Raw genomic sequence first — 72,089 nt, forward strand, 5'->3', positions numbered from 1 at the left:
TTCTAGCAAAATAATTTTTAGTCTAAATATTTATTTCGTTTACAATTAATTAAACAGTTTGAAAGCATAGCTCAATAGATATGTTTAATATTACTCAGTCTTGGATATAGCAAATAAAATATATAAAAATAACTTTTAAGATAATATTAACTCCTTATCTGAGAAATTCGCAAACATATCTTCTGATAGCCTTTGTAAATATGTCAATTAGTTTTCTGAAAAATTTTGTGTAGGAACTTGGAAGTTGAATTTTTACTAGTTTCAATTAAGTTTTCTTTTGTGTGGCAACGATTGATGTTTTCCGCTTTTTTCATTAGCTATGAAAACTAGCTTTCTTTTAGATTTTTCTCAATATTTGATCTACAATTTAATTTCCTTTTCAGAGTTAGCTTTAACAAACTGCTCTAAGTAATTCAATGTTAGATAATTCAAAACATCAATTAAATTTATTGTTAATTCCATTGCAATATTCTATTAACTTGAATGATACAATATTATTTTTAGTTCGAATATATAGTGCTTAAGTCTTACGGGTAATAAGTAACTTATTACCAAAGCGTGTATTACCAGAATACCAGTAATAGCTGTAACCACAATTATTTAAATCTTCCTGGCATCAATAATAATATTGTCCTTTTTATGCCACCTTAAAAAGGGTTAAGTATTAAAAGTTTTGTTTGATTTGATGTTAAGAGTAATTTCCTTTTATTTTATTTTAGAAGAAGTAATCCAACATATTAGAAAACCTGGTAAGGAAAGAAATAAAAAAAAAACTGGAGTAGTTAAGCATTATGTTATGTGTACAGTTGAATCTTAATTGTTTGAGTTTCTTATTAATCTGGGTTAGAATCACTTAATCAGCCTTGCAAAGTAGCCTTTAACTATTGATAACAGAGGTTAATATCCAAAAAAGAAAGAACTGAATTGCGATTGGATTCGTACAATGTTTTCAGCATAATGACACTTTTAAATCTGCCCATTGACCAAAGTGTTGCTAGTTATGCTTTTTCATATGTATTGTCTTGTTTGTACCGTTACTAAAATTATCTTTATAGTGTTAATAATATCTATTATGATTGTTTCTGAAGATTTCCATGTCTAGCGTGCAGAAATTCTACTAAGATTTAAAAAAAAAAAAGAATTTAAGTTATTTTGTTTTGAGAAGGGCAGTTATCCTCATGCTAATGATGAAGAAGAAAATGAAGATTCGTTTCAGTTTGATAACAGCACAAATAACACATTTGATGCTTTTACGTAAGTTGATGAACTTCTAGGTTGCTTGGCTTTATATCAGATTTGGCTATTCTTATTAGGAAAGGTACCACTTTCAACAAAGAAAGTTTTTTGTGTGCAGGGATGAGATTCTTCCTCGGATTTCTGCTTTTTTTCAGATTTTTCCATTTTTCCCGCTAATTTCCGCTAAAATGTTTTTTTGCACAAGTTAAAATATTTTGTGAGGAATTTAATTTTCCGCGGAGCGAAATTATTGAAGTCCTCATTCCTCCCTCTGAAGTTTCTCTAAAAATCATCCTTGGGATAAAACTGGTTGACCTTTATACAGGGATGAGATTTTTTTCGCTTTTGTCTCTCGAATTTCAGCCTTTTTATCAAAAACTCTGATTCTCTAAAAGTTTCGTTTTTTTTAAAAAATAAATATCTCACTTTTCTTTTAAAATTCAGTTGTTGAAGTAAAATAATTGTATTTATTTACGATTTTCAAAGATAAACAGAAAATTCAAACTACATCCTAGCTGTTAACCCCTCCGCATTTTTACTTATATTAGCTATTTTCTCCGATTTCACGCACAGAAAATAAGATTCTCTGTATTTTTTATCCGTAAGCGAGATAGCTCAAATTTTCGTAATTCAGCCGTCCTTGCTTCTTGTATTCTGGAGAGAAAACAAACATAAAAATAGAGGTGGATTTGCTGTGAAAATATTTATTTGTTCATTCAATTAATCTTGTCAATATTATTTATTATGTCTAAACAAAAACAATACAAACAAGCTTTTTAGAAATCCCAAGTCCAGACTCAGCAAATATCTCAATTTTTATTCACGCGATTTTAATATCAATCATCGATTTTCGTATTTACCTGAGTTAAAAGTTGAATGTTGCGATTCTTATTCAGGCGATATAAATATTGTACATTGCCATTCTTATTTACGAGATTTAAAAAACCAATATCGCGATTTGTTATTACGAGATGTCGTGATTCGTTTTTGCGGTTCTAATATCGCGCGATTTAAAAATTGTGATCTAAAAATTAGGCATTTTTTAAATTTGATGTAGAGTTTCATATTTACTTGATTTAAAAGCCTCATATCGGGATTTATAATCACATGGTTATAATCACAAGATTTAAAATCACATTTTTTTGGTCAAATTTTTTNTAATATATATATATATATATATATATATATAGTATATATATATATATGTATATATATATATGTATGTATATATATATATGTATGTATATATATATATTTTTGATTTCCTCTTTTTTACTTTCTGACTACTCTCATCCCTTTGTGTGCTACTTTTAAATTTTTCCACAATGAAAAAGGGAAATTTTTTTTATTATAAGCAAACTATAGAACTTTTATGCAAATAGTAAAATTTCTTTCATTTAAATCTGAATAGTGGAGAATATGATGAATGAAACAATAGTGCAAAATTAAATTTTGTTAGTAAACATTTTTAAAGGTTCTGTCAATTAAAAATGTATAATATGGCAATGAGTTACTGGAAATATTTAATAATTAAGTAGTGAAAGTGTCATTTCCCAATTAAAAAGGCATATTAAAATTATTTTTAGAAGAGTATCAAAACTAGGTGTTTTTTAGTGTATTTAAGAAAATATATTCATTTATTATGTTCATGGCAAACAGCATTTTCTCTGAAAATTATGTTAATACAAACAGTAAGCAACGTCGCACAGAAAGTTGGAAAATTAGCTTGTTGGAAGAAATTTCTAAAATTAAGTGTAATTTGAAGTGATGCATCAGTTACAACCATGATGCAGTAAGTAAAGGTATATACAAATTGGATCTTTTCTAAACTGTTTCTAGTTCATTTTTCAGCATTATAATTGTACTAATAATGATAATTTTGGCAAAATTTTGTGTTGGGAACATACATTTTTAACTTGGGATTAATTTTTGTCTATATGTCTTTATAAACAGACTTATATGTTATTTATAATAAATATTTTTAACTATTATTCTTTTTTTCTCTTGAATATTTCTATTTTAAACTTACCTTATTGTTTAGGAGTTACTCTAAAATTATTAGCATAATATATCAAGTTATAGTTTTTATATATAAATTAATTCAACACATAGTTTATTTATTAACCAGTGTTCTCCTTAAGCATTTTTGCAGGGTGGTCTGCCATGCCTATCTTTTGATCCCTATAAATGTCTCCTTTTTTTAAAAATAAGCCACCCATTCCTTAAAAACACTGCCTTTTTTATTCATATTCCATTTTTTAAAAAATTAATTCACTGTTTAAATAATAATTACACACTGGAAAAATGATCTGTGTTTATAGGTTTTATCCTGATTACTGTTACATATATTCATTTTATTAGGATTATTCTCAACTTGTTAAATTTTTGTAACTTTTTTTCAGGGAGGGATATTAATAAATTTATTAATGGTTTTAGTTTTTAAAACTATTTTTTAAATAATCTTTTTTTTTTTTTTTTTTTTTTCCAAATGAAACGTTAAATGTTTATTTTCTCATAATTTTCAATTTCAATTTTGTGAAAATGTTTCAAGTTGCTTATCAATTAATATTTTTTTATTTTTTAGTTTGCTTTATTTAAAAAAAAATTATTCCCAGAGATTATCTATTAGCATGCCTTTAATTATTTTTATAAACTGCAAATTTTTCTATTATTCTAACAATGGGAGAGAATAAATTTTTGAAATATACACATAAAATAGGATAAGAGGATAATTTAAACATTAAATTCATTTATTACATAATATTGCACATTTTGATAAATTTTTATGATGTTGAACAAGTGCCTTTTTAAAAGTTATAGTGGCCTTTTTTTCGAGCCAGCGCTCTACCCTTTTTAATTCCTAGGGAGAACTCTGAATAAATTAATACTTAAAGATAAGACTTATTGTGTAATTAAAATTTTTTTTTGTAATTTATTAATTAAAAAAATTTTTTTCTTCAGAAAATGAAAGTGTATTTGAATAGAGAAAAAAGAGAAAATTTCTGAATACTAGTGGAATTTTATGGAAGCATTTGAAAGAACCAAACTGATGGCTTTAAATGGTAATTTTTGTTATGAAATTTAGAATAGCTTATTTTATTTCTACTGTTGTGGAAGTGATTAAAGTTATTTATAGTTTGCTTAAAAAATGTCATTTTGCTGATTAAAACTATATTATATATATAATATATTAAAACTATATTATAACTCATAAAAATTGTTTTAAGTCATCTGTAAACACATAATAATTCTATAAAATGATGTATTATATTTATATTTTGTAAGTTATCAGTCCTTTGAAGTGTTAGAAGTTTTCTTAACTTCTTAATATTTTTATTCATTTTTCTGAGCTGCGGTGGTTCAGTAAGTAAAAGCACATAGGTGACATTGTAAGTCAATGGGATTCGATCCTCAGTGGCAGTTTGAAACCATTCGAGCTTCATTATTGATGGGAAGTACAGATGGCCTTTAAATAATGCTGACCACATTACTACAATCATACCATTGGTCACGGAATTATAGTTTTAACTTTCATTATCACAGTGAGCTGTTGCAAGAATATTTTTTATTCATTTCTTCAAAAATTTTGAGCTTTTTTAAACTTATACTATAAACATAATTTGCTTAGATATTTAAAAATCACCTTTTGCTTATTTTTGCTGACAAGCAGGTTCATAATATCTAAAAATATGCTTATATAATATTTGTAATTGCTCTAAAGTGATGTTTTTGTTGCAGATATGGATAACAATAATGAAATAGTGCCTTCTTTGTTAAATATACCATGGACAGATGTATTGTTTAGTAATATATTTCCAAGACTAGAGCCTAAAGATCTTTTCAGTCTACGGGCTGTCTGCACAGAATTAAACTTTTTGGTGTCTGAGTACCTCAAAATAAATAAAATTTGTGATTTTTCATCAGTGTCTCGCACAGTGACTTTGCAAGCTTTCAAAATTTTTACCCAAGATTCCAAGAACTTAAGAGTTATAAACCTCAGCAATTGCAAGTGGTTGGATAGTGCTGCGCTCAATCCTCTTCTTGAGCGTAACAAAACACTACGTCATCTAAGTGTGTGTAACTGTGTATCATTGTCCAATAGTAGCCTGCAAGTATTGGCCAATAATGCAGCTTATTTGAAAATGCTTAATTTGAGTAATTGCCATTGGCCAAGTTCCAGTGCTGTCATTAGTTTAGCATTGAATTGTCCGAAACTTGAATTTATTGACTTGACGAGCTGTTGGGAGGTAACAGATGAAGCTGTTTGTGAATTGGCTCTTAACTGTCCTGGGTAATATTTTTAATTTATTTGAATAATAATAACAATACATATTGTATTTAAAAGACTAGTACAGTGAAACTTGTGTAAGTTGACCGCTTGTGGACAATAGTATGATAAACCACTTAGATCAGCAGTTTAAAATTTTTTTCATCTATGGAACCCTACATGATAACTTTCTTTTGCTGGAACTCCAACTTTATAAATTGAATTCATTAGTATTTTCTAATTTTGAAGAAAGAAGTTTTCTTTCATTTCATCAATAAGGTTAGGTTTTCTATTAAGGATGCATCGAATATTCGGCCGTTATTCGATTTTTGCCCCTTTTGCCTAATATTCCGCCGAATATTGGGTAAAATATTATTTTGAAAACTATTTTTCAACACATTTTTTTTTTTTGAAAATCCAAATAGATTTAATAAAGAATAATCTAAAGCCATATTTTTTACTATAATTTATTAGAAATTGTTTTTACACATATTTGTTGAGTTCTTCAACTTCTTAATTTATGTTTTGAGAGACACAGGGAAAAGCAAAGTTTTTGGAATAGAAGCTAGATTACTTAATAGAACCATAAGTTTTGTAATGATGATTTTTTTTCTTTGTTAATTATATTCCAGTAAGTTAATTTCATAATTTTTTCAACATGTTATGTTTTAAAAATTTAGATTTTTTTTGTTTCATTTGTCTGTTTCAACTGAAGCGAAGCATGTTAACGATGCGTTTCTAATAAACTTTATTCTTTTATTGTCACTTTTTCCTGGTACGGTAAGACAGATAAATTAGTAACATTGTAAACTGTGATTCTCAACGTCACAGTTATATTTCATAATTAAGAACAATTTTTTTTTTCTGTTTCTCTTTTGATTTTTTTATTAATTTTCTTTTTTTCAACGTTTTTATAATGACAGCATTTTTTTAACGTTTTTATAATGACAGCATTTTTTTAACGTTTTTAATGAACATTATTTTTTTAATGGTCACTTTCTTTCTAAAACTATGGCAATGTTAAAAAGTTCAATTTTAAGTTTTTAGTGTTAAATCTTTTGTTTAAAAAGTAAGAACTATTTTTATTTTGGTTTATATCTAGCTTTTTCTTTTTCAAAAACATAAATAAAATATACCCTTATAATATTATAGTCATTTTTATTACAGTGCAGAAATTAAGAGGGTTTCTATTAGGCTTTATTCTTCACTTTTTCTTGAAAATACAGTGATTTGAAAACTGAAATATTTGGCTTTAAAATTTTCTCTCAAAAATTAAGATTGATATTTTTTTGTTTTGCTTTTCTATACAATCTTTGTCTTTTATAGGTGTCTTTATGGTAGCGCTGCATTTTTAAAAGCGTTTCTACTAGACATTATCTATTTTAATGTTTTATGGATAATTCTTTCCCCAGAAAATATTATTTGCAGCAATCAAGTTTTCTTTTAAGAATTAAGATATTTTTTCTATTTCTTTTTTTTCAACCTTACAACTTTAGTTTTTTTTAATAGCTGTTAGTCAGTTTTTTTTTATCTTAAATGTTTAATATTATCTTAAATATTATCTAATTATCTAAGACATTTTTATTAAAGTTTTTTTCCCCATACCAATAATACTGCTAAATTTTTATCATTGTTCAATAAGGACTAAACTTAGTTCTGTATAAAAAATATTTATTAAGTTTTTTCAAAATTTTTAAACGTTGCTATTCGGCTGTCAAATATTCAGTATTCATCCGATTTTTTTGGCCAAATATTCGGTTATTCGGCCTAATCACTATTTTGTTGCATTCTTATTTTCTATCAGACAGATGAGGAGTAGATTCTAGTCTAATTCTCACTTTGTTTTTTTGTTGTGGATGTTCTGAAAATGAAAAAAATAAGCTGAATTATGGTTTTAATAAAATGAAAACTAAAAACATTTTGTTAACATTAAAAATGGTTATTAAAGAGACATATTTCCTGATTGTTGAATTATTTATTTTGTTTTAAATAGAAAAGTGAAATGAGAAATTAAAGTGTAACTTATTTTTCAGTATTATTACTAGAAAATATCTCTTACGGTTATTATTATTTTTTTAAAATTTTGGTAAATCTTTTAGCTTTTTTGCTTAAATTAGCTATTTTGCTTGAAAATTTTCATAAAAATTAAATATTAAGTTATGAGGTTGATGTTAATACGAGGGTTGTCCATAAAATAAGGTTCCCAATGAATTTTCACAATGAAAAACATGTTTATTGGCATTGAATAATACATGTTTGGAAAGCTTAGACTTCCCTCTTTTTTTCGGCATAATCGCCGTTTAGATCAATGCATTTTTACATGCGGTGTACCATCTTCTTTATGCCTGAGTCGTAGAACTCTGCCGCCGCTCCGGGAAGATAGCTTAAAACAGACAGAATTTGCTTAAACTTCTTCGGCTTTGGCGAGCCTGGATGCTTCCACTAACGGGATTGTTCTTTTGTTTCCGGTGTCATGTAGTGGACCCAGGTCTCGTCCCCAGTGACAACAGAGTCCAAAAATTCCTTGCCATCGGTTTCGTAGGCATGAAAAAAGTCGCAGGCGGCTTTCACACGTTGCCGTTTGTTGTCATAGTCATCCGTCCGCATTTTTGGGACCCACCTTGCTCAAACCTGGGCATATCCTAAGCGGTCTCTCAAAATGTTGTGAATGCAGGACTTACTGACAACAGGGATCATCTCGCTGAGGTCCCGAACCGTCACCCTTCGATCTTTCAGCATTGCTTCTTCCACTTTCGCAATCGTTTCGTCCGAAAACGATGGCCGGCCAGAACGTTGTTCGTCATGGACGTCTGTAAGTCCGTCTTTGAATTGTCTGCACCATTTTCGCACATGTTGCGCACTCATACACTCTTCCCCGTACGCCTCACAGAGTTGGGAATGAATGTCCACTGGAGGAACGTTTTTTGCACTAAAAAACAAATCACAGAGCGTAATTGGCACCTGGCATGAGAAACAAATGGAATCTCCATCTTTCACGGCTACCAAGACAAGAATTAACGTTGTAGATACCTCGCCGGGGCGGGAACTGAGGAAAAAGGAGCCAAGTTACACACCAGTCTCAACAAATCCCGCTTAACAGCGTTCCTAGCGTCCACAGCTCCTTGGGAACCTTATTTTATGGACAATCCTTGTATTATTACAAGCTTAAAAATCATCACTTAAAAGTTTTTACTCCCAGAACCCAAGGTTCTGCGGAACACCTTTAGGTTGAGTGCTGACTTAGACACATGCTTAATTTATAAAGCTGAGATTTGATTGTTTTTGCTTATTTATCTGGTGATTAAGATACAGAGACTTGGTCAATTTAACAGTCTTGATTGTTCTACATATCAAATCAAAAAAGCCAGTAATGTGAATCTTTTTAAAAATTTTTTTTCTATGTATAATGTATGAAAATACGAAATTATGAAACCTTACCTCCATCAATCTCCTGACCCACAACGGACAGTTGTGTGATATGAAAGTTTCTGTCATTTCTTGAGTACATGGCAATTATTCATATCATACTATTAAATGTTAGTGAGCTTTGTATAGCTTGGATATGGTTTAGATTAGCATGAGTGATTACCTTACTCATACATGTTACATTTAAATAAATTTGAATTTAGTTGCATGAATTATGTAATGACAGTTTTATCATAATTTTAGATTGAAGACGTTATGTGTATCCCGTGTTTATGGTATTACTGACAAGAGCCTTGTAGTCATTGCTCATAAATTAAATTATTTGGAACATTTACATTTGATTGGGTGTTGGAGAATAACTGATTATGGAATTAGGTTAGTAGCTAAAGTCATTTTATCTGATTTATTTTTTATTATTATTTAAAACAATGTTAAACAGTTTTTTCCCATTTTAGATATCTAGTTTGATGTAAAGTAGTTTGTTTAATATTTCATGCTTAATTGCTTTCCTGCAAAACAAATTAGTTTCTCCTCATGCTATTTTTTGAAAAATTGGTACTTTTTAGATATTCCCACGGGTTTAGAACTTAGTGTTAATTGTGAAATTGAGTTTTATTTAAAGATATTTTCTTTAGTAGTTTTGAATTATGTTCATAGCATACGAAATGTATGAATTTTTGATAGTCTTGTTATTTTTAAATTTTAATTTTGTTGTAGTTATGCATTTTCATCAACGTCAAGTTTAATCTTTTCCTTAATTTTGAAATTTCAAAACAATCTTTATAAAATGTTTTTCATTATCTTCTTTCATAAATAATAAATTTGTTTTCTAAATTTTGATAGAGGAATAAATACTTTTTTATTACTATTCTTTGTTTCTCTTTTTTATAAATTTTATTTGTGCCTGTTTATTTTGTTATAATAGTTTATTGTGTGATCAGAATTAATGCATTATGGCAGGCAAATCAAAATGCACTATAGTTGAGTTGGCTTGTAATCGTGTCAGAATATATGTTAACTGTTAAATTTGAGCTTTAACAACCTTAGAATTAAATTATGTCGCTTGACTGAAAATTGTTTATCTTAAGGCGATTAACTGATTATTGCAAACTGATATTAAGAGTTAAATTAATATAAGAAAGTTTTTTGAAGTCTTTGTAAGATGTGAGACCAACCAATATATTTTCAATTTAAGTGTTCAAAATATTATCCCACTGATTCTGTGGTCCTGAAATATACATCAAAGAGAATGCTTTGTGTTTATTGCTTTTTTGAAATGCTAATTAGTAATGTTTTCATTTTCAGACTTGTAGGAGAGTATTGCAGGCACTTAAAAACATTAAAAGTTGAAGATTGCCGTTCTGTCACAGAACTAAGTTTGATTGGTCTGCGTTCCCGGATTCATATTGATCGCATATCAAATACGCTATGTGTTCGAGTGCCAAGAATGTCTCTGCAGATTTAAGTTATATTTTTGGAACAGATTTTTTTATGACAGTTTATAATTTTTTTATTGTTTTTACTTTCATGTGTGAGCTAAGTCAAACAGTTCTTCAACAGCTGGGAAAAAACCTGAACTCTGTGATTTTCATTATTAGATTATATTTTGTCAATTTTTGAAATATTTATATAAATTTGCTTCATGTTTGTTTTCATTTGTAAAAGTGTTCATGTTTGCTTTATTTTTTGTTGAGTTATGAATTATTTAGTTTGGTTATATGTTATAGTACTTAATTTGTAAATTTGTTATGACTTGTAATACTTATTTATAGCTGTCATGTTAGAAAAATAAAGTCTTTAATTTATAGTGTTTTATAGTTAACTAAACTGCTCAAATTCAGAATAAATGAAAGAGAAAAAATTTCCCTTTAGATGCTTTTAGGAAGATAGCATGAGCCGTAGTAATGTGTGTATACATGTGTACATAATTTTGCTCATAGTATATATTTATTTTTGCATTTATATAAATATATTGTTAAGACTTGTAATATTTATTTATATCTGTCATGTTAGGAAAATAAAGTCTTTAATTTATAATGTCTCATAGTCAACTTAAACTACTCAAGTTAAAAAAAAATAATAAAAAAGGAGCGAAAAATTTTCTCTTTAGATGCTTTTAAGAAGATAGCATAAACCTCAGTTATGTATGTATACATGTGTACATAATTTTTCTCATAGTATATATTTATTTTAGCATTTACTTACATATATTTATGTATTTAAATATAAAGCATATCTTATCATCAGCCATCTAGCTGTGAATGTAGTTGCATTTTCCATATCATTACTAGATTTATCCAAATTCTTACAGACACTAAATTTAATTGGATAATCTTTTAATTTTTTTTATAAAAAAAGCTTTGAATTATCATTTTGAATAACTGAGGTTCTATCCCTGATGCCGGCATGAAGCCCACTCTGCTTCGGATCAATGGGGATCAGCTTACCTGGGAAAGTGGATACTGACTACATTGCCACTATGTCACCAAATTGTGAAGCCTTACTCTGTATAATTCTTCTGCTAAAAGATACAGGTTATTCTGGGAATAATTTACTTTAAGGAAAAGGAAATCTAAAAAAGAAAAACAAAATATTTTTGCTTCGCAAATTGCTGAACTGAGAAATCCCCTTAAATATTTATTGAGACAGTAATACTTTTTTCTTTAATTTTTTAATTTGTTGCACAATTTTTCTTGTTAGGATATGTCAATAATAAATGTTAATTATAACAACAAAAAAAAAAAATTGAAAATGAATTTTAAGTATTTTATTTAATAATCAGGAAGAATCCATTTATTTTGAATTTTTGTTTTGGTTTTTATCAAGGGTATATATTATCTTAGTCACTCTGTTACAAAACTCATTAAATTGCCATTCATCTCTTTTGAATTAACTTTACTTCCTGTAAAAAAACATATATTTATAACAAAAATATAACGTATAATAAAACATATGTTTTATAGTTAAATATGAAATGTTAAGACTCGTGTGTCATTCATACTATTAATATATATTTATATTGCTATTATGGTACACTAAAGTATAGCTAATATGTATCTCATTATATTTATTAGATATTTGTTTCACTGTGAATTGAAGTAGCTTAACTTTTTCTTTGTTTACTATGGCTATAGATAAAAAAAAACTTTTTTTTTCTATTTGTTCATTATGTTCATGATGGTTGTAAGCTCCTAATAAATAATTAGGGATTTTTCTTATTTCAATCAAAAATTAATTTTTTAATTTTTATGAAAAGTTATTATTTAATCTGAAAGTTATCCTGAGTTTATTTGCTTCAAAAATTTTATTGTAAATTTTAATTTTGGCGAACAATAAATATTAAAGTACTTATTCGTGTTCAGGGTTTAATAGTGATACAACATCAATGATTAATTTCAAGATTCCCTATTTGTTAATTTGAATAAAATGGGAGAGGTTTAAAAAATGACCGATAAAGTTCTTGCCATTTTTGCTTGGCCATTGAATGAAGTGAGAATAGATATGCAAATTAATGTTTATCATGGTTTGTAAATCTATAGGTTGCAAGTAGGAATATCAGTTGTTATAAAAGCAGGTTCACTGTGCATTTTCATTAATTGTAACTCGTACAGTAGCGGAGGTAAATTGATGTATCCAATAAGTTCATTCAATGTTGTTTGCTTTACGACTTCAAAATGGGCTTATCAGTAGCTGCCCTATGTCAGCGAGTATATCAAGCGTTACTAAACATTCCAAATATTGGTTGTCACCCCAAGATACTATTTTCGCAGCACAAAACCACCAATGCACCACCTACTAGTCGCCATGTGGTTCACTTTGAGCTGCTGCCAATAGGCCAAATGGTCACAGCTGATATGCACTCACAATTATTGTAACATGTGCAGCAAGCACTACAACAAAGGAAGCCAGCACTAGTGAATCACAAAGGTGTATGTATGCTTCTATCATGACATCTCCCTGCCTCATGCCATTGAAGTGGGCAAGGATATTATATAATGACATGGTAACCAGACTTTGTGTCATTATTCTTTCTCACCTAATCTTGCATCATCATAAAGCCACCTCTTTCTCTCCCTAGACAGTAAACTTTTTGGAAATTCCTTTGCCAATGAAGCAGACTTCCGCCAAGCACTGGTGAACCTCTTTGCTCCCATAATCCCAGAGTTTAACTGCAAAGGAATTTTAGAGCTGGAGACATGTTGGCAAAATACGCTGGATGACAATGGAGATTACTTTGAGGACTAACATTAGGCTTCACTTTCTGTAAGTCATTTTCTTTCTGGACATTAAAAATGGCAAGAACTTCATTAAAATGCCTTATAAGAGAAATTTATTTTTTGACGTAAAGTATCTTAAATAACTGGGCTACTTTTCCAATTTTTTGTCCTATTGAATTCTTAAATAGATACTTATATAAACACTTAAAGAATGTTTGAATTTATTTTACTACATGTTCTCTGAAATACTATTTGCTTAAACTTATTTATCAAGTCAATGAGAATATATATGTTAGTTAAAGCATTGATTCAGTTTTAAAATTTCAAAAACTTCAATTACCTCAAAACTCCAATTTTGTACGGAAGGCATTTGTAAAGTCAATTGTCAATATATTTTGATATATATTATTCTACTTTATTCTTTATAAAATTTTATTGAAAAGTTCTGTATTCTTTGAATTATATGCATATTGTGCAATAGTTAGCCTAAATTTTATTTCAGAAATAAGTTTTTGTTCCTTAATGCTTTCAATTGTATAATTAGTTTTATAGGTGACTACTGTTTTATTTTTCTTTACATATTTGTAGTTAGCTACATTAACGTACAATGTATAATTTATTAGATGTACAAAAATTTTAGAGACCTGAATCATAATTTGCGTAAATTCCTACTTATCAATATGTCCTAAAAATCCAAATTTAATGTCTCCAAAAACTCAGGCTTTTGCTAGTTACACTTATGTAGGAAATATATAAATGCTTCTAAAATCTGTGTAGCTTGTGGTAAAAATTTTTCTCTAGAAAACTAAGAGTTGTATATTTTACTAATAGAATACCAAAATGGGAATGTATTAAAAAATGTTATAATCTGTAAGATGACAAATTTTTTGTTGCTGAACAGGAAATTATATTTCACTTTCATTTTTTTTATGAAGTTAAATTTTCCTTGAAAATTTAATTTGTTAGCTCTTCAGCTAAAGGCTTCTTCATCTATTAGTAAAGTAGAGTAGAGTATTAATTGTCTGGACCATTACTGATCCGGTTAATAAAAAAGTTTGGTTTATTGGACAGCTTTTTTAAAGTAGCTTCTCTTAACATTTTTTCCAGACTTAGGATTGAGAATTGCTGTAGTGCCTATCATATCATGATGAAAATGGCATGTTTAAAATATTTAACTCTTTTAACATTTTATGTTTTACAAGATTGACTGACAAAAAGTGTTTCAAAATTGAGAGAGCGTTTCAAAACATATCTTTTCTTCTCTTTCTAATTCTTTGAAAAATGAGAAGTCTGTATCTTTACTCGAAGCTACTTGTCAATTACTACCCTTTCTCACATTGAAACTAGAGAAGGAAGGAGAGGTTTTTTTCAAGGTCGACAAAAGCTATTTTCGACCCCTACCAGCCATTCTGAAAATAAAGAAGCATTTTCGTGAAAAAATTTCCTTTTGGAGAAGGTGGAAAAACCCATGGTTCTTGATCGATCCGGATAATTGGACAATCCAGTAAATAAGTGTTCAGATAGTTGGCATTCTACTGTGTAAGAAAATTATACTGTTACAAAATTTTTAACAAATTTATTTGATTTCATTCACACTATTTATGAGTTATTTCTGTATATAATTCAAACACCAGTTGTAAAATAGGAAAACTGGTTTAAACATACCTCTTACAAAAAAAAAAAAGAACATACCTCTTACCAAAAATTTTACTGTAGAAGTTTACCTACTTCAAAAGAGAGGTAAATTTTTAAAAGGAAATTTACTAGAGTATATGTAAATATTGACATTACGTTACAACTATCAAGGTCAATAGAAGATAAGTCAAAACATGAACAGTTTGGTTCTTAAAAAAGTTTACTGTAAGTTTAAAATTGATTCTTTAGAATTAGTTTTTGAAAACATTGAAAATAAATCTTCTAACTAACTTAATTTTAAGTAAAAGTGTATGCAAACTTTTACACTTTATCTTCATTTTAAATATATTTTTTGTTTTTAGCTTTGCTCAACTTTTCACGTGTTTTTTTTTTTTTTGTAGACAATATTTTAAATATTCTTCTTTGTTTTTAAGTGATTGGTGTTTTTTAAGTTTGCACAACTTGTTTTCGTCTGATGAAAAAGTGTTGAAATTTTCTCATTCTGTTATGTGAAGTTAATTAATAATTATTGTAAAGACACTGTATGATGTGTTTTTTCTGATATTATGTATTTGCAAGAAGATTTTTTTGTTAATACCTTTAAATATGATGTATATAAAATTATAGCTAAGTTATTTATTTTAAGTAAGCATAAATAGTTGCTTGATCTTCCTATAACTCCATTACTCGACAATTATTACCAGAGACTAATTAGATATTATGCATTCATCAAAGTATAAACAATTTTGATAGATGATGCAGCAAAGTTTACTTGCTTTTGTAAACCATTCTTTATTTTATTTCCTGTTTTTTTCTAATAATATTATGCTCCTTAAAATTCTAGAAATAACATGTTTCTGACTGTAATAATAGCTTGAAATCCTCCTTAACAGGTATCTATTGAAAAATTTATTAATGAAACTCATTGGCATAAATTTCTATGGTAATTTCGTTAAATTTTGAGTAAGTTAGTTACAGTTTTTAAAATTATAATTCTAAAAAATTTAACAGTATTTAGTTGCAGGGTTATGAAGAAAAGTTAGTATTCAGATTATTAAAATGTTATTATTTTTTTAATAATTTTATTGTTATTTAAAAATTTTACTATTACAGTTGTTATATTGTTTTAAACTTTCATTACTAACATGTTTATTTATATTTTATTTCATTTTAATTACATGTTTTATTTAATTTAATTTAGGAAATTATAAATTCATGTGTTTGTTTTAATTTGATTGTTTTTCCAACGATCAACTCAATCGCTGTTTTAGAATATGTATTGTAGCTTTAAAATGAATGATTTCTAATGATTGCAGATTTTTCTTTTTCATGGTGATCTCTTTACAACTTTGTAATGTTGGTTGATTTCTGTTTTATTTTTGTAATTACATGTTTTTTATTTAAAATTATATAATATTTTAATAGATTTAAATATTAAATTTCTAATTTATCTTGGTTATGAACAATTCATAATTAAGATAAATGAGTTGATCAAATATGAACAATTGAAGTTAAACATGTATCAAAATCAATTGAACAATTATCAAAATAGGAATTTTTTTAAAAATGTTTACAGGTTGAATGAAGAATATTTTGGTGACAAAATCATAAAACGATACAAAAATATAAAAATCAAAACATATTTATTGCAGTGATAACAATATTTAATAAAAATAAGCTTTTAATATTTTACTGCTTTCAGAATAATTGGTTTTGAAAGCGAAAAGTGGATGATTCGGCATTTTTTGTTTCTAAGTCAAAGTAAAATGCTAAGATCTCAAAACACTTTCATGTGCTATTTTATAGAGGCATGATAATCTAAGCATTTATAGTTTAATTTTAAGCTCAATAACATTTTAAAAGATTAAACTTACTGTTTGACCATTAAAAGTGAGCTGGCCAGTGGAAATTTAGCGCCTTTTTGTAAATATAAATATTGTAAAAGCGATTTGTATTTAATTCTACACTTTTAACATAAAATGATTATTTTATTTGATAATTTTTAAAATTATTAGATATTAACAGGAAAGTTAAAATTTTTTTAAAAATACCTACTTTTGCTTTTACTTGTGTGATTAAGATTATTTAAAAAAATTATTAAATTTCACTATTTTTAATTTAATTTAAAAAAAAATTTAATTGTATAATAATTTAATATCCTTAATTTTTGTAACATGTTATATGCATTAATAAATTTTATTTTTGGAAAATTCACCGAAAATGGTTTAACAAACTAGGTCAGGGATGGCGAACCAATGGCACGCGTGCCATTTATGGCACGAGACACAATATTTTGGGCACGCCACCGATCACAATTGTTATTACACTATGAATTGCTATTACACAAATGTTATTACACTATGAAGCATATGAAACAATTAAATTAAAATTCACAAGAACGAACAAAATAAACAATTATTATTAAGAAATTAACAATTAATGCTAAAAAGCAATCAATAACCAAAAAAAGCAAGCTAACACTAAATAACTAGCAACAAAAAAAATTACAGTCCGGCTGAAACTAACATCTTACTACCTTATATAAGTTATTTGTTATCTAATCTGTAACAACAGAAGTCACACTGATATTACTTTAAGTTGTTTTAAGACATGGTAAAATGTTTTTTTTTTCAATGTAAATAAAGAGTTTTGATTTGATAATATTTAGTATTATTATTTCTCCAATAATCACGAAGTCAAAATTATTTGACGGCACGTCTATGACCTCATTGAACAATTTTTTAGAAAAAATGGCTCGTTGGTGTATAAAGGTTCGCCACCACTGAACTAGGTCATTGTTATACAGCCTTTTGCTTTATGATTTTGTCTTAAAAATTGCTCATGGAATAATATCATGAGCAATTTCTCCCAATAATTGGATATTTTTCTTTTATAATTCTTTTAAAAAATGTATACCAAATCTTTCAAAAACTAATTCATTGTCATTCAGGCATTTGCTTGTTATTATGAATTAGCCTTAAAAATTGCCCATTCTGTAACATAGGTAATTTTTATGACAAAATCTAGTTAGAAATTGACCAACAATTTCCTTTTCTGTAACACTGTTTGATTATTATAATTATATTTAGCATTGTTTGTAACCAAAAGAAAAAATAAGAATGATTACTTCATATGTGAGAGTGTGTAGAATTAGTTGTGCAAGCAGTTGAATGTTTACATTTTGATAATGAATCTGTGTGGATTATCAATAAACAATTTGCCAAATCAGTTAACAATTGTAAATTGGTATTTTAGGTTTAAAGGAATAAAGTTTTAAAAGAAAAGAGTTGAACGGTCTTTTTTTGAGTTAAGTTTTCAAGTTAATTTTCTATACATTGTTACTGCGGGGTGCCTTAAACTAGATTGATGGTTTTCAAAGAGTTTTATTAGGAACACAGCTAAAGTTGATATATATATATATATATATACACACAGAGAGAGAGNTAAAATTTATGTGAGATGTTCTTTTTATAGTTACATATTATATCGTCATATTTTGATGTGTGATTGCGGTTGATGATGGGTATTTCAAGAGTATCTCAATGTGATTTTCGTTAACTAAGAGATTTTAAAAAATGTATTGTTTTTATTTGATTTACAGGTTCACTACGAGCAGCGCACACTGTCTTAAACATTTTGAACTAAAAACAGGAAGACTGGAAAGAAATACATGCCCTTTCGCTTAAATTTAATGTTGGTTATTTTTTTCTAACTTTAACCATTGATTTTATAAATCGTTTAAAAATCCTCAGTCCAATTTAGTACATTCTACATCTGTAACGTGTTTTTTTTTAAAAATGTTTTTCAATATCAAATTGACATTCTTAAAGTGATCCTCTGAAAAAGAAAAAATATCATGCATGTTAGAAATAAAAAATGTTTGCATAGTAGTTTACTATGATGGAAATAAATAAATAAATAACGTGTTTTTTTTAAAAATGTTTTTCAATATCAAATTGACATTCTTAAAGTGATCCTCTGAAAAAGAAAAAAATATCATGCATGTTAGAAATAAAAAATGTTTGCATAGTAGTTTACTATGATGGAAATAAATAAATAAATAACGTGTTTTATTAAAAAATGTTTTTCAATATCAAATTGACATTCTTAAAGTGATCCTCTGAAAAAGAAAAAATATCACGCATGTTAGAAATAAAAAATGTTTGCATAGGAGTTTACTATGATAGAAATAAATAACTTTAAACAGTATTTTAAATATTTGCTTTAAAGAACTTAACTCAATGTCTCGAAAGGTTTTTTAAATAAATATTCACAACTTTTTGCATAAATCCTAATTAAATAAAATTTTCGTAAGCCATTGTAGAGTTTATGAGGTTAAAGAAAAAAATTTTTTTCGTGCAAAATTGATGTTTATAAAAATTTCAAAATTTATAAATTTTTTGCTACAACTGTAATTTTTTTTATGAAAATTACTAAGAATGGGAAAATTTTTTATTAATCTCCATTTTAAATAAATAAATAAATTTAACTTATAAATTCCACTCTAATCTGATTTGTTTGAAGCAATTTCTGAAAAAAAGGTAAACTGTTCACAGCTTTGATTAAAAAAAATTTTTTTTTTAGGTATTAACTTATGTCGTATTAAACTACAAGATAATGATAAAACTTTTACTTTTTATTCTATTTCATAATAACTGAAATAGATGAATAACCGTTTCTTTACAATCTTTCTGACTTTTTATTACTATCAGTGTTACAATACATGAATTTTCTTGTAAAATTCTTTTTTTAAGAATGCTTTTTCTTTTTATATTAAAAAGAAAAAAAAATGTAAACGAAAATACCGCTGCTGTTTCGGGTGTTCAACTTTACGTTTTTTTATTTTTGCTCCGCAGAATCAATAAAACTTAGAAACTTGAAATTACAATATTGAGTAGAAAATGTATTTGGGAGTAAAATTGAATAAAAGAAGTCAAAATTCAGTAATTATAGTTCGAGAATTAATGATTAAAATTGTAATAAAAATACCACACCAGCCGCTTTGCAGTCACAGAAATGCTGCTCAAATTTGCCGGTTTAAAGAGGACTATTTTTATTTGTGAATTTTAAACTTTTTTTGAATATCCTATTTGTTTTTCAGTTATTTCAATTTTAGCTGATTTTTTTCAAGAATTATTTCTCTTTGAGGTTTAAAAAGTGGTTTTTTTTATCCATTATTGTAAAAAAGTTATTTATCTCTCTCAAGATCTTTATTTTATAGCTCGTTTCGAATTGATTTTGATTAAAAAAGAAAGATATGTCTCCAGCTATGACTTTTAACTTTTTCTATTGGCATTTTTAAAAAGATAAAAACTTTATTCAAAAGACAAAAACTGTTCCTAATTTTAATTGATATAAGGAAGTATAATATTATCGTTATATACCGCTAACGAGTAAAATTTCTTTTGCTTTTCTCATTGCGTTGCAGTTGCATATTCTGTACTGTAATCATAAGCTACAATATTGTTTTTTCAATACAGTAGATGTTTCCAAGTCATTTCTTCACGATTAACATATTGATGAAATGTTCTCACATGAAATTTTTATTTTTTTCAACGGTAGTCACTGAATTTATTGTTCTTCGCTGTGGAAAGTGCCGGGATTGTTGCTCATTTTGCATTGTTTGGTGAGCACCTTGTGATCAGTGTCATGGAGGCGAGCAACATTACCCATGCCACACTGCCACAGATATCCGTTCATAGGGTGGGTCACAATTCACTCATCAAACACAATAGAGGACAATACATAGAGAGAAACATCCATATCCTGAGCGGGATTCGAACCCGTAGCCATTGGCTTCACCGCTCGGCCTCCTGGCTTGCTCACATTAAATTGTAATTAATATATATTTTATTTGCAAAATGACCTTTATTTATTTATTTTTTTAAATAAATATAGACTTTTAAAAAAAAATGTTGAATGAGAAAAATCAGAGGAGTGGTGAATGAGCCTCCTAATTTTGTAAAAAATATGTATGTTGTGCTTGATAAACACTGCATAGAATAAAATTTTTAAAAAAAATACTACTTGGTGGAAAATTCTAGTAAGTGATACTTCAATCAATTTGAATAATTTTTGTTTAGAATGCATACATTAATAATAGGAACTAAAATTATACTCGTACCTTGCCTTTAATTCTTGTTGGCAAACTTTTAAAACTGTAAATCTCTTAATATTCATTTGGGTTCGTTGTCTAGTTCTTAACTTCGCTTAATTAGCTGCCTTAAGAGGTTTTTCTAAAAGTTACTCGTGAACTGTGGATAAATATCCAGGGAATCTTCCTCCACTCTGAAAATAGCCAAACTCTCACTTAGTCACTTTATTCAAATCCGTCTTCAAAATTTAAAGACTTTGTAATTGACCTGAATCAGAGAACGATCAATCTCCAATCCAGTTCCCCCAGAGGTATTGATTTGTTATGGGAACACGGAGGACTTAGCGACTCGACAGATTTAACGTATATCAGTCACCATTTACTACACGGGGAGTCTTTGGCCGGCGGTATTCGAACCCACGAACTTTCGGGCATGGGCCCAGCGACCGACCAGACTATTCCGGCGCATGTGTTTTGTTGTCCATCCTAAATGAATAAGTACCTATAATGTGATAACATGGCACATTATGTAAAAATTTTAATCAAATGTTTAAATTTTAACTTACTAATTTTGAAACATTCATTATTTCCTGGTGTATCTTCGACTTTTGTTTTTATTTGTTAGATTATTTAAAGTTATTTTTTCTATGAACAAATATATATCTTTCCTTGATAGATTTAGAAAGGGCACTTAATTGTATAGGAGTGAAAACTATAATATCTAAATTCGTATTTTAATAAATAGTTTGAAGCAAATATACATGAATATATACGTTTGAAGCATACCCTAAGTGTACACTATTAGCACTTATTATTAGAATAATATAGGCTACAGTAGAGCTAAACCCTAATGAAGATTATGTAATCTGTAACATAAAGTAGTAGCTACTAAAGATTATAAAACTACCAACGTTAGAGCAAAGTTATTTGAGGTATTATTTTTTTTAATATCATTTATAAGAAGTCTGGCGTCAAATGTCTATTATCATTTTCATGTTTCTAGTCGGGTCGGGATAGCCTGGTGGGTAGGGCGCTGGGCCCATGTCCGAGAGTTCGTGGGTTCGAACCCCACCTGCCGAAGACTCCCTGTGTAGTTGGTGACTAATGCACATTAAAATTCTGTCGAGTCGATTTTTACCTTCTTATTTTAATCCTTTAATTTCGTAACTTAAAATATTTAATATCAATTAGGTGCAATATAGATTTATCTCTTAAGCTACTTAACTCTAATTAGCAATAATATAGGATAGAAAAAATTAAAACCATGAACAAAAAAAAGAAAGAAAAAAACTATCTTTATTGACAAACAAATGTTTTACAATGGCATTTGTGCAATGAGTTTGAAAATAATGATCACATTAAATATTCATATTATCTAGCTTATTCTAATTGCNATATATATATATATTATAAATCATTCTTTCCCCTTGACGTTTTTTGGATTCTTATTTTTACCATTTTTTTATGTCAGATTTTGTTTCGAAAATCCTTTAATTTCGTGACTTTGAATATTTAATTTCAATTAGGTGCAATATTGATTTATTTCTTACGCTACTTAACTCATAACAATCATATAAGTTTGGAAAAATGAAAACTATGGATAACAAAAAAAAATATCTTTATTGACAAACAGATGTTATACAATGGTATTTGTGCAATGAGTTTGAAAATAATGATCACATTAAATATTCATATTATCTAGCTTATTCTAATTGCACGATTGTTTTATACATACCCATATTATAAACGAAGATTAAATTATAAACAAAGAAAAACTCAATATCTTTATTGACAGACAGATGTTTTACAATGGTATTTGTGCAATGAGTTTGAAAACAATGATCACATTAAATATTCCTAATATATAGCTTATTCTAATTGCACGACTGTTTTATACATACCCATATCTATAAATGAACTACCACACTTCCTTTAATACAATTTTACTATGAAAACGAGTCTCTAAGTTTTTTAAAGAGCATGTAGGTGAATTACCTATCTAAAATAATTTTTTTTCATGCACTTTTTTACCTGCATCTCATTTACAATCGAAAGTGCGTAATGTCATTTATATTCATATTTTTGTTTTTGAACATTATTACTTTGATTATTATTGAAACGCACATTTATTTGGTAACAATAATAATATTAATACTCATTCATTTTATTATAACGACACGATGGATCATGTTCAATAAGGCAGTTCAGTCAATCATACATTCTCCATGTTCAGCCATCAAACCAGAATGCTTCTGCCTTTATCTGCATGCACATTTTTTGACTATCATGTCTGGATAGTTTTTTAAAACAAGACTACCGTGCTCGTCGAAATATAGCAAGGTGAGAGGACTTGTTGATGATGGGACACAGCAGGGTGTTGGAATCTTCGAGTGTAATCCAAGAGCATGCATTAAGCTTTGTAATGCTGCATGATTGGATGGATTTGTATTCTGAAAAGGAAATCATCAATATGAAATAATTTTTTTTAAAACTAAGGCGATAAAAACAATACTATTGGTAGTTCTTCAACCACTAGTTTGAGACAGTAAAATGCGAAGGTGGATCAAATATAAACTACAGTGATTTTTTTTTAATTACGTTTTTTCAGCGGATATATGTGCAGCCTCTGAAAAATGTAAGAAAAAAATGGATGGAATGGATTCAGAATTTTGAAGTTTATAAATTATTATGATTTTTGCAGAAGATTTTCTCAGTGGTGCCTGTTAAATTGGTCGACTTCGTATGTTGATCACCAGTCTAAGTTAATTTTGATGATGAAGTGCCGAATTGGCAAAAACAATTTAATTCTATCCCCCTAAGTGGACGATGAAATTTTCGTCCCACAAGTGATCAATTTACACAGCTTTCACTGTAAAAGTAAAGTAATAAGTTTTTAAAATACATTGGCTCTTATTTTTCATCGTATGGATGTCAGGTGTTTTATATACATGTTTTAACCATTTTCAAGTTTTTCTGATTAAAATCACTTCAAAATAAAATGTTTTAAACTAATATTTCTATATTAAAGCATTCACGAGAAGCATTATTTAATTATTAAGAGATCAGCGGCAAAGTACGAGCTTGTCCGCAAACTTTCGTTGGACGATTTTTGTCTTAAATTCTTATCTTTTGTGTGTCGCTAGATAATTCCAGTATGAGTTCCTTAAACATGGTTCTTTTCTTTCTTAGTTTGTAATCTTAAAATTTCCTAAGGATTTACTTTTTACTTTACCAAAAAATTCAAGAATGATCAATTGTCTCTATTTGAGATTTTTTTTTGCTTATTTTGTGCGACTCGTACTAAAAGAGTCAAATTTAAATGTAATGTTTTCTATATAAAATCTTCTCGGATCAAAAAGGGCGATTTAAAATTGTTTATATTTGATCCACCTTAATAATTCCAACAACATACTGACGAACTTGTGTTATTTTATGGATATTTTTTTCGCATAAATTCTAAAGATTTACGTAATTTTAACGGAGATTTAATAATAGTAACAAGTTTCATATATAATTAAACACTGTAATGGTCTTTATGCTTGTTATGTTATCTGTAAAAAAATTGTTAAAATGAGCCCGAGAAGGTAAATTGGTCATAACTAGGTCACAGCTGATTACTTATAATTGATGAAGGTATGATCGGGTGTTTTGTCTAGTTTGAACAATGTTTTAACGCTAGATTGCCTAAGGAAGTCATTTTGACTGCTTTTAATTTCAATTAGAAAAACAATGATGTATATAATGACACAATTTCTTATAATTTTGTGACATTTTGTACTACATAAATTTTTTTTATTGTTAATATTTACTAATAGCTGGTTATATAACTGTAAATAATATAAAAAATGCTAAAAATTAATTTTAAACAAATTTATTTACTCATTCAAAATCCTGTCATTTTGACTGCTTCTGAGTAATATAGGTATTGTACTAATTTTCCGTCTTTCTAGTGTTAATTATCTTTCTATACATTTTATATATTTAAATCAATACTAATAATCTACGAATTATTAGTATGTATTAAGTTGCCATATCACTGACGGGATGATTTTGGAATACTAAAGATGCTGAAAAAATTCAGTGCAATAAGCCATGAATTTTCCTAGACGGCAGTTGTGGTTATCAAAACGGGCCCTGAAGCCAGAGTAGATCAAGATCATTGGTCAACATTGATCATTAGTATGCTAGTCTTGGCAACTAGTTTAAAGTAAACCATATTACATACTGATCACTGTTTTTACCATGTTTATAAAAATTGTGATTCAACATTCTTAGTTGTAAAAGCCAGTGTTTTTTATTGTGTTAGCATATGCTTGAACTATAGAACTAGGACTGTCCCTAGAGCAGTAAATCAGCTGTTAGCTTTTTTTGGTTATTAATGACAACAATGCGGTGAGTTTTTCCCATCCTCCCTGGTTACTGTTGGTAACCTTTTAATCAACTGAATCAATGAGTTTAAAAACAGGTAATCTACAATAGATTTTCATAGGAGATGACTCGTTTTTGGTTTCATTGATTCAACTAATGAACGTATAAAATACTGACAATACTTGAAGGTACCTAAGTAAGTAACTATCAGCAAGTGAGGTTAGATAAAGCATCACTATGGTAGCGCATCATAAAATAGTTTGCCTTATAATAGCGTGAAATGTATCTTACCTTGATGAGAGGAAATGAACATCCTCCTGTACAGTAATGGGCATTGAAGGATTTTGGTGACATCACCCAATCACCCCAGCCTAGTTCGGCAAAATCCACCACTAAGCTTTTCCTTTGACACATATTCTTATAGTCTTTTGAATGAAGTTTACTATCATGCTTAGTCCACCAAAAGGGAAGTTTGCGTCTTCTTTTCTTTTGCTTTTTTCCTTTCCTATTTCGGTCTTTGCGTGAGTTGATGGTAGAGTTAGAAGCTTCTTTTTCTTCCACTGTTTGCAAAGTGTTTGCAGTGGCATCAGGCCCATCCTTGAAAGTTGTCGAATAAACTAGTTTATTAGAAATACTGCGCTTTGTTACATTATGCCTAACAGTCGGCATGGTTTCATTGTGTATTTCGTTTAGCTTTTTCTCATGATTTAAAATGTTTTCTAATAATACATTTACATTTGTTGATAATACTTTTAATAATCTATAAAAAATTGAATCATTTGAGGAGTCAGAGTCACCATATTGTTTTATTGTAGGAATGATAGAGTGAATCGATGAACTCAGAGAGTCATCTGCAAGATCCAAAGTATACTTATTCCCCATTTTCCTATGTAACAGACCAGTTCTACCTGAATGTTCTTCATTATCACTTTCATAGTGTCCAGTTGATGTATTGAAATATTTATTTGCATCAGATAAAGAGTGGGAGGTAAATAAGTTATAATGTTTAATTTGAGTAGATCTCTTGGTTCTGACTTCAGAACTGGTAAAAGAATCCTCTGAACTCACAAACGAGTCATCAGCCTGAAAATCATCACTTTGTGCCTTGGCATTTAAAAGTTCTTGAAGACCATCAAAATCATTTTTAGGCTTAGTCCTTGATGGGTATCTAGTTTGGTTTTGGATGTCATCCGAAAAAATCAAAATGAAGGGCTGAGAGTTCATTTTCAGAAGCCTCCTAAATGGAGACAGTCTGTAGTTGTTTTTGGAGCGCTTTACTTCCAGTGTTACACCAAGCAGACTGTTGGCTTTTGCGTTTGTTCTCCTGCAGTGCAAAACAGAATTTGTAATGTCATGTGATTGCCATTCTGATTTTTGACGAGAAAGAGACACGTCGATATATCTGTGGAATGTCATGTTCGGTAAAGTGCCGATTTTCATCCTGAAGAACGATGCCTCACGTCTTCTACTGTGCCTTGGCTTTTTCCTTTTTAGAATGTACAATTTGCTTTGTAGAATTTTTTCATTTGAGTTAAGTCCAGTTAGGTTGAATATCAAGACATCTGCTTCACCCATACTATCTGAAAGTAAGGTAAAAATATAATTTAGTATTTCATAATAAAATTAAAGCCGTAAAATTTCCAAAATTACTTGAAGAAAATTACTAAAATTGAAAAGCATTATACAGTGGTGTGCAAACTCTCCAGTAGGTATGTCGTTAATTTAATTTGATTTGTTTTTAAAAACAATCAAATGTTTTAAATACTGCAAGTTTTTATAACCATGTTTTAAGAGATTTATATTCCAGTAATTATAAAAAAAAAATATATTTTTTTCATGAAAAATTGATTCCCAAGATTTTTTTTACAGAAAGCCTTATTACACCATTATGAACAATTATTATTGTTGGAAACTCCATAACTCTCCCCAGTAAGCTTCACCGTTTTTTTAAGAGTAAATCAGGTGTTTTTCCGGGGGGGGGGGTTAGAATTGAAAATCAGTTATAAAGAACATGTGCGATATTGTTTCGAAATCGAAAGAAATCAATCACAAGTTGATCAGACACCAATAGTTTAGAAATTATAAAGGTTTTATATGCCAAAATGTATAATTTTGAACTTGTACCATCTACAATTGAATGTGTAAGTTATATTTTCCGATGAAAGTTTTCATACTGAATTGAATGATATCAATTCCGAGACGATCGAATTAATAGTTAAGAACTTGTTAAGGTTTTTATAAATTCAAAATGTACAGCTTTGTACTTATAGTCTAGTAAAATTGACATTTTCTTCGGAAATATAAATAAATTAGATTTGTTTTTCATAGAAAGCTTTATTATGTCATTATAAATGATGATTAAAAACTCCACTTTTCTTTTCTGTACGCTTCACCCTTTTAAAGAGGAAATGGGGTTGATTTAGGGGGAATAGAATATCCTTTTTACAGGTAAGTGAAGCATTGTCTTCGATGTATTTTTTTAACGCTGAATCGGCAATTGCACTAATAGTTTGAAAGTTACAGTTTTTTTTTAGTTATTTCAGGAAGCCAAAACATGTGATTATTATAATATGTTGTTCTTTCATTCCAATTTATAAACAATACAGTAAAAGTAGGGTTTAAACTTGACACTTAAAAAAAACTATTAGTTTTTATTACCGAATCATTAGTCCCATTGAATTGTGTTTAATCTTATTCAATTTAGTGTATAGTATACAAGTATTTCATTCCAATTCATAATGTATTATTTCATAAATAGTACAGTAAAATTAAGGTTCAAGTATAAAATTATACATTTTTGTTCAGAAAACTCTTATAACTTTTAAACTATAAATGCACTCGTCTCGTAATTAATTTTATTTTATTCAGCATAAAAGAATATAAGGGAAACAACGCCTGTATTAAGGATATTAAATTCTCATCCCATTTCTCCTCAAAAAAGGGGAAGTTTACAGGAGAGAGTTAGAGAGTTTTCAGCTATTATTTACCATGACATAAAAAAAAACATTCTATGAAAAAAAGATTAGTTATTAATTTTTCAGAAGAAAACGTTTAATTTTACTAGACTATAAGTACAAAACTGTGCTTTTTATACTTAAGAAAAAAAACCCTTCCTAAGTTTTTAACTATTTGTCATATCGCTTCGGGTTTGGTCTCCTTCCATTCATGATGAATGTTTAGGTAGTATAAGTGTTCAGTTAGGTCACCTGAAGTTTTTAGATAGTCCCTGGATAGCAATTTAAAAAAGTGCACATTAGACATGCCAAAAACTGTACATTTTATTCATAAAAAGATTACGTAACGTTTATTGACTCGTGTTTAGTCTAATTCGATTTAGCGTGAAAAAATACGTAGGAGTCAATGCCTACGCTTTGTTTAGAAAAAAAAATTCTGATTCATAAATAAATACTAGTATAGAGTTGCACATTTTTGTATATAAAACCTTTATAACTTTCAAAATATCAGTTCAATCGTCTTGTAATTGGTCTCATTCGATTCATTCTTAAAAAGTACATTAAGAAAATTTCTCACTTGTCTGTGTAAGAGAAATTCTCCTCTATTTCCTCCAAAAGAGGGGGATTTTTCAGGTATCATTTATAGGGACATAACAAAGCTTTCTTTGAAAAAATCCCGAGTCCAATTTTTTGATAAAACAATATTTTATGCTATGAAAATGGACATAAGAACAGACATAGGGACTTTCTCTGAATAAGTGTAACCTCTTTTTGATGGATTCCGAATATATACCTTCCGGGGTGGCTAAGGGGATAAAGCGCTCACCTCCTAGTGAGGGGCGAATCCAAGCGATGGCTGGTCAATTCGAATTCCGCATCCGACTCGTACTCACCACAGTGCTGACGTAAACTATCTTCAGTGGTAGACGGATCATGGGTTAGAGTATCCTTGTCGTCAGGCTAACCGTGGGAGTTTTTCCTGGTGTTCCTCTCCGTGTAACACAAATGCGGGTTAGTTCCATCAAAAAATCCTCCATGAAGGAAACTTTCTCCCAATACTTGATCCAGGAGTTCTGTTGTCTTCTGGATTGGGATCAAAATTACAAGGCTACGTAGTTGAGTATTGGTAAACTTTATTGGTAACTTTAGAATTTATAAAATGTCTTTCAACTTCAAAGAGTTCAATAATTGCAATCACGCAAACATTTTTTTTTTCGAAACGCAAAATTTCAAATCAATATAATTTTTGAGATCACGTTTCCCAGTTTTTTTAGTTAATTTAAAAAAGAAATAGGTCTTGTCGCTAATAAATGAAAATAAATAATGCGGACGCCTTTTAAATAAAATCAATCAAATGAACTACAAGTTCTACAGATGAATGACAACAATTATAAAACTTTAATCTTTTAATAACTAATAATTTAGCATCAAAAACGGATTCTAAAAATTATAATTCTAAATTACAACAAAAAAGAACAACAACAAAAACTATCTCAGGTTGCCACGCAACCTAAAGTGAAATATTAAAACAAATAAATCTGATGAAAATTAAAGGTGGCGCTTCGGTCAAATATACATACGCTAATGACTTAAAATATTAAACAGGTCTTTTGAAATGGGTTTAAAGTATCATTTTTTGGATATACACAATACATTTTGCAATTTTGAAACTCATAAATATAAAATAAATTTTAGTTTACATGTTCAAAAATGCAAAGTTTAGAAGGCAAATTGACAGAACAGTAATAACCCGAAAACCATACGATGACCTTAAGCTAACCCGGAATCATAATAACCTAATATAATTGTATGCATGGAGATTATATATTAAATGGGAATTGTATACAGGGAGATAGATCTAAATTTGGAAATGAGGGTACTTAGTAATAAAAATTAATGTGGTCATGAGTCATGTGGATTATGGGAAACCTGATCATGTAGTTTATCGGATATCCATGGGTGGTGTCAAAACTTCTGTCTTGTGTCCGTTTTGAGGAGATCGTGGGTTCGATCCCCGCCTGTCGCAGACTCCCTGTGTGACTGATGTACGTCAAATCTGTCTGGTCCCAAAGTCCTCTAAGTTTCCATAATAAATCATACTTTTGGGGGTACTAATCCTGGAGTTTCCTTGTCTTCTGGATTGGTTCAAAATTACGAGGCTACGGAGTTGAACATTAGTCTTAGCAACTCAAAGTTTAGTTGGCTGTTCAACGACGGTTATATATATATAAAACTACTGTCTTGTCTTATTACAGGCACACTGTAAAAAGTTACGAATCTAAGTACTAGCACTCATGGTGCTGGAACCTTTTACCATAAAATCCATTTTTATCAGAATATGTTACGAAGGAACATTTTGATATACAGTAATTTTTTCGGTAATAATAACAGTAAAATTTCTGAATCACTCTAATTAAATAAATATTGCTGCAAAAACTACGGTATATTTCACTTTAAAAATGGATTTTACTGTAAAAATGGCTACTTTATACCGTAATTTGACATAGACTTTTTTACAGCATAAATTGATTTTCATTTTAACTAAAGATTATTTTTGGTCAATATGCGACCACAGTGAAAACTTTTTATCGAAAAGAAATTCAAATTTTTTTTTTTTTAAGAAAAGGTTTTTAGTAATGTACTTTTATGTGGATTACATAATTGAAAAGATTTTACCATTCAAGTTATTAAGATTTGCGCTAGTGGGCGATTCCACGAAAAGTGGTCCTGAGTGACTAAANTAAAAGTAACACACGTAACGAAAGAATCGCCCTAGTGCCAACGAAAGATTATACGTAAGAGACGGGTAGGGATTTTTATTGCTGACATATAAAAGAAATAATAAGTTTTGACACGGCTTCCGAATTCCTCCAATGTACTTAATTAGGCGTTTATTGAGGTAATAAGTTCAGTGCTCCTTTAATGTTGCCCGAATACCCAGTTACTTCTGTCCCTAAAAATATTTTGCAATTCCCTTCATTGACATTCCTGTTTCCTTATTAACAGGATCGTAAAAAAAAATTTCCATTCCGTAAGTAATTCTCTTGATTGATTCATGCGATCAAGAGAAAATCAGTTGTCATTATGTTTCCTTTGATGTATCTATTAAATAACAGGAGTAGATGTAGTTGTCTGTCTGGTTAAAAAAAAATTTATTAAATACAGTTCATAATGTCCTTTTATAGCATAGCTAAAATGTGAATTTTTTTTTTAGTTATAAGCGCTGTTTTATATTATTTTATCACCTAAGTCTATCCTTATTGGATATGTGATTCTATGATCTTGATCACCGTAACCTTGTAATTTTAAACCCTACACTGAACCCATCAAATTACGGTAAAAATGGGGGTGCCAGTACTTGTTGCCAGTACTTCTAGTATTTTTAATTCATTTCTACCGTAACATTTTTCGGAACAAAAAATATGATGTACAATAATTATTACAGGTGTAAAATCACTGAAGTTAAACAAATATTATTTGAAAAAAAAAAAAACGATATAAAATTTTACAGTAAAATTGATTTTGCGGGCTCTGCACTCTGGATAAAAGTACTTTTTACCGTAATTTGTAAACGAATTTTTTACAGTGTATGCAGAGTATAAGGAAACTCCTGCACTATAAAAAATGGATACTCAAATCTCGCCTTTGGTCCTTTCAGTAAAAGGTGTTTAGCAAGTTCATAATTAGCTTTAGATTAAAATTTAGTTTGGAAAATTAGAAAGAAAAGGTACTTTTTTTCTACTTATTTACATATTTTGAAATTTTTGTACATCCCAGAGTGATTTTAGTTTGAGATGTTCTTGCATAATATTTAGGTGCACGACCGAAATCGATTGAAATTTCTAAATAAAATTTATGGTACAGATAACAGAGCAACTTTGCTTCCAAAAATTTTATTAGTATTCTACTAACTAAATACAATTAAATTTGTACTAAAATGTATTTAATATAATTTAAATTTATAGTATGTATGGGTATAGTGAATTTTAAATATTTCGTATGTATGTATTTAGTATATTTCAAATGCATTGTATTTATGTAATTTGTACATTTTCAATCGTTATGTCCTCCATTATAATTAAATCTAATTAATAAAATAACTATACTATCGCTTTTAAACTTTTCTAATTTATAGTTTGGTAGAAATTTTCTTTAAAATAAATTTAAAGAACTTGCAGGACCAAAGATTAAACTATTTGGATGTAATACGAAATTAGAACATTATAAAGTACCTGTTTGGTTAGAATAATATACAAACTAAGTCGTGTTTAATATCAAATAAAATTTGTACTTTAAATGTATTTAGTATAATTTAAATGTATAGTATGAATGAATTTAGTAGTATGTGTATATTTAGTGGATTTTAAATGAAATGTATGTATGTATTTTGTATATTTTCAATCGTTCTCGATTATAAATAGATTACTAATAAAATAAATATCCTATCGCTTTTAAACTTTTTAAAAATTTATATTTCGCTAAAAATTTTTTTAAAAATAAATGTAAGGAACTTGAAGGACCAAGAAATTAACAATTTAGATTTAATAACACGTATTATAGGATTTTAAATTCGAATAGACACGAAATTTGAACAATATAAAGTTCCTGTTTGGTTAGAATGATCCACAACCTTGGCCGTGTTTAATATCAAAAGTAAATCTTAAATTTGACGATGAGATTAGATTAATGTATTTGTTAAGATTTTTTTATTTATTGCAAAACACATTTCTAACATTTATTGAAATCGAGCATTAGATCCCAAATCCTTTTACAATACCTCTACTTCGAAGTTCACGTAATCGATAAATAAATCGCTGAGTTTCAATTTATTTTCGAATTGCGTTTTATTGAAATTTCACAGTATAGACAATGTTGAATTTAAGCTGTTAAAGTTCAAATGATGCATTTTCTTGTTGATAAAAGTTTAAAGAACGAAAATATGTTAACATTATTTGTTTGCTCGTAGACTACATAAATTGAACCACACTAGCCATTGTATTCAATCATATTTTTGTTTACATTTATTTTTATTAGAGTTAACTGGTTGTTCGGATATTATCATTTTGACCATGTTTTTCCTTAACCCTTTTGGACCTGGTCTGCGGTATATCGGACATCAATATTAATAATCTTAATTAATAATCTTAATTAATAAACTTAATTAATAATCTTAATTAATAAACTTAATTAATAATCTTAATTAATAAAATTAATTAATAATCTTAATTAATTCTTCATGCTAGTAATCTTAATTAATAATCATCAGAATCACCAGATTTTTTTTGATGATTAAGATACTATTGCTACCTACAGGGAATATTTTGAAACTATAAGGTATATTTCGACTGAAGAGGTAGGGACCAATTAGAATTCAATGATATGATTTTAAATAAACTGGAAAGATTTTTTTTCAACGTCCCAATGCATTTGAAAGATGCATTTCATTGAATATTACATATTGTCAACGTGAATGAACTAGATTAAATTAATTTACATTTTATTAGCATGTAGAAATTTAACAGAACTTTTAATGAATGAATTAAATTGAAACTGTTCAGTATTTTTAGTCTGTATAATTTTCTAAAATCTTATCCAAATTTTAAATACAGTAAACTTTTTGTTATTAACCGGAACTGAACATTTCATNAGGTAGGGAGCAATTAGAATTCAATGATATGATTTAAAATAAACTGAAATTTTTTTTTCAATGTCCCAATGCATTTAAAAGATGTATTTCATTGAATATTACACATTGTCAACGTGAATGAACTAGATTAAATTAATTTACATTTTATTAGCATGTAGAAATTTAACAGAACTTTTAAAGAGAAAACTTTTAATAAATGAATTAAATTGAAACCGTTCAGTAATTTTAGTCTGTATAATTTTCTAGATTCTTATCCAAATTTTAAATACAGTAAACTTTTCTTAAAGTGTAATTGACCGGAACTGAACATTTCCCTCTCTATTTTGAATAAATAGTTCGACTACATTCCGAACTTTTTTAAGTATTCCGACAGAACTCTAGCACTATTTACAAAAAAAAGTTATAGTGAATTAAACATGTTAGTTTACTACGCAATAAAATGACTTTTTTTTTGGCAGCTTTCTGTAATTAGAAATCGGTTCGGACAGTATAATATTTCTGTACTTTGGCAGTTTTCCACTTTACGCGAACAATACAGTAAAAAAAATATCAGTGCTTAATTCAGGTTCCTTTTCTAACCCAGACAAATATTTTTCAGTAATTTTCTTTATCTTTAGAATCTAGTAAATATCTAGCATCTTACTTTAATGTGTACCATAGGTTAGTCCTTGGCAATATTTCGTTCTTTTACAGTTTTCTGTCTTACACAAATAAGTACAGAAATAATGGTAACGACATTCGTTTCTCACCGCCTCTCTATAGCGCGTGGAAATGCATTTAACCTGATTTGCCCCTCTCTGCCACTGTGATTTTTCTTGTTCTGTTTTCATCTGTTTTCATCTTTTTTCTTGTTCTGTTTTCATCTTGGCTTTTGTGGTTTTTCTAGTTTTGTCTCTCCCTTTTATTTTACCATTTTTCTTTGGCAACTTTTCATTTTATAATTCAAATCACTTTTGTTTCTTCTCATTCCCGCTTCGTGTTGAAAATGAGCACCTGTTTTTTTGCTCTTGAAACAGGTCGACTGTTATTTCCTGTTTATTCATTTTTGAAACGAAATAAATTTTTAATGAGGTAAATACAGTTCTAGTTACAAATATTTTAAGCGTGTAATGCATGCTATTTTTCTGCCGTATAACAGCCTTGAGTTTTCTAGGCATATGTTCTACGCGCTTAACATTTGAGACTGAAATGTGCACTTTGTTATAGTGTAAAATGCATGTTATTTTCAACTCTATAATAGTCTTGATTCGCTTTGGCATGTTCTACGCGTTTAACATTTGAGTCTGCTCTTGAAAATGTGCTCTTTGCTGTAGTGTGAAGTGCATGCTATTTGTCTACCCTATAATAGTCTTGATTCGTTTTGGCATGAGTTCTACACTTTTAGCATTTGAGTCTGTGCTTGAAAATGTGCTTTTTGCTATAGTATGAAATTGAACTGAATGGTTATTCTCTAGATGTAGGTTGACTCTTTCACCTTCAGCACACAAACGAGGAAAACGATGCAACAAAGTGAAGTCTTTATCACGTTACAGTACTAAGGGTGTGTATTATACTATTGCAGGATATATATATTGCAGGATGTATTATACTATTGTAGGATGTATATGTAATGCAGGATGTATTATACTATTGCAGGATGTATATATGTAATGCAGGATGTATTATACTATTGCAGGATGCATATATATTGCAGGATATATTATACTATTGCATCGCCTCATCAATATTGGTTTAAATATGGTATATAAATTAATCTATCAGGCACATGAAATAAAAACTCTTAACTAGAGCTGCACTAGTTCTCTAGTGACAACATTATATTGAAGAAGCAATAGCTAATTTGCATAAAACTCTCAGATATTTGTTATAAAATGACCACCTAGGAATGGAAGCATGTAAAGTAAGCACTGCGTTTGTTTCTTTTTCGAGTAATGTGAGTACAAGACATCTTTTTTAGCAATACGCATGTGAAATGGCTAAGAAAATTGCTCTGTATTTATTAATGACAGTAATTGAGACACTAGCATTTTAAATTTTTAAGCTTTTCATGCATTTTAATAGATTGTTTTTTTCGTATTATTCATTCAAAAAGGATTAATGGAAAATATGACGGTTGGTGTGAAATGATTTAAGGTAGCTAAATAAGATAGTTACGGTCTTTTTAGTTCAAAGTGCATTTAGAACATGGATTTATCGTTATGAGAAGTAAACACGGTGATAACCGACAAAGGTCAAGTTAGTCGATGATTTTTGATACGAAGTTAACTCTTCTTAGATACCAAAATAAAATTGTATTGAAATGAAGAATATTATTTATTCATGTAATTAATACATAAAGATGCGTTAATTCAAGAATGCTTATTAATTTATAAATAAAAAAAAGTAGTAAAATATCTGTAAAAAAACTAGTAAAGTAGCTATAAAATATATAAATAGAATAAATATGAAAGATGACTTTGAGTTTTAAAACATAGAAATATTATATATTAGTTAAACCAACAGTTAACTACATATAATGATTTAAAAATAGGTATTAAAATTTAACTAATTTTAATTTTTAAAAGGAAGTCTCTTTAATTTGTGATTAATATTTTTTAAGAAGTATGACATTTTAGTAATTTTAACAGAACTTATTAATTACTATATTTTTTTTGGCATTGAATATATAATTCTCATTAAGTATGGAAATTGAATCTTTTTCTTTAGAAGAACGCGGATCAATTATAGCAAGAGCACATAGTCAATGCCAAGTGTAATAGTTAAAATATTCCATTCACGTGATTTATTACTTCAGTAATATGGGTTGTTTTTACATTATACTTACAAAAGAGAAATAGGGTCATAAATTATTATTTTTTTTCATAAAAAACTAGTTGACATTATCAATAAAATAAAACTGCTTTCTGCCACTTTGGGAATTTCACAACACTTTGCAGGTGTTAATTCTCAAATTAGACGTTTAAAAAACGTCTAGTTTTATTAATATAGGGGAGTTAATCATGTTCTCAAGCGCTTTAAAAATAGCAACATTCGTTATAACATTAATAAATGTCATAGCTGGTAACAAAAAAGAGAATTTAGTCATAATATAAAATGTAAGCAACGTTAATAAAAGTCATAATTTTGATTTGATGAATATGATTTAATATATTTTTGAATTTGTGAGATAAAAATGTAAATAAAAAAGAATTTAATTTGGTAGTTTGACATTTTTCAAAAATCTTACATTTCCATCTTGCAAGCTAATTTCTTAATTAATAGTTCATGTCGACAATAAAAAAGTAACGTAAAAACGCGATTAAAAAGTTCAAAACTAACTAAACAGAAACGGAATTTAGCTACGAGTCCTAAAAGCCAGTGTATGCAGTGATGAGTAACTAAGAGAGAGACGGGCACACTAGAGATGAGACGGGCTAAGTACGAGCCCGGGTACGCCTCGGAATTAAGCTCGTTTACTGAAAAAAGTTTTATGACTCGGGTAGGATTGAACTCATGATAGGATTTTCATAAACCTTTTTACTACTTTTAAATAAACGTTTGGTACAATTATTAAGAATAAAAAAAAATGTGAAACTTATTAACTAATTTTCTTGATCAGGCAGTAAAGGCCTAATAGCGAGACCGCAAAATATGGCCTTTATCAGACGCATATCTCGGGTGGACTCGGGCACGAATTAATCCTATGTATCTTGGGCTGGGCTCGGATTAAAATTTTTCGGGCTCGGACCTTCAAAAGCATACCCGAATTCATCGCTAATAGACACTAGAAAGCTCTTGAGATTTCAGGGTTTACCATATTTTTCAAGCAATTATTGCCAAAAAAATCTTTTACATGAATCTTTGAGTTTTTTCTAATAATTAAATTTATTATTATTATATATTATTTAATTATTATTACATATTATTTTATTACTATTATATATTATTTTATTATTATTATATATTATTATATACTATTAATATGCATTATTATTACTGTGACATTAGTTTAAAGACACTATTACCTAAAAAACAATCAAATTTAGGAATTGCAAAGATTTGCGTGATGTTTTTGTGTTAATTTAAATCAATAATGATAAAGGAAAGTATAATAATTTTACTTTCCTTTAAATAATTTAAAGTATAATAATTTAAGATACCAGGATACACTGATTAGTTAAATTTAGATTTAAATAAATTAAGCGAAATACTAAGTTAGTCTCAATTTATTTATTTTTTCTGCAATATTTCTAAACTCGGTATCATATTTGTGATAACGGAATCTCGCGATTTTATCTGGGATTTTGTCGTCATTGCTAATCGTTTTCTGACCGTTACAAACAGAATTTATTATCATATTATCACTGAATAGAACTTATCATCAATCAGAATTTCGATCGCTTTCTGTTTAGCTAGAACACTCAAATTTTAACCGGACTTCTTGCTGAATGACAAAAACATGTTTCAGTTGTTCCCTGACAGCTACAAGCAGAATTTACTGCAATGTTTGAGCCGAAGTACCCAATCCAGAAGATAAGGGAACTCCTTTATCAAGTATTAAGAGAAATTTCCCTTCGTGGAAGACTTTTTGATGGAAGTAACCCGCATTTGCATTACACGGTGAGGAAAACCGCGAAAATCTCCCATGATTAACCTGACGGCAAGGGGACTCTAACCCATGATCCGTCTACCCCTGAGGATATTTTACGTCAGCACTGTGGTCGGTGCGAGCCGGGTGCGGAATTTGTATCGATTAGCCACCGCTGCGATTCGAGTCTGGTTTACCTTATTGGAAGGCGAACGCTCTATCCCCTGAGCCTCCACGCTTTCCGAAGGGTATTTTTACTTTATTTAATAACCGTTGTTGAACAGCTGTCCCAATTTTTGGGTTTATGACTATTAATGTTCAACGCCGTCACCTTGTAATTTTGAATCCAATCCAGAAGACTAGGGAATTTGTGGATCAAGTATAGGGAGAAATTTTCCTTCGTGGAGGATTTTTTGATGGAACTAACCGGCATTTGCGTTACACGGTGAGGAAAACCGGGAAAACCTCCCACGGTTAGACTGGCGACTGGGATGCTCTAACTCATGATCCGTCTACCACTGAGGTCTTCCTATGTGGAGGTCTTTTTGATGGTAATAACCCGTATTTGAGTTACGAAAACCTCCCACGGTTAGCCTGACTGCAAGGGGACTCGAACCCATGATCAAAGCGAAGAGAATTTAGCGTCATTAGAAACTTTTGATCGTGTTCTAATTAGCTAAAGTGTTCAAGTCTCATTGACTGATGAAACATTATAATCCTTTATCTCCAACGATTACGATTCGCATGAACAAACTTGCAGAAGCATAATTGGAAAGGAAATTGCATACTACGTTTTTCAATTGTGGTCTAACAAAAACATCTTTCCAGGTTTAAGATGAGAAACCTAGAGCGTATCACTTTGAAATATGGGGGAGGGATATTAAGGTGATGCGTCTTATGGTTTTCCTTTTAGATGTTACAAAAATATAATTACTTATTTCCTTTTAGTCTAATTGAAATATGTATGTTAAGATGTTTTATTTTATTACGTAATTTTAAAATTTAAATAAATTTATTTTTGTTAACTACTCCTTATACTGGTTATTATTTTTTTATTTTGAAATAAATTAGGCAAATTTATTCATTGAAATATTTAACTTATATCTTGTGTTTGCGATTCAAATTATCACCTCATTTAATATCTAACTTAAGCCACAATTACATACGACGAACTAATCTAACTGCTTTTACTTTTTTTTTAAATGCTACTTTGCTTTTTTTAATAGCACTCGAAAAGGAAGTTAAGAACACTCGAGACGAGACAATAATTGATTGAGTGACGAGGAAAATATTGGCAAACCTCTTCATTTATGTTTATTTTTCATCATCATTTAAATGGGTGATTTTCGATTTTTTTTCTTTCTTAAGCATACACAAAAGTTTTAAATATTAACTTATCAATAACATTTCTTCATCCAAAATGATAAGTTTTATAGAATTAGAATGGTAATTTAAATCAGTTTATTATTCTGACTCTAATAAAATAACATACATATGATTGATGAACATGCTAGTGTACGATAGAGATGAAGCAGGTTCATTACCATGAAGAGGTCTTCAATTTTGGTTGGGCTTAGGCTTAAATTGAAATTTTTATATATACTTTCTAACTACATTTAAACATAAAAAAGCTATAAAAATATTTTTGTCTCATAACTTAGGAGGTATTAAATATTTGAAAATGTAAAACTTTTAAATTGTATACAAATAAGAAGTATTGTACCCATTTGAAAAAATGAGGTCAAAATGATCTTGAACCATACTTTACTGCAACCGTAATAACGTTTCAAATGGAACCCTAGGATCATTTAATCAAGTTTATAGAGCACGATACTACGGCTCAATTTAACATCACATTAAAATAGCAGCAAATGCGAGCAATATTATAGATTAACACATTGCGAAATTTTTTAAACCATATATTATTCTATTTATTTATTATTTATTTATGTATTATTCTACTATCCCATTATTTTTTTAAAATTTTCTATCCTCGAAATCGGGCCTTTAAATTTCGGACACATGCGGACAAAGGGATTTTTCGACCCACGAGATTGAGTTTTTGTGTTACGTAGGAAAGCATAATTTAATGAAAGTTCTCCAAATCGTCGCATATCGTATGCGAAAAAAAGATTAAAACAATTATATATTATCAATGTATGATATTGTATGATTATTTAAACTTATAATGATTCATATTCCAACTGTTGGATATCATTTTAAACTTATATTATCAAGGGATTTGTTACCGGTAATGTTTGGAACTCGGCGTTCTATAGAATGCATAGGCATTGTATATAATGCCTAGGTATTGTATATAACGCCTAGGCATTGTATATAATGCCTTAAACTAGCCGGCACTGTATCAAACGATTCATATTGCACAACTTTCTTAGGCATTTTATAGAATGCCGAATGAGAAACATGCAAAGTATAAAATACATCTCCAATTCATTTCGAATGTAATGAATTCAAAAATTGACTACCATGTTTCATAATTGTAATTTCGAATTTTTTTGCATGAAAATTTTGCTTCCCTTTATAAGAAATGTATAAATTTTGTTTTGGGCAACTTTTATTTTTCTTTACGTATTTTGAATGATTTTTTTAATAGCACTCATAGCACATTTCAGAATAACACTTAATAGCACATTTCAGAATAACACTTGTATTTTTAAGGAATTCATGTCATTTATATAATCGCCTTATCAGGACCATTTTTTATACTTTGCTGAAATAGCATTTGTCATTTTATAGAATGCCTAGCTATTATATACAATGCTTAGGGAAAGTATGTAATAATTCTCATATTTCATACGTTGTCTTTAAGCGTTCGGCATTATATACAATGCATAGGCATTCTATAGAATGCCAGAATTTTGTACTTTACCGTTAACAGATATACTTTATGTTGTTTAAAATGATAACTATATTTTGTTAAAAGTGATGAGTGATAAAAGTGATAATTTTTACAATTTTATGATATAATTATAAATTTTATTAATCTGAATAATTATTGATATCACAACCATGCAAAAAGTTAAAAAATTGTTCAGTCAATAACTCTAATTCAGTCTAGTTTTTTGAATTTAAATTTGGTTGGAATCTTTTGAATTTGGTTAGAAGTCTTTTGAATTTGGTTAGAATCTTGGTTAGAAGTCTTTTGAATTTGGTTAGAATCTTGATTAGAAGTCTTTTGAATTTGGTTAGAATTGATAGTTGACTTCTTTTGTTTACGAAAAGGAAATTTCTTTAAAACAAATTCCAATGAAGTGTTAAAAGAAACTTTGAAATTGGTGATAAAATGTTTTAGTATTAAAGTAATATTCACATTTCTTTGATTAAAATATGCTGTATTAAAATAATTTAAAATTACTCAAAATTCTGAAATAATGTAAATTTTAAAGGAATTTAATGCTATCGAATACTGTAGAACATTTATCGGTTTCATGTTATTGAATAATGCAGATTTCAAACAATTTGATATTAATTACTATTGTTATTTGGATAAATATAATGTTAATTCTTGTTGCAGATTTAAATCAATTTAATGTAATGCTGCACTGGTAAATTTATAGACCATTAAAAAAAAACGGATTTCAACTTTTAGTTAAAAAGTCAAACACATTTTAAAAAATATTTTTTGACTCTAAAAGTTAAAAAAAATTTAAATATCGTTTTGAGTAAAAATCGTAAATGTAACAAAAAAGTCGTTTTTTTTAAATATTTTCTGCCCCTTTATCAAACGTGATTAATTTTTTTCAACTCTCGCAAGCTCCCTTTAATTTTCCATAAACGTTTGTTTTTCTGTAAATTTTTGTTATTGTTTTATTTTACTAAACAAACGTACTTTTAAACAAATAATGTAAAAAAATGCAAATAAACATATTTTCTAAGTTTAAAACCACGTATTCAAACAATATAAATTAACACTATGTGTAAATATGTGTTTTATAAGACACAATTTAATTTTGCTAAACGCGCATACTTTTAAACAAAATAATGTAAGAAAAATGTAAATAACAGTATTTTCTAAGATGAAAACCGCGTATTCAAACAATATAAATTCACACTATGTGTAAAGATGTGTTTAATAAGACATAATTTAATTTGAACTTTTTATCAAAGTTTGTTTAATAAATTTCTCCAAATAATATAGTTTGTAAAAAGAGGAGATAAAATGAAAGCAAAATTATTTCTTTTCCATATTTTTCATCATCAAAAAAAAGAGAATATAAAAATAGTTTAATTGCTCAAAATATATAATCTCTGTGTCTTATTTGTAGCAACCACTAAGAATCAGGGAGCTTTAACTTGAGTATTATTTAATCGAATTTTTTTTAATCAAAGTTTAATTAATTAATGTTTCCAAATAATACGGTTTATCCAAATAATACAGTTTCTAAATAAAAGAGTAGATAAAATGAAAACATAATTATTCCTTTTCTATATTGTTTATCATTAAAAAAAGAAAATATGTAAATAGTTCAATTGCTCAAAATGCATAATCTCTGTCTTTTATTTGCAGCAATCACTAAAAATCAGGTAGCATTAACTTGAGTAATATTTAATCGGAATTTTTTTTCCATCAAAGTTTAATTAATTTATTTTTAAATAATACAGTTTGTCCAAATAGTACAGTTTCCAAATAAAAGAGGATATAAAACAGAAACATAATTATTTTTCTATATTGTGTATCATAAAAAAATATAAAAATAGTTTAATTGCTCAAAATGCATAATCTCTATCTTTTATTTGCAGCAATCACTAAAAATCCGGTAGCGTTAACTAAAGTATTATTTAATTGGAATTTTTTTTTAAATCAAAGTTTAATTAATTAATTTTTTCAAGTAATATAGTTTCCAAATAAAGGAGGAGATAAAATGAAAACCTAATTATTTCTTGTCTATATTGTTTATCATTAAAAAAAGAAAATATATAAATAGTTTAATTACTCAAAATGCATAATCTCTGTCTTTTATTTGCAGCAATTACTAAGAATCAGGAAGCGTTAACTTGAAAATTATTTAATTGGATTTTTTTTGTCAAAGTTTTATTAAGTAATTTAGAGAAAGGACACAGTTAGCCAAAATTTTATCATGTTTTAATTAATTATTTTCAAAACAATACAGTTTGTAAAAAAGAGGAGATCAAACGAAAATTTAATTATCTCCGTTCCACATTGTCCTTAACAAAAAATTAAAAAAAAAGTACAAAATGGCTGATTTTTGTTTTTTATTTTCAGTAATTACTAATAATCAGGAAAAGTTTACTTGATTTCATGTAATTGGAAAAATTTCATCAAATATAAATATTATTAAAAAAAGTTAAAAATATAATTTTGTTAATTACTTTTAAGAAACGATACAACTTGCAGAGAGAGGAATTAAAACGAAAATGCAATTATTTCCCTTTCATAAAGTTCTTTATTAGAAAAAAGGAAAGAAAATATTTCAACTGCTCAAAGTAGAGCCCCTGAATTAGACTGATAGTATGGGAGCCTTAGCTCAAAGTGCTAATTCTCGTCTTTTACTTGCAACAATCTTAATCAGAAAAGGTTTACTAGAGTGCTATTCAATCGAAAATATTAGTCTAAGTTTAATTAATTAATTTTGTTAAATTATACAGTTAGTAAAAAGAGGAGATGAAAATTTAATATTGTGAAATTATTTATGAAAGTCTCATATTGCTCTTTAGAAGAAAAGAATAAAAATATTTTTAAGGCGCGAAATTCCTGGTCTTTTTTTAAATTTTTTTATTTACAATAGTCAATGACCTCGCAAAAAATCGCTAGAAAGTCGTGTTCATTATTTTACAGATGTTTTTTCCACTAGTTCTATACACTATTATTTTGCTTGGCTTTATTTAAGGAGAAGGCTAAAATAATTAAAGGCTATGATTTAAATGGACTGAAAAAAGAAATATGTTTATCTTGAATGCGTAGCATTTTTTCTCAAGAAAAACATTTTCAATACAATGGTGTTTCTTATGATTTCTATGCAAACGAATTTATTGCTGTAGGTTAATACAAAGAACAATATTGTAGCAGCAGAAGAGTACAAAGAGGCAAGGAATTATTAATTAGTTGTTTTAAAAATAATAATAAGTTTTTAAACTATTCAGCATTATTTACTGTAAATTTATACTCAAATTTCCCGAAACTTTCTTCGTTTTTAACTCACCCGTTTTCTGGCATATGCTCCGAGCGAGCATTTCGTCAAAGTAACGAATTACGTCAAAGTAACGAGTAAAGTTATTTCGTCATTCCATTCCCCCCCCCCAAAAAAAAAGCGAAAAAAAAGAAGAAAAGACTCGTAGTGCCTAATATATCTAACTTTTCTAATAATCTCTTTATCGTAGACACCATACATTTGGGTTGTCAGCTTAATAACATAAGAAGGACAAATGAAACAGAGAAATAAATTAAACCCATGCGAAGGCGGGATTCGAACCTGGGATTTTATTGGTACGCGGCCAACTCCTTGATCACCATACAGCAGGTCGGCTTCACTAGTCACTTGATTTTCGATCATACAGTCTTCATTCAAGTTCCGTCAGTCTAGTTAACAATCTCCCATAATGCACTGCGATAAGGTTTTGAGTTGAGGTAACATTTTTGTTATATATTTGAAAGTTCCCGTTTCATCACAAATCATGTGATGTCGTGACGAAATGATTCTCAAAATTAACGAAATACGGGAAAAGAATTGTTGAATCGTCAAAAGTGAGAGTTTTATTTCTGAGAGTGTTACACTTAATATTTAATCGCAAAAATAGTTTTTCTTCTGAAAACTTGCTTTGATAGAATTACAAAAATTATTTTAAAAATTTGTTAGAATAGATTTTTTTTTATATTCATCCAGAAAGAATTATTTTTTGATCAAAACTTGCTTTTGAAATATTTATAAAACTGAAATGCTGCAACATATTTTGTTTTAAAAATAATTTTTTTCTGACTGGTCAGAAATTGTTTTTTAAATGTTGCTATATCTGAATTGTTGCATCTAATGCATTTTAAATTTTTTTCCAATCTAGAATTTTATTGTGTTATTAAAAGCTATCTTGAAATTGTTGCTAAAATCATGCATTAAAGTGTATTCATTCCTAAAAGCTGATTTTCAAATTTCAAAAGTTTTAAATGTTAAATGATTGACCTACCGAATTCTAAATATTGTCTTATTGTAATAAAGTGAAATTAATGAATTTTTACTGAAAAAGTTTGATAATTTGAACGATTTTCGTTTTATAATTATCACTTTATAATACTTGATAATTCAAAAAAGTTTCATCAGCAATTTTTACATTTTTCATTGAATTTCAATGAAACTTTAATTATTTTACCTTTCAATTATTTTATCCCTGTTTATTTTAACTACTTTTTATAAATTTATTTAGTTTAAATTTCAATGTATTTTGTATAAGCAATTAAAAAATTATGATTTTTATATCCTTTAAACTCCTAACGTTTCAATCTGGTTTCATAGAGAATTTTGAAATATTTATTTTGTAAAAATTTTTTACCATTGAATTTTTAATTTTATCAAAACTTTTCATGTATTGTTATATGAATTAATTAATACAGTTAATTTTACAGTCATTAATTTATTACAGTCATTTACAGTCATTAACTAAATGGTTTGTTGTTGCACGTCTGTAATTCTACATATATCGCATATACAAAACAAATAATAAAATACTACATAAGATTATGCGAAAATAAAAGAAACGCATCTCAATACAGTACTATTTAACTATGTTAATGAACACAGACCAGATTAAAGATTAAAATCCAAATACTGGCACCCAAAGTGCCCGTACTTTTTACTTTAATTTGATCTGGAATTTTTTTACAGTGCATTAATTTCTCTTAAATAAATGTTTCAAATGTATTGCAGAAGTAATTTAAAAATTGTCGTTAAAAGTTAAGAGGCAAAAAGTTATAGCAACCATAAGTTAAGTTAAAGCTATTGTAGTTTTTATAAAAAGTGCATTTTGAAAATTTCTGCTTATAATAATAATAATGAAAACTCTTTTAAAACAGAAAACAGAGAAAAATTATTTCTAATGCTTATGAGCGCAATTTGCATAATGTGCTAGCATATGAAAAATGATACTAAAAATGATAATACTTTTACAAACTTTTATTTGTTTCAAATTTGTTTTATTTGTTTCCAGGAATAAAACTTTCATTTTTCTTAAATTTTTTGTGGACATCAAACAGCTATTGACATAAAAGATTATAATAAAAGTTGCAACACGTTTTTGTAAATCATTTTATCACTCTTTTATTAAAATAATTTGTATATCGTGATATAGCTGCAGAGATACATTACCGTGTTTATTCCTTTCCGTGTTTACTCTTTTCCTTTTTTCTTTAAAAAAATACCATTATTATATTCTTTTAAAATAAGTTTCGAACGGGCGATTTGAGTTTTTATGATTTCATTAACTATTTACAAAGTTTTTTCTTTTTTAATTGCAAAAATTTACTTATTCGGTCTAACGAAATTTTTTCTTTAGATCTTTTTACACCATTAGAGATAGCAAGAAGCATTTTTTTGGTAAAATAATGTTTGAAAACTATATACTGAAATACAAAAAATTGTATTCTGGTTAAAATTTTCTGATTTTCCTTTGTAACATACTATTAAGTTCAAATTTAGTAACAAATCAAACTATATTTGTATCTAAAAATTAAAAAACAAATCTCAGAATTACTCTTTGCGCGAGTGCAACCATGACGTGTGAGTGAGTTTTTTTTAAGACAACTGAAATTTTTTTAAATTTCAACTTGGACTTGAGGCATTATAAAAATCATCCTACGTTCTTATTCTCCCCGACATATATTTCCATTAAATTGAATTTTTTTTTTGTAAATGCAAATAATTCAAAGCACCTCCAGTTTTCTTAATTTTGATACCCCTTAAAGATAATCCAGATCGTTTCAACCCTGGTTAGCACCCTTGCGTTAAAAATTAATTTCTTAAAAATGTTTTCAAATTAAAAAGCAATTTAATTAATAAATGTAAAATATGACATTCCCCAATATTATTTTACTTGTAAGTACTTCCTTAATCTATTTGTTTTAAAGCTTAGTAGCAGCTTAATTCTAGCAGTTTGCGGTTCAACCCATCACATTTATGTTAGATATAATGTGTACACATCGATTAGATTTCGAATGGCTATTAAACAGAGTGTGGGATACAAAGGGAGTCATAACACGGGGAAAAAAATTCCGGAAAAATCTCGGTACTTTATGGTAAAGCCATGTCTGTTGAAACAAAACCATAATTCTGGTAATAAAACCAAAATATGCTGTATTTAAATCATGCATGTGGTGACGGTTTCCTTTAATATGTTAACAGTTTACCAAAAATTCTGATTTTTAACATTACAGTTCTTATTAATACACATCTAGTAAAAATACGATACTAAAAAGTAAATTTCGAATAAATGGTTTTAATACAATGCTCTAAGGTAGTAATTCCCAACCATTTTATAGCCTCGGACCGGACAATGTTTGCTAATTTACCGCGTCCCACTAATGGAAGGGGTAGAGTAATTGATTGTTTATATTTTAGATTATTATGACCAAATAATTTTAATTTAATTGCATTTAAATATCCCTTCAAAATAAAATAACAGTTACATGATAGATACATGCGTAGTATAGGTACGGCTTAGCTCCCGGCTAACTTTACGTCCATGGAAAGCCGTATAAACCCAAGAGAAATATGACAAAATAATCAAAATAGAAATTAATTCTTCGGTCGCTAGGTATTATTTGATTTATTAACCTGTTCGCCTCTCGGAGGTTGAGGACAACTGCCCTCACGTATGATGATAAATTTTATAAAACAATATTTAATCGTGAATTTTACCAAAATTATGGCTCTTTTCTTTTCAGTAGGGGATTCTTTTAAACGGGTTTAGTTTACGAACTAGAAAATAAAGGGTATTTTGTTTTCATTTATCCATTAAAAATGATTCTCTTTTGATATTTATAACTCAGAAAAAAATTATAATCTTTCTACGATGATTGGAGATATAAATTGCAAAAATGAGATTATTTCTTGGAATATATAAATATAATAAACTAAATTATTATCATAATCAAATGCAAAATAAGTTATAATTTAATACATGTTGTGCTATTTTTTTCTTCTTAAAGTTTAACATATATGAAATATTAGAATCTAATGCGCTCTCTCATATGATTTTTAATGACTGAAGAAAAAACCTTTAATAATTTGGATACAATTTCGTGAAATAATTTTTTCTCATAAATTTTGTTGCTCTCTCAAAACTTAGAGCGTGTATGTTATATGTTCAAATAATCTAACGACGTTCGAATTAAATATTCTTATTCCCACTGTTTATCGCGAGTCAAGGTAACTCACAAAAACTAAAATACAAAATACGCCATAAAATTTACGATGTTTTTCATTATAATACTTGGAAATTAGGATAAAGAATTGTAAAAAAGCTCATTCGTATATTATTTATGAATATTTTTTACAGTGATGAATATTTAGATTATAAAAAGGGCGGGAATTTCAAATTTATGTTTAAGAGTTACTTAATTCGAATTTCTGCTTACCGGCTGAAAGCGATTTTTGAAGTTTCTGGGCCAAGGAACATAAAAAAAAAACTTAGTTTAAGTGCCTTAAACTCGAATCATAGCTTTAATTTTAAACTGTAAAGGATAGTAAAATTTTTGTTGCTGATCTAAATGGATAAATAGCTTAAATATTTAGAGAAATTATTTAATTTTATAAGAAACCGTTAATAAATCCATTTGTTTTTATTTGTCTGAAAATATTAAAATCAATTATTAATTTTTAAATTGTTTCATACTTTGATGAGCTCTAACTTTGTAGAGTTTGATTAAATTTTCATACATTAAGAAGAATTAAGATGATGAATTTTATATTTTATAACTGTCGTTGAACAGCCGACCCAATTTTATAGGTTTACGACTACTAATGTTCAACTCCGCAGCCTTGTAATTTTGAACCCAATCCTGAAGATCCTTCTGGATCTTTGGGAGAAATTTGCCTTCGTGGAGGACTTTTTGATGGAGCCCATCCACATTTGCGTTACATGGAGAGGAAGACCACGAGAACCTCCCACGGTTAGCCTGACGGAAAGAGGACTCTAACCCATGATCCGTCTACCACTGAGGATAATTCACGTCAGCACTGTGGTGCAAGCCAGATCCGGAACTCGTATCGACTGGGATTCGAACCCGGTTTGCCTCAGTGGAAGGCGAACGCTCTAAGATGATGAATTATAAAAAGCTCATACGGATATTATTTATGAATATTTTTGATTACAGTAATGAATATTTAGATCAGTGGTTACCAACTGGTGGCGGGCGGCATCCGGCCCGCGATAACTTTTTTTGTGGCCCGTGAACTAAAATATATTAGTTGTCATTTTTTGCCGACAATTTTCGTAAAAACTCTATATGGGTTTTAAATACTTTTCTTTCGTTAAAAAAACCTAATTTCTTTGTTTTTGTGAAATTCAACATACCAACGGTGCAAAAGATTTTTTGTTCTCAGGTTTTGTATTCAAGGTTTTGCAATTTTCAGGTTTTGCATCTAAGAAAATATTTATTCAAATACAAAAATAATCGTGCATGTCGCCCTTTTTTATTTAGTTTTTTTTGCACTTTATGAATATAATTTAGCATGTGCGTATCAAAAATTTTTTATATTTAATGTTCCTTCAAACATAAAAGAGTCTTATATAAAATTTTGATAAATTTGCGTACCGCTATTTGACTGGTGTTTTTAATTGCGGCCCCCGGCTTTATGTAAGTTGGAAACCCTTGATTTAGATTATAAAAATAGTGATAAGTTCAAATTAATAGCAAAGAGTTATTTATTTCGAATTTTTGCTTACTAGTTAATGACATTCTTCGAAGTTTCTACGCCAAGAAACATAAAAAAAAACTCAGTTTAGGTGCCTTAAACACTAAGCAAAGCTTTAACTACGAGCTGCATAAGATACTAGAATACTTTAGGATATTTAGAATACTAGAAGAAATCTTTTTGAACCTAAACTGATAAATATCTTAAATATTAAAAAAAATTCTTTAATTTTATAAAAAACTGTCAATGAATCAATTTGTTTTTATTTGTCTGAAAACATTAAAATCAGTAATTTTTAAATTACTGCATATTTCGATGAGCTCTGACTTTGTAGATTTTGATTAAATTTTCACACATTAATAGGAACTAAGAGGATGATTTATAAAAATTTCATACGGATATTATTTATGAATATTTTTTAATGCAGTTATGAATATTTAGAAGATAAAAATGGCGGGAATTTCAAATTAATGGTAAAGAGTTATGGAATTAGAAATTTTGCTTACCGGTTAATGGCGTTCTTCGAAGTTTCTACGCCAAGAAACATAATTAAAAACTCAGTTTAAGTGCCTTAAACTCGAAGTGAAGCTTTAATTTCGAATTGTATTGGATACTAGAGTACTTTAGGATGTATAGGATACTAGAAAGATTCTTTTTGAACTTAAACGGATAAATAGCTTAAATATTCAAAGAAACTATTTAATTTTATAAAAAACGGTCAGAAAATAAAATGTTTTCATGTACCTAAAATTATTGAAATCAGTTATTAAGTTTTAAATCATTGCCTATGTTGATGAGTACGAAGATTGCGGTGCTTGATGAAATCTTCAACTGTTTAAAAGTTTGATTAAAAACGCTTATCATTTCAAAAAAAAAAAATTTTTTTTTTCTTCATATTGATTTTTTGCACTATTTTCTGAATTGTCATAGAAGGTTCAATATCTAAAGAGTTCTTGCGAATAATATTTTCACTCCAGTAACAGTTTTTAAAGTAACAATTTTCACTCAATTTTTAACATGTGTCTTTTATCATTAATGGGAAAAGATAAAAATAATGTTTGATTATGTGTATCCTTAATACATGCAAGACCTGGCCAAATTATTAGACGCACTATAAGATTCTATATAAAATATTAATTACTATGTAAAAATCTATGTAAAATCTTTATCAGCTTTATTGTTTTTATATGACGGAAACCGGTTTGCACTTGTTTACGTTAGTGTGTCAATTGGTTAAATTAGACGATATGTAATATAAATTTGACGGTAGAATAAGTTAGACGATATATTATATAAATACAGAATATTTATTATATCAAGCATTATATTAGTATATTACAATAATTAGATCAAATTATTAGACGCACTGTAGCTTTTTAATAATTACATGATTTGAACGAGTTTATACGCAATACTTTTATATTTAAACATAAATGTAATGGGTTTTTATTCAGGAGACTTTCATATACTATACTCGCTATTTGTATTTATTTTTAACATATTGCATTACAATGTTAACCAATTGACACAGGAGCGAAAACAAATGCAAACCTGTTTCATCCGAGTAAAAACAATACAGCTGTATAGTATCACCTGATAATTATAATTTTACATAGGTACGTCTCTAAACTTAACGTTTTTTAACATTTAGGTTCCTTCAAAAAATAAAGTCGCATTGTTTTGTAATTTTTCAAATTACTTTAACAATTAAAAAGTTACATTATCATCAGGATGTTTATGCAATAAAAATTAAAGTTGTAAAGTTGTTTTAATTTTGTTATCATATGAAACCATTAAAGAGAAATTATTATATATAGCCATTATATTACTCCCTGGAATAAAATACGAACTTTTATTTAAATTACTTGACATGGTCAAAATAAATTATTCTATTGCATTAAATAAATAATCCCATGAAACAGAAGAGGTAAGATAATACCAGATTAAAACCTTCATTAGCTACAAAAATATAAAAAGCAAATAACGATCGTTATGTTTCAAGCGCTTCAAAAATAGGCGCCCATTTCCAAGACTTGCCACATGTGAATTAGAAGAAACAAAAGTGATTTGAAATAAAAAAACGTTAAGTCACCAACGAAAAATGGAAAAATAAAGGTGAGAAAAAAATTAGTAAAACCACAGTAGCCAAGAGAGAGAAGAGATGAAAAACGGAACAAGAAAAACCACAGTGGCCGAGAGGAGCAAATCAGGTTGCATTTCCATGAGCTATGGAGAAGTAACGAGAAGCTAACGTAGTTAAAAAAGAAATCAACGCAACAAAGCGTTAACAAGTTTTTATTTCAAATCATTTTTGTTTCTTCTCATTCAATTTTGGCAAATATTGAAAATGGCGGCTTATTTTTGAAGTGCTCGAAGCATGTCGATTGTAATTTGCTATTTACATACTTTTGGAACGAAGGAAGTTTTAAATCTGGTAATATTCTATTACTAAGTTAAGAACGTTGTATTGATTTCCGATAGGCATACATACTTTCTCCTATTCGCTTCGCTCATCAAATCTCATGATTGCAACAATATTTTGTTTGCTTCGACACTAACTAGATTTTTATATTTAAATTAAAAAGTATATAATATTGTAATAATACAGATCTTGTTTTTTAGATTAGTTCTCTATTCCATAGGAATAAAATTTAAACCTAACTATTTTGCGAGGTAATCACTGCAATTTCCTCAACAATTTTTTTTAAAATTCATATTTAGGTTTTAGGTTAGTTATTATAAACTCTTTAAATGCTTCTCCCCAAAGAAATGATTTAGTTATAGGGCCAAACTCAGTTTCTAATGTTTTACAATTTCATATTCAGTACATTAATTGCGTATGTTGAATGGACACACACGGAGAAAAAAAGTATTATTAAATTTACCAGAATATGGTAAAATTTTGGTAAATATAAGGTATCTGGCTCTATGGGGATACCCAAAAAATATTTCAATTTTTACCGAAACGTTTTGGCAATAAATTTTGGCAAAATAGATAAAAAAATAAATATGGTTTTATTATCCTTCTGCTTGATAGTAAATGCTGTAAAATTTGATATTTTTATCAAGATACCTTAGAACATGGAATAAAAAAAATTGATTTCGTTAAATTTACTTTTCAGTTTTGTTTTAGTAAATGTGTGTCCATACGAACTATAATTTTTAAAACCTGAGTTTCCGGTCAAACGTTACCATACAAATGAAGAAATTCCCGAATAAATGGTTTAAATACCAAATAATACGGTTTTATTACAAGAAGTATGTTTTTTTTTATTTTTTTTACCGGAAATGTTGTCATACAAATTTTACCAGATTTTTCTTCTCCTTGCAGTTATGCATAAAATTCCATAATTAAAATTAATATAACTTATTTATTTTTTATAATTATCAAACGGTTAATAAGCTTAGATACCGTTTTAAATATGTCTTGCACAAAAAGATATTATCATCGAACAAGTTTAAAGCAAAGAAGCATCCACTTCTAGTTTTAAGCCTTCAATGAGGAATTTTAATCAAATCAAAACACATTGTTAAGAAAGGATGATAAATAAATCGGCATTTGCATCTTTCAATTAAAGATAAAAAAAAATTTACAACTTAACAGAACTTTTATAACTTTTATTAGTTTTATGTTGGTAATAATAAAAAAATATATATTTGCTGACCGGAGCAAGTTGGCATCTCTGTATATTTTATTCTTGAATAAATAAGTGTTATAGCAATTACAATCCTATGCAAATGATAAATATCAATAAAACGATTTTTTTTCATAGCTTTCACATTTTTAATTCTCGATTATATTCGAGTGTGAAAAATTATAACAGCATAAAATACAACGCCGCTCGAATTATCTCGATCTCGCGACCCCTGCTTAGCGAGCTCGAATTTACTCAAACGCACAAGTTAAGGGGTTAATTACCGCATATTTAGGTTTTATAACCCAAAATTATGTTTTTTTTTAAACCATAAATGTCATTAGTATACAGTACGGTAATTTTACTGGAATTTTTACCAGATTGTAGTCGGAAATCTGTTTAATAGATATTGTATTATGTGGCACACTGGTTAGGTTTTTACAACATTTCCATTCAATATAATATTGTATTAGTAAAAAAATATAAATATATATGATAATAATTTTTACCTCTCATGGGCAGGATGCTTCTGACTGTATTTCCTTGCATAGGACTTTGTCCAGATCTATATTTCTCATATAAATCCATCATATACCGTGGAGGAAGAGTTATATTTTTACCAAAGGGTGAAAAATCTCTTGTGGTACCGGGTTTGAATCCCAGCAATCTCCTCACAGAGTCTTCAATCAAGTCTTCTCTGTTGTTTGCTTGCGATAAATACAGGATCGAACTTGTTGTCAATAGTTGTAGTATAATCGCCAATCGAATTTTTTCCATCATAGCTTTTCTATACCTTTATTTAGGCCAAATAAATCGGATTCTCGCTTGGCGTCGAGTCGAAAAGGCGATTGAAATTTTTTCTCGCATTTTCAGCTTTTCTTTAAAAAAGAAACACACTTTGGGTAATTTTAAGCACCTTTTTTCGACAGATTATCCAACGAATGAAGAATATAGTCTTTTTGGCTTTGTAAGGAACATGATTTAGGGATAAAATCTAAATATATCACCAATTGTTTCATAATTTAAAAGAGGAGAATAAAGTGATTTTAAAACCATGCAGAAGGACATTTTTTTGGTAAAATTTATTATGCAATTGGAAAAGAAGAAAGTTAGAAGGAAGGGCATCTTCTCTCATCTAGTTATCTTCAACATCTCAGTCAAGTTGTTGATCACACTTATTAAGCGATAGACCATCGAAGAAGTTCACCCTAGTTTCTGCCTCATGACCTCATGAAATATTTCGCCAACTTGGCGAGTTTTGCAACCTTAATGTAATTTCCTTAGCATTTTTAAAATACTTGTCAAAGTGCATCATTCTAATTTTGAAAGGATGGTAGATATTTTAATTCATTTTCTTAAAAAATATTTTACTTCATAAAATTTTAATATTTCTAAAAACTATGTTAATTTATTCAAGTAATATTACCTATAATTAATTATATTTAATTTTACGAAGCATTAATAATTTCCAATATTATTTTTTCTAAAAATGTCAGTTTTTTTGAACAAGAAAATAATTATATTAATATTGTCTTAAAATATTACTCTCATTTCGCAAAATATTTAATTAATTAAAAATGATTGGGTGATTGACGATCGATGCAATATTGCTAAGAGAACGAGAAATTATTTTAAAATGTAAAATAATTTGTTGAAACCCGTTAAAGAGTGACAAAAAATTAAAAATTGCGGAAATATTAAAAAAAAAGAATCATTTTTAAATTTCGAATATTATTTTTTATAAAAATGTCAGTTTTTTTGGACAAAAAAATATTTTTTTAAATATCGTCTTAAAATATTACTCTCACTTCACAAAATATATAATTAATTAAAAATAATTGGGTGATTGACGATCTATGCAATCTTGCTAAGAGAGCGAGAAATGATTTTAAAATGTAAAATAATTTGTTAAAACCCGTCAGAGAGTGACAAAAAATAAAAAATTGCGGAAATATTAAAAATCAAGAATCATTTTTAAACAAACAAAGCATTTAAAATTTTTTAAATTGAAATAATAAGTAATAAAATTAATAATAAGTATCTTTTATAAAAAAATTTAAATTTCTTGCAGTACATGAAGAAAAAAATTCTGGTAAAGTTACCGTACCATATGGTAATGATATTTTTGATAAAAAAAATAATGATTCTGGTAAGAGGAAAAATATACAGTATTTTAACCATTCATTTGATAATTTTTCCATTCATAAGGAAACTGCTTACCGCAAATTCTGTTTTTCAAAATTATAGTTCTTATTATCACACATTTAATAAAAAATTGTAATATTAAAATTAAATTTAACCGAATAGATGGATTTTATGCTATGCTGTCAGGTGTCATGCTAAAATTACCAAATTTCACCACATTTATCAAATTTTATCCCATGTTATAAAAGAATATTTCATTGTTAATTTTACCAAAATCATTATTGAAGTGCTTCGATAAAAAATGCCCGCAGTGCCAAAAGCACGATAAATTTTACCATACTTTGGTAGTTATAACCATACTTTTTTTTCTTAGACTAGTTTTCCAACAATATGGCCTTCCAAAAGTCCGAAAATAAAGATTGAGTATTAACCCAAATATGTAAGATGATATCGAATGCAAATTTTTTTTATTTTAATCAGAATTTTATTAAATAAATTTCATTTTTCAAATTTCAAGGAATCAATTTTGCATTACAAAACAGAAAATGCAATCTATTTCCTGTTTTTAAAACAAGAATGGAATCAGCTCGTCATGGATGCTCGTCATGGATGCTCGTCAACAGCAAAAATAAAATAAATTCGGTATTGAAAAAAAGAAATAAAATAAAAATTCAAGATATTTTAAAATTAAGAATAGAGCCAACTGCTACAAAAACAAAAATAGATTCAATTCTTACATTTTAAATCTACAATAGAATTAATTTTCTATTACCAAAACAGGAACACAGAAGATTTCATGTTCTAGAAACAAAGAATGGTATCAATTCTGTAAAAACCAGAATGCAATCCATTCTATATAACAGAAACAAGAACTGAGGATATTATGTATTATAAAATCTAGTGTGGGGAGTCAATTACGTATAATGGATAATTTCATTCAGTGTTAAAAAATACCTAAATGCATAGCACTGGGAAAAAAATTATACTAGCTATCTTTTTCTGTATTTTGGTTCTTTCATCAAATGTGTGAAAGCGTTAATGAAGACGTATTTTACCAACTCACTTAACATGAATAAAGATTTGGAAACTCATTAGTGTTAGAGCAAACCAATGAAAACATTCGATATGTGTGGCTAAAGGTCGACAAGAAAGAGAAGGTCGAATTACAAAACCCTTGACCCTATCCGTTTTGTTCTATTTTGATTCGGTTGCCGAACACGAAGGATAAAAAGGACAGCGCTAAATAAAATTGATTAAAATAAAATAACATTAGAACTAATATGTTGGCTGTGTGGTCTTAGAAACACAGCATTTATCATTTGTTATCAGGATTAAAGCAATTAGCGCGATGAAATATATGTAGCATGATAACTAGTTTGAATCGCAAACAAACGGAAATATCCTTTTTTTATTGAACATTTTATCTCGGCAACTGTAATTGAATGAGACATGTTAATGAAATATTATTTTATTGTTGAAAGCGTATCAGGCTATATCAGTGCAAAAGGGTAAATTGTGTTCAAGAAATTATTATAGTGCAATTTTTTTTTCATATTGATCAGAGTGCTAATAAAATGTAGCATACGAATTTCTCAAAAAATCTTTTTGATACCAGTTTTTTTAAAAAAAAAAAAATAATTTCCTGAAAAAATAATATTTAATAATTATTTATTATTTAAATTATTAATGGTCAAAAATCTCTAAAATTTTTCAAATTATATTAAAGTATCTAATTTTAAAAAGGGAAAAAATCCAAACTTTGAGAAAAATTGAATTAAAACTGTGAAGCATGATAACTAGCTGTTATTGCAAACAAATGGAAATATCCTTCTCACGGTATATTAAACATTTATAAAGTATAGAAAAAATCTAATTTCATAGAAGACTTTTTTAATGAATTAAAGAGTTGCATATCTCCAGGAGTTGTAATAAATAATATTAAAAAAATCATCTTATTGAAAGAATTGCAACGTTTCAAATAAATAAAGGACCTTATCATGGTCTTGAAGGTTTTCAAGATTTTAAAAAGGCTTGGACTGAATATAAATAAATAGTTAAAATATTAAGAGGATATTAAGAGTTGCCAAATCAAACTATTTTCATTGTTTTAAATCTTGTATTTATTAGTAATGATATGTATACTTGTATCCTTGGATAATGATATGTCAGATTTTGATTAACACTTTACCTCTCATTCAATAATAGTTTGTGACCCCTAATCTATATATGTATATATCTCTTATGTGACAGCAAAGATTCAGGTATTTCTCTATCAATTGGCGGCACTATAGCTTTTATTTATTTTGTTAAGTTGCCTTAAGCAAAAATATAAATAGTGTAAAGTTTTATTTTCATGCATCAAGATTTCATTTATATTTATTTTGTTAGGTTTTTTAAAGGGTATAAGTGTTTAAGTCTTAAGTTAGGATTTAATAGCTAGTTTTACGTTAAGAATTTATTTAGAATAAAGTTGTATTTTTAAAATCCAGGCAATCGAGCTCAAAAATGGACGCTACCTGCAAAAAATTGATAGCCTTTTTTTATTTTTGTACATTTATGAAATCATTAATGAGATGTTTAACACGAATCCACATCGCGCAATCACAGCTTTTTCTGGAATTTTTTTTTTACAGAAAAATCCAGGTTTTGTTTCGAAATATCAAGTTGGTGTAACAATTAATAATAGAGCTTTGAAGTTATTAAAAAAAAATTAATTCTCTTCGGGGATCTAGTGAAAATTATTTTAACCCCCTAGGGGATTACTCCCTCACTCTCTCCCTATAAACATAATGTCTCCTAAATATTCTCCAAAATCGTAATTTTTAGGGTCTTCTCCATTTTTGATTTTATGCCTATCTTCTTAAATTGCTTCTCAATTTAACACTCATATAAGTTTTTCACCTCCTCATTAATTTAATAATAATCATTACCCTCTAACTCTTTCTTCCGAATAAACTTAACTTTCTTAAAAACCACGATTTTTGGTCATTCTTTTTTTTAATTTTCATGAAATTAAGTTTGAATTTTGAATTTGTAGATAAAGTTTTAATTCTCCCCCCTCTTTATTTATTTTTTATAAAGAACAAAAATAGCCTCCTTCCCCTAGTGCCTCATCCCTTAAAATCATAAGTTATAAGGACGTTTCTGTTTCAATATTTAATGTTTTTTTTTTAAAATTTTTAAGTTGAAATGTTTTTTTTTATTATCTAACATTTCGAGGCTAATGAAAAGCCTTAATGAAGTAAACATAATAATCTTTCAGAGAAATAAAAATTGGAAAAAAAACTATACTTTCATTTAGTGTGTTTAGTACCGAGTTGACCTTTCATAATAACAATTTTACTTACATTCAAAGTTATCTCAATGGTGATTTGGCATTCAGATTTATTTTCTTAGGGTCAGCATGCGTTATTTTTCAGACCGTTAAGAATGTAGTTACTTAAAATTAAAAAAAAAACATTCAATGGCTTACGGTTTCTAGTGTAAAAAAAATAACAGTAAGTGAGTCATTATATTAAAAAAAAAAAANAAAAAAAAAAAAAAAAAAAAAAAAAAAAAAAAAAAAAAGAGAGAGAGAGAGAGAGAGAGAGAGAGAGAGAGACTATCATTGGTTGTAGTTAAATTGAAGGTTAGAGTCCTGTTGGAGTGAGAAAAAAAGTAATTTAAGCGAGTAATTTAATTTAATTTAAAAAAGTAATTTAATTTAAAAAAGTAATTTAATTAAAAGTAATTAAAGTAAAAATTATCTTATTTCTGACACTATGGGAACATCAGAACGCTCGGAAAATTTTACCGAAGAGCTTTAGTAATGATTTTGGTAAAATTAACAATAAAATATGGTTTTATAATGTGTGACATAATTTGGTAAAGGTTGTAAAATTTGGCAATTTTATGATGCAGGACATAAAAACCATTTATTTGGTTAAATTTACATTTCAGTTTTTTTTTTTAACTAAATGTGCCGTAATGAGAGCTGCAATTTTGAAAGCAAGAATTTAGGATAATCCGTTACAATATGGATGGAAAATTTACCAAATGGAATGTTCAAATATCCTATATTTGGNTAAATTATCATAGAACGATATCGTCTGGCTATCAAATATGATCAATTATAGTACTTCCTAAAACTCAATAAACTGTTTACACTTCTTTCAGCATTCACTTACTTAATGTGGATATTTTGTTATTTGCTCCGGATACTAATATTAAACAACATTTGTCAGAACAAAGTTAGTTTTTATTACGTAAAGAACTTTGGAGTTCCTTTGGTTATTTTATTTGTTTTTATTTTATAAACATTTTAAAAGGCGTTGCTAAGGGCACCGGAGGATTTTTTTTTATCTCAGACCATATTTACTTAGTAAAGTTTAATGTACTTACCTTTATCAGAAATTTCTAAAACAATATATAAACTTGACCTTTGAGATTCAAATTTGGATATAAAGAATTTCTTTAATTAAACAATTTACTTTAAACGAAGACCTAAACTACTTCATAGTGTTCAAAAAAAGCAAAAAATAAAATAAATAAATAATAATAGTAAGGTTTTTTAAACAAATCTGTTGCTTTGAATAAAATATTTATCAAATTTGGCCATTTTAACAATAAATTTGTTGGAACATTCGATTAAATAATGAAATGAATATACGAATATTTGTTCTGAAATTTTGCGTAAGAATACTAAAAGTACAAAAATCTTACCAATTTAAAAGAAACTATCATGAAATTAATGAAAGTTATCTTTCTACTTTTGTTGCAAATGCACTGCATTGGAATCAGCAAATAAAAAAAAACTGTTTAAAATTTATTTACCAATATATTTTACGTTACACGTGAAAAAAAATTAATAATAATCTATATAATTCATGTGATTTAACCAATAAAAAAACACTAATGGTCTTTGGTGACCAGCTTGGTCACTTTTCAAAATTATCTTGTACAACATATAAATTTCAATGGTAACCAAGCTAAACGCAAAGCACAACTGTATTTAAATATTCTAATTTTTCAACTTCAACCCCTACTCCTATCCTAAACCATAATTTGTTCTAAACAGTGTATTAACCAAATTTTTTTATCGTCCAGTTGCTGCCAGCTGCTTTGCCTGCCGGAAATATTTTTTTTTTCAATTTTAACAATTTTCAAAGAGATGTCTGCGATACTGTCAAAGTTCTTTACATATTGAATTTTAGTAATAGTTAAAAATCTGAAAAGCAACCATTAAATCTCACAAACCATTTAAAGTTCCATTATGCGTATAAAACCATTATGCGTTCAAGACATTTTAGCATAATAGGCAGCAGAAGTATTAAAACTATTTCTATCGCTATCGTGAGATAAAATAGAAAATTCATTCAATTGCTGCCATAACTTGAGTATCGTATAATATATGTATGCTATTGCTCGAAAATGGCAAGCTCCGTCACTGATAATTGGTATGACAGTATGGGGCACCATAGCACTGTTTATGTTTAAAATTTTTACAATTATATCAGAAAGAATAAAAAAAATCTAAATAATTACTTTGTAACTAAGTTCTTATTTTAATAAAAATACAAAATTATTCTAAATAAATACTAAACGGATTACAAACTATTTAATACTACACAAATTATTACTCAAGGCAAGCTAACAAAATTAGTCTAAATATATAATTTATAAATACTTGTTTTCACATGACTTAAATTATCATGTAAGACAATCTAACATTAATAATAACTGTAATATTGTCAAATATATAGAAATACTGTAGTCTATGATGCCGCATAAGAGAAATATGTAAATACATTAGGTGAACAGAAATTTAAATTGATAGACAAGTACAACAATTTTAAAAAAGGATGACATTTTGAATTGGTTGAAAAAATAATATTTTTAAAATAATTCTGCCAAATAAAAATTTAAATTACTTAGTAAAAAGAAGAAAACAAATTTGAAAGCATTGTGCCAAAACACTTTCTCCAATAAATAGCTTTAAGAATATCATTGCAAAAAATAGAATGATCTACAATGAAAAATTTTATTATGTGCTGTATTATTAGAAAATAGGCATATTTTGAAGTTTATGTTTCATCTTAAGGATATATGATAACTATAAAAGACCGTATAAACATGCAAATGGTTACTTTTATATTATTGTATACCACGCAGAAAGTATGGTATTTTCTTCAACCTTTTTTATAACGTAACGTGGCATTAAAGAATAATATGATATTCGTTTGGACTCAGTTTTTACAAATCAATATGCTTTTAACTCTTTCATCGCGATGGACGAAATAACTCGTTTTCCAGGAATATTCGCTGTGCTCTATTGCTGTATTTGTGAATATGGTTATTGATTTCAATTGATTATCATTTTTTAAAGTAAAATAAATACGTTTTAAAGGAGTTTTAGTTTTATTTCAACTTTACTGCTGTGCGAGAACTCTAAGGGCAGAGGTTGGGACAAAGGCGCGTCTTTGACGCGATGAAAGTGTTAATGTGCATGCTTTTCTGCTATTACATCAGAAATTATAGTAAATACTTAAAACCCGTCATTTAACAGTCCAAAATGCCTTCGTCTAACATTAAGTTGGCAACAATTCAATGTCTAAAGTTGATTCTCTATGACGTCATCACAAAGTTTTTTTCAAAGCTTTTTTTCCCACTGCATTTGCAGCAGAGCTCTCCAGCAATGCTTAAAGTAAACTATTAATTGACGTTTTCGATTTGAAGATTAGGAACTCTAAAATTTATAATTGCCTCTGTTATATTTTTGTTTATTTCAGTTTATTTGCCTTCAACTCTGTTTTTGAATAATTCAACTGTAAACAGTGAAAGGGACAATATATATTGATAATTTATCAAAAAGCATTATTGCAGTCCACAATCTTATCTGTATTCATTCTTCTATGAATTTATAAGGATAAATGGTGGTTAGCAAAACATATAATTACATTTACATTTAACAGATTTTTACATTACATTATACAGTAAACATATATTTACATTACATTTAACAGAGTAATAGATAAAAAAAAACATTGTTAAGCTAAAATAATTAAATCAACGCGCAATTCACTTTAGATCTCGAGAAAAAAAAACGTACATACATTCTCCTCATTTACATTCAACATCTTTCAAAGAATATACAACTAAGCATTTCTTAGAATTAAAATAAAGCAAAACAAATAACCAAGCAATGAAAAACAGTTCTATAAATTCATATGAAATTGGGTGCTTGTACTTCAAGAAGAAGAAGATTACGGATATCCAAACATTTGTGACTTATGATGTCAGCGCCAGCTAATCGTTTATAAGCAAAATGGCGGGTTAAATTTGAACTAACTATCTCCACATAAGCTAGAATGTAAATTAACGTGAAGTTACTTAAATACAGCGCCGTCTCGCACATAAAATTTATTAAAATATTACTCTTTCTCGCCTACATCTTTTACTTCACTTAGATTTATTATTTGTTTATGTATTTTATTATAATCGTGATATATTTTTGTTTTATGTAGCTGGCAACTTCGATGCAGAATTAGTTTGTTTATGTTATACATAGCATTATGCTTGTCGTTGCGTAAAGTAAGAAATATATTGTGAAAAATTGAAATTCTTGAGAAAGAATCTTTGTCTAATAATACGGAATGCGTCACCTAAGAGACTTGATACTTGACGGGCTTGGTTTACTCGAAATAGAATGGAAAGAACAATTGCTAACGTAAACAAATGCCACGTTTCAACAACTGATCAAGATCGATATACCCACACTGCGCCATTATCCCATTAAGAAAAGAAAACGATTAATCTAATTTGTAGTCAAGCTTACTACCGCAGCAGAGAGCTACACATATTTGCTCGAAAAATATTACCATTTATCCGAGTATCTTAAAAAAATGCGTTACCTTTTCACATACTTTAGCTTTGGAATGAAAGCTGTATTTTAATATCACTGAAGCTATTAAAAGGTCTAAAAATAATAATAATAGAACAGTCTGTGATCGAGTTAAGCCTAATAGATGGAAATGGCTATTAGTGCTTATGAATCTGGCAATTTCATTAGTTGTAATATAGAATTTGATTTTTTCGATTAATTTATTACTGACTTTGAAAGAGTAATAAAGGCAAGTTTTGAAACTTAGAAAGTGTTGAAAGTCAGGTATTGAATCTTTTTATTTGCAGCAATTATTCCAATTGTTTATTTTAGTTAATAAATTATTTACACTATGGCAGAAATTTTTGAAAATAACATTTATTTGTGACAAAACTATTAAAATCATCTATCATATTCAAATGAAGGGTAAAATTTTACGATTGGCTGTCCTTTTAATTTCTGGCGACTATTTCAATGCCAATATTAGTGTCAGAAAGTAGTAGTTTTTTTTAAAAGATTTGACACATTAAAACAGAACTTCTTCCGTTCGCCGGACGCAAGCGAAAAATCGCCAAATAATGTAGTACCTCTTTGGTACCTAATTGTAAAAAATTTTGGTTGTACGAAACTTGGCAGAATTCTACATTATTTAGCGATTTTTCGCTTGCGCCTGGCTAATGGAAAAGTGCCAACATTTTGTATAGATGTTAAATTATCAAAGTCGTAATTTTGTTTTTAAATGTCATAAACGCAACGCGGGCTTCATCCAAATTGAAAAAAATTTGCCGCCAATGCTAGGAACACCAGTTTGACCAATCTAAGCCTAATGCACTTGTATTTTTAGTAAACTTTTTTATTATTTAGATTGTTCTTTGAAAACTCTGCAAAATAAATTTTATGTTTATGCAAGTTATTAAGATGTAGTTTTTTGGTTGGATATTTGGCAGTAAAATTCTAGTGTGCAGTGTGGGCCTGGCATGTTTTTGAAAGTTGCCGGCAATACCAAAATCGCACACATCAGTTTAGTAAAAATTTCTAAATAATTTAATTACCTTACACAGTTACCTTACAGAGTAACAATTAATTATAATTTTAAAATATTAAATAATGTGAGCATGTTAAAAAAAGGGTCAAATCTTGAGTTTACACGTTTTGTCATTTTGTTTTTAGTTTTTGGTGAAACTGTCATATAATATCTCTTAGGTAAATTTGCTTGAATAATTTATTCGTTTAAGCAATTTAAAGGTTTTTATATTTGTCCAAAAAACTATTTAGCTCCAGCATTTGTTTTCATTTGGGTATAATGATTGCCATCATTTTTATCAAATTTAATTGTAGTGAAAAACCAGATATATTCCTTGTGGATGCTAATGTTAACTGAAGATCGTATTATTTCGCATCTATCAGCAAAAATTTATTTGCACCAGTTAAAAAAGAATACTTTATTAGTTTTTAAGCGTTTTTCAAAGTTACAGGAGAATAATTACGTTAAAATGTAACTATATTTTAATTAAAAAAATTCACTCTTTATTAAACAATAGTACTTAATTGATTCATGTAACTTTTTGAATAATGAAGACTACAACATCTGGTGTGTGATTCATGGAGACGCGGTTGGCATATTACTAATATATGCTCCCTCTGTGACGTAAATTCTCGCCAAATTTGTTCCTTCTTTCATTTAAAAAGTTTCATTTTCAGAAAGTACATTGCCTGAACATTGCTTCGTTGAAAGTATTTGTTATGGCCAATTGAGATAAATCACAGTTTTACCATTGACGAAATTGATGAGATTTTTTCTTATTTTGTGCATGAAAAATCTAAAATGTTCTTAATTGATGTTTTAAATTCCCTCATTTGTCGAAATAAGCGAGTTTCTAGCGACGAATTATCCCTCAGCTTTGGACTTTCGAAAGAAGGCTGACTACAGTTATTCATGTTCTTCTCCATGGCAATACTGAGAATATACAGCAGAAAGACACGCAAGATTAAATAGATCGATGACTGCGATTGGTCTCAACTTTTTGATTTGTTCTATGTTTTAAGAATGATAAGGCAAGATTTTTTTACTCTGAATAGAAGTTAAAATAGATTTGTTTTTCTGCAATAGGGGCTCTACTGTGACGAAGTTAAGAAATACTTCCTGTGGAGAAAGTAAGTTTCGTTTTGCTGATCAATATAATATTTTTAATGCCAAAATAGAGTTTTTGTTTCTTCGATAAGCAGAGATATACTATTTTACATCGCTTGTAAGGGAAATGGAATTTATCAAACAATAACATTTAAAAGAATTAATATAGCTATGTTATGTTACTTTAAATTTTATTTATGTACAGATTATGTTTTTTATTTATTGCCATTAGTTTCTTGGTGAATTTTTAGACCATATTTTACCTTTCAGTTTTAATACTTCTCTTTTGTATTATTTTCCATCATTCATATTTTTTGGGTGCTGTTTAAGTTTTTCTGCGGAAATAATTCCTCAACTATTACTGAATTAATTTTTTTAAAAATCAAGTTCCAAAATAAATTTTTTCTCATATTTTTAACAATCAGGAAATTATTAAGTTTTAAGTGTCAATATTAATGCAATGGTCAGGCAAATTAAGGACAGTTTATTTTCTATTAGACAAGCTCTTTGCATATTTTTCCTCATTTAAAGAAGGAAAATTTACTAAAACTGATATTTTTCAAGGCACTTCTGATTATCTCTAAAAATTCAATTAGACAATGGTTTGACTTCCAGCTCGAATCCAGTTTAAAAATAACTATTAGGCTTTTCGCCCTATTTCGCCCTATTAATTTAAAGCAGTATAGAAATTTAAGTGCCCCTTAAAGAAAATTTTTAACATTTCTATAGTCATTTCTACGTAGGCTTTGAACAGTAATTTTTGTTTTAGTTATTTAAAAACTTCCAACAGCTTTTTATTACAGAGAGATTGTTTGATCAATACAGAGATTTCAAATCAAGATCTACTATGGGTAAAGGAGTAGCTTTAAAAGATGCATTGAAGAAATGGGCCGAAAAAACCGGGGAAAATCCTGCTGAAGCGACTGTTGTCAAGTTAAATGGTTGGCTGCCTTCCATAGACAAATTGGATCCATCTTTAGCCACGCTGTTCAACTGTGAGAAGTTGTCTCTTTCCACCAATATGGTCGACAAACTTACCAATCTTAATGGACTTACCAAACTAAAGATTCTTTCTGTTGGCAGGAACAATCTGAAGAGTCTGAATGGCATAGAAGCCGTTGCTGAGACACTCGAAGAACTTTGGGCTTCTTATAACAGCATAGACAAGCTGAAGCCTCTGGCTTCTTTGAAGAAGCTGAAAGTTTTGTACATGTCTAACAATAATGTAAAGGACATTAACGAATTCAAGCACATGGCTGAGTTGCCAGAAATCGAGGATTTTGTGTTGAAAGGTTGCCCAATAGAAAGTGCCTTGGCTGAAAATTACAGAAGCAAAGTAGCTGAAGCTTTACCACAACTGAAGAAGTTAGATGGAACTTCTTTGATTGCTGCTGAAACATTAGAAATGGAAACTTCTTAAATTTTAGTGGCTCTAGACGGTAATGACTGAAAAAATGCAAGCGAAGCTAATGTTTTTTATTTGCTTCTTTTCATAATATTTGAATTTAATTGAAAGAGATAACTGAAAGAGGTAAGAGGTTGGATGATATGGAATGTTTTGAGAGCTTCTTAAAGAGTGATTCTACATTGCATGGATTGATCATCGATATTACAACTGCGTTTCTTGTTTTTTCTTTTTTGTTGCATGTAGGTTTCATTAAAAGAATTGAACTCACTGTCAAAAGAGCAAATATGTTTATTATGAAGTGATAAAATTTTTTTTTGTATAAACAATAAATATTGTATTGATTCAACAAACACATTATGACTGAAATTACTTGTTTTTTTACACCTTGTGTGGTGTTCATTGAATCAAGTAAAATAGTTATTAAATAAGTTAATGTTTATTAACTGGGTTTTTAACAAATTTGTCTTAAATATGAATAATTATGAATGACTGAAGTTCCTTATCCTTGCATTTGAATTAATTTGAATGAAGTAAAAAAGTACATTTTCATGGATTGCTATAAAAGCTTTTAAAAAAGTGATTCTATAATGTATTGGCTGAAGAAATTTTTGATGATATTTTAGTTTTTGCATTTTTTTATTAGATGTGAATTTTATTGAATTTATCACTTTGATAAACATTTATTAGGAATAAATGATCATTTAAATTAATTAACAAAAAAATAAATAAAATAAATTGTTGTAAAGATAAATAATTATAAAAATAAATAATTGTAAATAAATGTTTTCTCAAAGTGAATTTTTGTATTTTAATACTTTGTAAACGCTTTCTACATAAAACTATTTAAATATATTTTTCAAGGGCAAAATTATATTTTTGATAAAAAAAAGTACAGAATTGTATTTGAAGGAAAATTGTTCTTTTTATTGAGAAAGTTCAGAACAAAATATGTTTTAGTCATTATTTATTATTTTTTTATTTATTTTCATATAGTCTGAGTAAACATGAAATTAAAAATTTCTTATTTTGCTACACAACTGAAACAAATTATGAAAATTTGTACTAGTAATGTACTAGTACTAGCATTTGTACTAGTAATAGATTTTGGTGGTTAAAAGCTGGCCACTCAGTAGGACGTATTCAGTAGGATGATTTGCTGTAACACATAAGTATTTAGGTGAAAACTACAAAAAAGAGCTTTCTTTTGCTTTACTTAAATAATCATTCATTAATCCACAAAAAAGTGTTCTAAAAGGTTTTTGGTTGTAACTGGGTTTTATGAAGCTAAATTAAAATTTGAAAAGTTTTTCCATAAAGGTCAAAATTATTATAGTTTATTATTAGTATTAGTAAAATATCTAATAGATAATTTTTGTAGATTCATTTTACTTTTCAAGTAAAGTGCAATCAGTAAGAGCAGTTTCAAAAAAAAAATATCTTCAAGGAAAAATGCTCGAATAAAAAATCTGAGTCAAATGCATTTATTCTGAAAAGGAAAAATTAAATCGAATGCATAGAAGTACCTGTAGAAAAAAGAAATACCAGTAAATATCAACTGATACGTATCTTTTTTCTTTTTATTTTCTTTTTGTTCTTCTTTCTTTTTTTAAAGGTATCAACAAAGTAACATTCGAGAAAATTGAAGGGATAATGAAAAATGATTCAAGTCAGCCAGGATGAAATTTATATGATTTAGCTCGAAGAAATAAAATAAAAAGAAAAAATTTTTTTAGCATGAAAAATTTGAGCAATGCAATAGTTAAGAATCATTAGAAGCATTACAAGAATTACGCAGAGTATAACAAACTCGATGAAGCATATAATTTAATATGAAAGTCACTGTCAATGTAGCAATTTTTTTACTTGAATTTCGACTACGAATTATTGTGCAAAAGTATTCTAGAAAACTTTTAACCTTTTGGAAATAAATTCTGATCAACTAGCATAAATAATCTATAATTCTTTTTAGTTGTTAATGTGAAAAAACGGTTAAATAATGATAATTTAGTGAAAGAATTGGTGTTCTGTGAACGGCTAAATAATAATAAAATAGTGAAATAAATTGTGTTATTGTGAATAAAAATTGGTTTTGAAGAATTTCTGTGAAAATTATAGGAAATGATGCTCAACGTTATCTGCATGCTTTTGTGAACCAGACGGCTTTTTTTCAATCTTTTTTTAAAAAATATATATATTTTAAATTTTGTATATTTTTTGAAATTTAGTATTTACTGGGGTTCTCGAAAAGTAACTGATCACTTGAAAAATTAATTAATGAAATACATAATATAAAATAAGCTTCTCTGCGTTTCACTTAGGAAACTAGTTTTTTTCCACTCACAAATTTTAAGACTAATTACAAAATTCGCTAGCAGATATTGATCAGAATTTGATTGCAAAATAATAAAACAATGCCTTCGGCCATATATAAAGCCATTCTGATTAAAATAATTGCTCACGCCTCAATTAATTTTGTTCTCAGTCTACAGCATGTCATTGCTGCTAATAGTGGTTATTTTGAAAAGATGTTTTATAGTTTTTCTCAGTTAGAAGTGACATCTCTTAACAATCTTTATAACTAATTTCAAAGCTTGGAGGGAAGAAATTTTTGTTTAACAAGCAGAAAGCAGCTGACCGTAGATTTCCATCCCCTTCAAACTTTTTAAATTGATTCTTTAATTCATCACCCCGGTTTGATTTCTTTTTTAAATAATTTACACGTTTATAAAAAAGTAGATGAATAAGGCTGGAAAATTGGGGTTAGAGAGGGGTAAGAGAATGTTTAAGCTTAAAATCCAAGAAATGGGTTGCTAATAAGAAAAATAACTTAGTTTCGGAGATAAAAACAGATCGAGTGGACTTTAAAATACTATTATCTATTATTCGAATATGTTCCTCAGTATCAAAAAGAATGCCGGACATCATACTCAAAAAAAGATATTTTGTTTACTTCATAAAGTTGAAGCTACAAAAATACTAATTCAGATAGAAAACCTTTTCTAAAATTCACTATTTTATTATAAGAAAGACAGATATTAATGAAATTTAAACATAATCTGGTAGTGAAAACAGAAATCTAAATAATAAAGCAGACCAATTTCTTTAAAAGAATCCCCTTTAAGCATTTAGGGTTTATTAAATATTTAAAAGCAGTTTTACTTCCTTTTTTAACGATTTCAATTTCATGAAAATTGTTTATTGTTGTTTATTTCTATCAGCATTAGCAGTGTAAATAAATTATAAGTAATTCCAATTATCCTTTCCTCAGGAATATGGAGCAATCAGACGTGGAAAAAATAGTGGAAGAGTTCATAACGTATGAAGACTACCTGGACTCTTTGATTAGTAAAGATGATTTGCTATACTTAGAGGTAAGGAAGAGAATTATATATATATATTGCGCATAAGCTGCAAGTAAACAGAACTCATTAGTTAAGTTCAAAATGAAGATAAAACAGAGAAAAATAATAATTTGAAAAATAACAAACAACTAATTAAAAAAAAGAAAAAAAGAGGATGAAATATAATTTAGAAAAACCGGAAAAAAGATATAATCTTTTCCTCAGTCCACACGATTATATCCGCAAAAAAGAGTGCTTTCTGATATTGTATCAATATAGCCAAAGCAAAATATATTAATACAATAGCGTGATTAGCACTCAAAAAATTTTTTTACAAAAATTACAACAAATAAAATGGAACACAATAAGTAAAAATAAAACGTAAAAACAGAAAGTAAAATAAAATAAAAAGAAAAAACAGTATAAAACATAAACTTTAAAGCGAGTAGCGAAATCAGATGTACTTACATGAACGAGAAATTTTTCAAGAATGATTTAAAAATGTTTTCGCAACAAGATTGCCAGATTACAAAATATGAAAACAAAAGCGTAAATTGAGTGTAATTAGAGGGTTTTAAAGTGCCATTCTTACTACATTACTGAAGTGATTTGTTATACTGTGCATTGATTTGCTAGTTACCAATTATGGGCCCGAAATGGATGTGCGCAAGGTAATATTATACTGGATAATTTAAAAAAGTTGACCATAAATAATTTAAGAAAAAAGATTTTTATTTAAGAAAAAATATAAAATGGAAAAGAGAAACATAAATTGCCTGTTTTGCAAATAATTTTAGCCACGGATTTGCCCGAAATGGATTTGCACATGGAAGAATTATATAAATTATCAAAGAAAAAACAATTTTAATAGATAATTTTAACACGGATTTGTCCGAAATGAATTTGCACATGGAAAAATTATATATTACCTTGCGCACATCCATTTCGGGCCCATCCTTGGTAACTAACAAATCAATGCTCAGCATAACAAATCACTTCGGCAATGCAGTAAGAACGGTACTTTAAAGCCCTCTAATTACACTCAATTTACGCTTTTGTTTTCATATTTTGTTATCTGGCAATCTTGTTGCGAAAACATTTTTAAATCATTTTTGAAAAATTTCCCGTTCATGTAAGTACATCTGATTTCGCTACTCGCTTTATAGTTTATGTTTTATACTGTTTTTTCTTTTTCTTTTATTTTATTTTCTGTTTTTACATGTTATTTTTACTTATTGTGCTCTATTTTATTTGTTGTAATTTTTGTAAATTTTGTTTTGC

At 28.1% G+C, this 72,089-nt stretch overlaps 4 protein-coding genes across 9 annotated transcripts in view; 3 read left to right on the forward strand and 1 right to left on the reverse strand.

The window, feature by feature from the left end:
* The window catches only part of LOC107437673 (F-box and leucine rich repeat protein jetlag), an 18,750-nt gene extending 685 nt beyond the window's left edge, over window positions 1-18,065 (forward strand). For 2 of the 6 annotated variants that reach the window (XM_043051888.2, XM_043051889.2), the window contains exons 2-5: window positions 4,198-4,298; window positions 4,975-5,527; window positions 9,173-9,304; window positions 10,235-18,065. In XM_043051888.2, the coding sequence (XP_042907822.1) occupies window positions 4,259-4,298; window positions 4,975-5,527; window positions 9,173-9,304; window positions 10,235-10,394 (885 nt within the window). In that variant the 5' untranslated portion in view covers window positions 4,198-4,258 and the 3' untranslated portion in view covers window positions 10,395-18,065. Of the gene's footprint in view, window positions 1-385; window positions 409-2,825; window positions 3,039-4,197; window positions 4,299-4,974; window positions 5,528-9,172; window positions 9,305-10,234 lie in introns of those variants that run through there. The other 4 variants (XR_011636436.1, XM_016049752.3, XM_016049753.3 and 1 more) reach the window with 4 other exon arrangements.
* A 4,411-nt stretch (window positions 18,066-22,476) lies between these two features.
* Window positions 22,477-55,134, reverse strand: LOC107437670 (growth/differentiation factor 10). The gene is made up of 3 exons (XM_016049748.4): window positions 54,435-55,134; window positions 25,535-26,823; window positions 22,477-23,325 (listed from the first exon to the last, which is right to left on the reverse strand). Exons 1-3 carry the CDS (start codon window positions 54,703-54,705, stop codon window positions 23,134-23,136), a joined length of 1,752 nt encoding a protein of 583 aa, XP_015905234.2. The 5' UTR covers window positions 54,706-55,134; the 3' UTR covers window positions 22,477-23,133.
* A 10,493-nt stretch (window positions 55,135-65,627) lies between these two features.
* Window positions 65,628-72,089, forward strand: part of LOC107437672 (cilia- and flagella-associated protein 299-like) — an 18,705-nt gene continuing 12,243 nt past the window's right edge. The window contains exons 1-2 of the mRNA XM_016049751.3: window positions 65,628-66,082; window positions 70,736-70,838. Coding sequence (XP_015905237.3) covers window positions 70,740-70,838 — 99 coding nt within the window. The 5' untranslated portion in view covers window positions 65,628-66,082; window positions 70,736-70,739. The remainder of the gene's footprint in view (window positions 66,083-70,735; window positions 70,839-72,089) is intronic.
* LOC107437671 (dynein axonemal light chain 1-like) lies at window positions 66,877-67,593 on the forward strand. Its single transcript, XM_016049749.3, has one exon. The coding sequence runs from the start codon at window positions 66,907-66,909 to the stop codon at window positions 67,477-67,479; it is 573 nt and encodes a 190-aa protein (XP_015905235.2). The 5' UTR covers window positions 66,877-66,906; the 3' UTR covers window positions 67,480-67,593.

Source organism: Parasteatoda tepidariorum, chromosome 3 (assembly GCF_043381705.1).
Source record: "Parasteatoda tepidariorum isolate YZ-2023 chromosome 3, CAS_Ptep_4.0, whole genome shotgun sequence".
NCBI classification, from domain to species: Eukaryota; Metazoa; Arthropoda; class Arachnida; order Araneae; family Theridiidae; genus Parasteatoda; species Parasteatoda tepidariorum.

Excerpts from the sequence above, each read along its gene's own strand:
- LOC107437670 (XM_016049748.4), bottom strand. The coding sequence starts at position 54,705 with ATGATGGAAAAAATTCGATTGGCGATTATACTACAACTATTGACAACA. Across the intron at positions 26,824-54,434 it reads AAGCATCCTGCCCATGAGAG|ATAGTATGGGTGAAGCAGAT; the intron begins GTAAAAATTATT and ends CCTTACTTTCAG. Across the intron at positions 23,326-25,534 it reads GTTCATTTCCTCTCATCAAG|AATACAAATCCATCCAATCA; the intron begins GTAAGATACATT and ends TTTCCTTTTCAG.
- LOC107437671 (XM_016049749.3), top strand. The coding sequence starts at position 66,907 with ATGGGTAAAGGAGTAGCTTTAAAAGATGCATTGAAGAAATGGGCCGAA.